Below are 72,089 nucleotides of genomic sequence, written 5' to 3'. Positions count from 1 at the left end.
AGGTAGATTGAGGTTGTCTTGATAAGGGGTTTTCCCTAATTTAATTTTAGGGATTTTATTTAGCTATTCATTTATATATATATATATATATTGTTTTTTTGTTGACGCAGGACTCTGATTCGAGACAGGCGTCTCGACTTTGGATTGCTTGATTCTACCTTCTATTTGAGGCGGATACCCTTTGACTTATCTCTTGATAGTGTCTTTTGATATGTGTAGTATATATATAATTACTAGTGAGTGGTAGATTTATCACTTACCTGGTTATAGTTTATTTGACGCCTGTTACATGCTTCTACTGTTAGCTGTTATACATTAGACTTATATGCTCTTAGTTATTGTTATGTGTACCGATACTCTTAGAGGTGATGATATGTTGTGCTTCTGTATACTGGATTAATTGCTAGACATACTAGATATGTGATCTTGGATTCATGTTGCTTATATCATGTTATATATGCGTTTATTTTTCTGGCACATATATATGGAGGAGGATATATTCAGGTATGACAAACTGTAGCATCATGCACCATCCTGCATGATTGCATGCTGGACGATTGATGACTCCATTATTTTTGAGCTCGCTCGGCTACACATAGGCCACACATAACGTGACCACCTATGAGTAGTGGCACAACACCTGTGTGTGATGATTAGCTCAGAGAGGGCTCCATTGGTCCGCCTCATGGTAGTGTGACTTAGTAGCAGATGGATCCCTCCTTGTTATCGCAGCGATCGGAGAGATGAGCAGCAGCTCCCTCACTATGTTTGAGGTAGGAGGATAGGTGTACTCCGACAGCATCCCATCCACTTGGTCATTGTTCAGGAGTAGTGATGGCAGAGTGCACGATTGTCACAGCCATACCCACTCAATCTCACAATCGTGTGTGAGATGGCTGACTGGCGTCAGGGGTGACCAGGACATGTCATTTGCATCATATGCATAGATTGTATTTATTGTGATTGTTGCATATTGGATGATGCATTTTGGTGATTGCATATGTTTGACATGCATATAGGATACATGCTTATTTGCTCTGACTATTTTTATCTGTGTATGTTCACAATCATAAGCTCGAGTCTCGCAGGTGAGTATAGTTTATTTTAGTTATGCATTTCTTATTATTCTTGTCTGGACTCGATCAGACTTATGCTTATTACTGTTACTATTTCATTACCATATACTATGTGTATATATACGTTAGAGGACAGACAGATATATTTCTTGGTAGTTACATTTTGCACTACCTTCCTATGGTCTCACACTTTATATTAAACTACGTGGATTGCTTTGGCATTATTTGTTATTTTATTTAGTATATTCTCCAATGTATGGAGTAATATCAGGATTCATATTGTCACCTGTATAGGGGAGATGTTGTCGAAATTTTGTTGGTAGGGACTACCTGGGGCGTGATAATTTATTTGGTATCAGAGCAGGTCTATGATGCCTGTCTGATGTGTTATGGATTTTTGAGATAATCTGATACCAATTTATTTGGTATTAGAACCGGTTTACAATACCTGTTTTACAATGTTCTGGATTTTTGAATTAATCTGATACCAATTTATTTGGTATTAGAGCTAGGCTCCGATCTCAGATTTTTGTGTTATGGAGTTTGCGTGTTTATCTGGGTATTTTCGGATTGTACACATTTTCGTCGATTTTTTTATTCAAAATTCCGAGGTATAATTTAACGAGGTTTTATTTTGGGGACTAAGCAGCGACAGGACATCTCCAAACGACAAATAGGTAAATTAGATAATTTTATAGTTCTCATACCTGTAGTGATATCTGGGTAACATTTTGTTTATAGATATGACACATACACGTATTCCAGTACCGAGACATGGTCGCTCACGTAAGAGGGCGATAGATTCTCCAGAGACAGAGTCTCCAGAGAGATCTGCTAGGGTCGAGCCTGTCAGTCAGGGACAGACTCCGCAGGGTATTGTAGGCACGTCAGGTTATCAGACCTCGATAACTCCTATTTCAAAGGTACATACCTCGACTATACCACCAGTGGTACCACCGTCGGTATATTCAGCACCTCCCCCATCAGTAGTACCCACAGTTTGACCGACACCTCCTCTAGTCATGTCTGCTACTGTGTACTCGACACCACAGATATTTGTGCCGATTTCTACATATTCGACACTAGTACTAGCAGTACCGGTTGCTCATTACCCGGTAGCGTCCGCCGTACCTTCAGTCGCCCCTACTTACGTTTACTCAGTAGTTCCGCCATCAGTACTACCCATAGGATCAGCTCTGGTGGTTCTGCCCAGTTCCTTGACGATTCCCACTGATATAGTTGCAGCGCGAGCACGGATCCCAGCCTTGGTAGAGTCGGTGAAAAGCTGATTCACATTGTTTCGCGGGGAGACTGATCCGAGCATAGCTCAGTCTTGGGTAGAGACTATAGAGCGGGCATTCTTTTACATGGCTTGCTCTGAGTGGGAGAAGGCAGAGCTGACTGCTTTCCACTTGCGGGACGGGGCAGAGATCTGGTGGGATACGCAGCGCTCGATTATAGGAGAGCAACATATTACATGGGCGAGATTTAGGGAAGCATTTGAGAGTTAGTATTTTCCCCGGGCGTATCAGATGACACGTCGCTAGGATTTTCTGAGTTTTCTGCAGAATAATCACTCAGTTATAGAATATAATGCCAAATTTAATCGGTTGGTCAGATTTTGTCTTGAGTTGGTTGCCGAGGAAAGATCTTGTATGCTTCAATTTATTCAGGGACTGGACGGGCATCTTCAGGTGAAGATTGCCGGTTTTGGTACTTCATCATACACAGAGGCACTGGATAGAGCTCTTATGATTGAGTCTGCTCAATAAAGAGTAAATGCAGACAAGAAGAGGAAGCAGACCGATCAGACTTCCGGACAGATTTAGCAGCCACAGACCAAAGGATAGCAGCAGAGCAGTCGTACTCAATCGGGTCAGGGTACTTCTGGGTCATCTGGCAGACCCCAGAAGTCAGGACGATCTTCATTTGGACATTCTCAGTCTGCTCAGCAGAATCAGAAACAGTCCACCGATGACTCTCACTGCACCCGATGTGGATCCCGAGATCACATCACCTTTGCATGCACCTTGGGACAGTCAGTTTGCTATTATTGCAAACTGCCTAGGCACATGAGCTGAGACTGTTCGCTGAAGGCTCAACATGTAGATTCTGGGATTTCTGTTCCGGGAGGACAGTTTGGTCAGTCTGGGATTCAGCAAGGGGGGATGAAAGCCCAATCTTCGCATCGTCAGCAGAGGACAGCTCCGCTTATAGTAGCTACATATGGCATGCACGGTCTGGATCATTCCGGTGTCCTTATGGAGCCCCATAGTTCTATTTCGGGACCTCAGTATTAGACCCAGAGGCAGTATCAATTGCAGCCCCAGCCACCGGTTTAGTACCTACTGCAGCCCACATGCCCTTCCCTAGCTCAGTATCCAGTACCGATTCAGTGGCGGGCTCAGGCTCAGACTCAGTAGCCTTTGGCAGTGCTACTACCTCTACCCCCGCCAGATACTGGACGAGTTAAGCTCCTTATCATATGACACCGAAAGAGTTGGACAAATTAAAGATTCAACTCCAGGAGTTATTAGATAGGGGATTTATTCACCCTAGTGTATCTCTATGGGGTTCTCCGGTATTATTCGTCAAGAAAAATGATGGTACTCTGAGGTTGGGCATCGATTATATGCAGCTCAATGTAGTGACTATCAGAAATAAGTACCCCTTGCCATGGATTGATGATTTATTTGATCAGCTCAGAGATACATCAATGTATTCTAAGATTGATCTGTGGTCCGGATATCATCAACTGAGAGTCAAAGATTCTGATATTCAGAAGACAACATTCCGCACCAGATACGAACATTACGAGTTTTTGGTAATGCAATTTGGGCTTACCAATGCTCCTGCAGTATTTATGGATTTGATGAACCGTATCTTTTTGGAGTATCTAGATCAGTTTATTATCATGTTTATTGATGACATATTGATCTATTCGTGTTCCGAGGAGGAACATGTGCAGCATCTTCGCATAATCTTGGAGACTCTACGACGACATTATATGTATGTAAATTTCGACAAGTGTGCTTTTTGGCTATCCTTAGTTGGTTTTCTGGGACACGTGGTGTCAAGCCAAGGTATTTCAGTAGATCCTCAGAAGATCGAGGTTATCACTAGCTGGGAGCAACCGAAGTCAGTCCAAGAGATCCGTAGTTTCTTGGGACTGGCTGGATATTACAGACGATTCGTTGAGGGTTTCTCCAGTATTGCTAAGCTGTTGACATGTCTGACCAGAAAAGGCGTGAAGTTCACTTGGTCAGAGGCTTGTGAGACTAACTTTCAGGACCTGAAACGGAGATTAGTATTGGCACCAGTTTTAGTTTTACCTTCCGGAGAGGATGGATTTGTACTTTACACAGACGCATCTCTACAGGGATTGGGCATTGTTCTGATGCAGCACGGCAGAGTAGTCTCCTATGCTTCTTGTTAGTTGAAGGAGCATGAGAAGAACTACCCAGTACATGATTTAGAGTTAGCCGCTATTGTCTTTGCTTTGAAGATTTGGCGACATCATCTTTATGGTATTACTTTTGAGATTCTTACTGATCATAAGAGTCTCAAATATCTTTTTACACAGAAGGAGCTCAATCTCTAACAGAGGAGATAGATGGAGTTCCTGAAAGATTATGATTGTACTATTAGCTACCACCCAGAGAAAGCTAATGTGGTTGTCGATGCACTTAGTAGGAAGTCCAGAGGGACTTTAGCTTGCCACCGAGTTATAGTCACGGACTTGATTCAGAGTTTCTCCGAGTCGGGCCTTGAGGAGTAGGGATGGACAGAGCAGGGTATTCTTTTCACCATGATTGCTTAGTCGTCGATTAGGATGAGGATTCGAGAGGCCCAGGTCGGAGATCAGTATTTATAGTTCATTGGCAGCCAGATAGCTTCCGAGCAGCAGACCGAGTTTACACGAGATGAAGAGGGTATTGTTTATTTCTGAGGCAGATTATGTGTGCCTCAATCTCACCCGATCATGAAGGAGTTACTTTAGGAGGCTCATCGCTCTAGATTTGCTATCCACCCAGGTGGAACCCATATGTATCGCGATTTGAGGCGTTCTTATTGGTGGAACGGTATGAGGAAAGACATCGCGAAGTTTGTAGCTAGATATCTTGTTTGTCAGCAGGTGAAGGCTGAGCACCAGAGACCTGCTGGATTACATCAGAGGATCCCTATTCCAGAGTGGAAATGAGAGCATATTACTATGGATTTTGTGGTAGGATTGCCTAGGACCCGACGAGGCCATGATGCGATTTGGGTAATCATTGACCGATTAACCAAATCCGCACACTTTTTAGCGATCTGGAAGACTGATTCTCTGCATCGATTAGCAGAGTTATACTGTCGAGAGATTATCAGATTGCATGGAGTTTCGTTGAGCATTATATCTGATAGAGACTCACGGTTGACTTCCCAATTCTGCCAGAGTCTGCAGCAGGCTTTAGGCACGCAACTCCGTTTCAGTATGACATTCCAACTGCAAACAGATGGACTATCAGAGTGGATCATTCAGACTTTGGAGGACTTGCTGAGGTCTTGCGTTATCAATTTCGAAGGTAGTTGGGAGGATCACTTGCTATTGGTGGAGTTCGCCTACAACAATAGCTATCATTCGGCTATTCAGATGGCACCGTTTGAGGTGTTGTATGGTAGACCTTGTCGAACACCCATCCTCTCGGAGGAGGTTGGGGAGGCCCAGCTGCTAGGACCTCAGAGAGCTCAGCAGGAGGTAGAATTGGTTCGTACTATCAGACGGAGGATGTCAGAGGCGCAGGACCGTCAGAAGAGTTATGCTGACCGGAGACGGAGACCCCTGGGGTTCTCTATTGGTAATCATGTATTTCTGAGAGTTTCACCCATGAAAGGGGTGAAGAGATTTGGTCTTCGAGGTAAGTTAGCTCCACGATATATTGGATCGTTCCAGATCTTAGAGAGGATTAGAGCAGTAACTTACTGTCTGGCGCTACCACCATCTTTAGCTGACATTCATGATGTATTCCATGTATCTATGCTGAGGAGATACGTATCTGACCCAACACATGTTTTGTTAGATATATCAGTTCCCATTCAGTCTGATGTTACTTACGAGGAGGTTCCAGTACGGATTCTGGACCACAGAGAGTGTCAGCTGTGGAACAAGATTGTCCGGCTAGTCAAAGTCGGATGGCAATATCATTCTGATGAGGAGGTTACTTGGGAGCTGGAGGATACGATCCGAGCTCGATACCCCCATCTTTTTACTTGAGGTATGTGGGTTAGAGTTCCTTTAGCATTTATACCATTTGGTTATATTCTAATGTTTGCTGTGGGTTATAGCGAAATTTGGGGATCAAATTTTTATTAGTAGGGGAGAATGTAAGATATCAAAAGATTTAAATAAATAGGATTATTTGAGAAATAGCCTTATAAAAATTTTCAGAATTTTTAGAAATTTTCTGGAAATTTTTGTAACAACCACCCTTCTTACTACTACTATTCTCTAAGGATGACTGTTACTTAACTACTAACTCTACTTAACCGGTGTGATTAAAAATCACGTGGAAACCCTACCGAAAAATTTCGGCAAAATCTCCCCTGTACCGGTGACCATAATCATTAATACATAACATAATATACACAGCCACAGGCGGCTGGAACACATATCAAACACACAAAAGGAATAACATCACCACGCAGTTTAATGAAATCAAATCATGCAAGCAATGAATAGAGGAAACAAAATAAAAACATACAATTAACTAACAGCGGAAGACTAAATGACTCATCTAATACATTCTTAATAAATGAAAATCTTAATAAATTCCTAAACTAAGTCCCAAGGCTTCCATAGTCCTGGCATCACACACCATCCGCGCCACCTTGTCGCCTTCCTTGCTAAATCTTCTCTTTTCCTTTATCTGCAGTAAGAGGAAGTGTAGTCTATAAGCAAAATTTGCTTAGTAAGCGCTATCTAACTCACAAAAACTCGATATGCATGTATATAAATAAAAACATGCTAAAACTGAATGCTAACATGAAAAGCTACTCATGCTCATAAATAGCAAATAACAGTAAGCTAACTCATGCTCTTCTAATAGTAAAGAATCATACTGAAAGGCTAAACATGTAAGACAAGTCTATACTATCATGCTAGCATAAAGAATTTAACTCACTGAATTCTAAACACTTTCTGATTCTTATTAAACTTGCTTAAAAACTTATTCTTTTATTTCACTTATTTAAAACTTATTCTTTAATACTTGTAAACTTTTGTAAACACATTGTTTTATTAGTTCAAAAGCTTATACTTATAATACTTCAAAATAGTAATCAACTTCTTCTTGGGCCCAGGCATAGTACCATCTTATGCGCGTTCCCTAATAGGTTGGGGTAGCGAGCCACCAATCCTAAAAGAGCAGACCTCGGAATTGAACACCTGGATTTGTTTAACGACAACCTCGGAAGTCGGGAACTAGCCTCTTCTTAAAAGTAAAATACTTATAATCTTAATTACTTCTTCTTTAAATGCCTCGGCATTTTAATAGACACCTTGTGTGCCAAAAATCCCTCAAGTCTCGACTTTGGGATCTACTTAAGGCCTCGGCCTTTTCTTTTCTTTTCTTTATCTCCTTTTTACTCTTATCTTTTGGTACTTTAGTAGGAAACCACAACTAAAGCCGAAATAAATCTGTCCATGCTAAATGAGGTAGTAATGAAACAACAAGATCTACTAACTGGAATTTAAACTTGCTGAAATTGAAGCGTAACACAAAACTAGACTTGCTGAACTTAACATAAACTGTCCATGCTCATAATCTGAGTTCACATGCTTCAATTAAGGAATTAACAAGGAGAAACCAACCTTAAAACTAATCATGTGTATAGAATTAGCAAGGAAAACTAAGCTACAATGACAAATTCTGCATACCTAACCAATACAAAAGAAACCAGAAACTGATTGCTTTAAAGGGATGCCACTCATGCACATTTAATTACCTAAGGAACTAGAACTCTAAATCTACTCATGCTCAAACCTATAGCAACGAAATAGAAAATGAAATCTAATCATGCATATTCAATAGCAAATGGGAAAGTCCAAACAGCATGCTAGAATAAACCAAAAAAAAAAACTGAAATGCTAATCTACAATGCTAACCATTCAAAATCTGCTATGCTAGACAATCAAAAATCTGCAATGCAAGCTCTAAAGCTAGGATAGGTTTAATGGGCTGTTCTTGTTCAACTTATAGCACAAAAGGAATGGGTTGTTCTTATTCGGAATTTACTACAAGATTTTGAAACTAAACTTCCAAATCACCCAACTGTGCAGGCTTGTAAACTACAAGGAAGCCAACCAATAAGACTAAATCTGTTACAGGTTCCAAAGCAAAGACAAAGTGCACTAATTCCCTAACAACATAACTGGTTACAGCAGAAAACAACAAATTGTTAATTCAATCTAAAACCTTGTAATGATTTCTGGAAACGAAACAAAACCATCTCGAAACAGCAAATCTCATAGCAAGGGATCACAAGCTACTAATCTTATCCACCGAATTCAAACTTCAATTCAAAGAAATACAATCTGTTTCCCTTCTTCGTTCCCTTTTGAGACTCACGGCAACAACCTCACAACAGGCTCCTTACGACATTCATCACAGAAAACAACAAGTAAAGCAAAAACTCGATAGCTACTCTTACCGCAGGTGAGTAAGCAACTTACATCGGTTCCTTAGACTTACAGCCGGCGAGAACAATTCTAGGGCTTCGGAGAACTCGAGCTTTCGGTCCCTCCTTGTGCTCATGGCTCCTCCTCGATGAGAGGAACGCAAGGAGATGAAGAAGCCTTTGAATGAGCCTTTGGCCGGCCACCGGAGATGCCCTAAAGCTCGGCTGCGTTTTCGCCGAGAAGAGTCGCGCTGTCGAACTCGAGAGAAGGGGAGAGGGATCGAGAGAATAAATTTCCTCTCTTAACTTAACCTCTTTTATAACCTAATACTTCTGTTACAGCTTAAGAATATTTCACTTCCTTTTTATTACGAAATTCCCGTTGGATCACCTGGTCAGCAACGTTTGATCAAATCAAACCGTTGCTGGTTCGATTCCCCCGCAGCGCCCTTTCTCGTTTTAATTAATTTTGATTTCCCAACTACGGCTTAAGTACAATTCGACCCTTATTTGATTAAATAACAACTGCTAGCCCAGTTGGTCCGTTGGGCTTTGCTCGAAGCCGCAGGTCTGGGCTTCGATTCCCGTCCGCGCCCCCTTTTTCTCCAATTTATTTTAAACGTTCCATCTACTGCATATATACATTTCGCTCCAGATAAGGTTAACAAAAATTGTGTAGCTCAGCTGGTTGGGCTGGTTTTGCTCGAAATCACAGATTGCAGGTTCAAAACTTGGCTTCAACATATTCCTTTTCTCTTTTTTTTTTAAAAACTTCTTCCTCTTGGTAAAAATACCAAACGAACTCCAAAAATTGCCTAAAAATATTCTAAAAATTTCTAAAAATCTCTAGAATATTTTAAAAGTATTTCTAAATATTTTAAAGCACTTTTAGGACTCCTAATGAGGAAAATTGGGTCGTTACAATTTTTCGGAGCTTGTACGACGAGTTTTGAGGGGACGAATTAACGGGTTCGGATAAAGCCTATTTGGGATACCGTTTAAGTGAGGAAATGTTTTTATTATATAAATTCCTTTTCTTTTATTTCCTTCTTCCCCTAAAACACCGACCCGACCCTCCCCACCTGACCTTCTTCTTCCTGATCTATTCTCTTCGCCACCGACTCTCTCTCGCGTCGCCACCGATCGCTGTGAGCTCACCGTCGGTGGAGGTCTTCTTCTCTGGAGTCTCACCAACGTCAAGCTTCCTTGGCTACCGGCAGCCAAATCTCTCCGCCCCTGATCAATCGTGCCTGCCGAGCCCTAGTTTCTGTTCCGGCGATGCTGGATTGAGCTCAGATCCGATCGACACCTTTCATCTCCGGATTACAGATGTCACATCGCATCTCCTCATGACCTCGCCTCACTGCCATCACCTGATCATAGACGTAGATTGGGGCTTAGAGCATGGAGGTGAGGAGCTAGCTTCCCAGATCTTGCGACGTCTAGAGCGCGAGCCGGCGACAGGGCCGATCCTTCTTCTTTCCTTGTTGCTCACCATCGTTATGCCCTAGCGCAGTGTCCGATCCTTCTTTCTGTTCATTGACAAGAATTTCATCGCGCCTAACTGTGATCTTGAAGGTGATGCATTGTATTATGTAATTAGGTATTATTTGATCTGTGATCTCCTCATCTTAATCTGACAGTGAGGAAGAATTCCAGAATCATCCTGTTGTTGGTAGCAATAATCCTTGCTGTGGATCAACAATCATGGAGGTGAGGTGAGGTAGTGCTTTGTGGTGTTCTTGTTCCAGCAGCCACAGCAACTGTGATTTGAGGTAAGGTGTAGGAATTAGGGATAATTGGATTACTAGATTACGCTTAGATTTATTTGTTTAGATGAATCTAATGGAATGATTAGAGTTAAGACAATTAACCCTAATCAACTATTGGATTGATTTAAGTTCTAATCTAATGGGTGATTAGGGATTAGATAATTAACCTTAATTAACCATTAGATTTAATTAGGTAGATTGAGGTTGTGCTGATTAGGGTTTTTCCCTAATTTAATTTTAGGAATTTTATTTAGCTATTCATTTGGATTTAGCTAAATAATATATATATATATATATATATTTTTACGCAGGACTCTGATTCGAGACGGGCGCCTCGACTTTGTATTGCTTGATTGTACCTTTTATTTGAGGTGAATACCCTTTGACTTATATCTTGATAGTGTCTTATGATATGTGTAGTATATATATAATTACTAGTGAGTGGTAGATTTATCACTTACCTGGTTATAGTTTATTTGACGCCTGTTACATGCTTCTACTGTTAGCTGTTATACATTAGACTTATATGCTCTTAGTTATTGTTATGTGTACCGATGCTCTTAGAGGTGATGATATGTTGTGCTTCTGTATACTGGATTAATTGCTAGACATACTGGATATGTGATCTTGGATTCATGTTGCTTATATCATGGTTATATATGCATTTATTTTTCTGGCACATATATATGGAGGAGGATATATTCAAGTATGACATATTGTAGCATCATGCACCATCCCGCATGATTGCATGCTGGCCGATTGACGACTCCATTATTGTTGAGCTCGTCGGCCGGCTACATGAGCCTGCACACAACGTGACCACTGAATAGGTAGTGGCACAGCACCCAGGGTGTGTATGGCAGTTAGCTCTGTAGGGCTCCGTTGGTCCACTCATGGGTAGTGTGACGCAGCGTGGTAGCAGGACAAGGATTCATCCCCGTCATCGCGTACCGGGAGATGAGAGCATTGCGCTCCCTCACTATGTTTGAGGTAGGAGGATAGGTGTATTCCGACAGCATCCCATCCACTCGGTCATTGTTCAGGAGTAGTGATGGCAGAGTGCACGGTTGTCACAGCCCTACCCACTCGGTCTCACCATCGTGTGTGAGATGGCTGACTGACGTCAGGGGTGACCAGGACATACCATTTGCATCATATGCACAGTTTGCATTTATTGTGATTGTTGCATATTGGATGATGAATTTTGGTGACTGCATATGTTTGACATGCATACAGGATACATGCTTATTTGCTCTGACTATTTTTATCTGTGTATGTTCACAGTCATAAGCTCGAGCCTCGCAGGTGAGTATAGTTTATTTCAGTTATGTATTTCTTATTATTCTTGCTGTAGACTATATTACGTGCTTATTGTTAGTTACTACAGTTTATTCAGCTATGCATACCTGTTAAACTGTTAGGAGACTGTATTATAGGTTATTGCTGGTAGTTATATGTTACTGTACATATCTATTGGTTACCTGCTGAGTTCTTGGACTCACACCGTTACATTTCTACTTTTTAGGTTGAGGCCGTCGGGAGATTCCAGTCGCTAGCCCCCTTTGTCGCGACGATTTTCGATTGTAGACTTTGGTATTCGTTTCTATGTCGATATATACCTGTGATGTGGTGGGTTCTTGTACTTTAGACTTTGTGTTGAACATTCGGGTTTGCTACTCTTGTTTTCCACTGCGGATATTTCATTACTTCGTGGATTTCATTTCCTTCGTTGTAGTGGAGTAGGATTTACATATATCTGCGATGATTCCTTTATCGTCTTTTCTTTTAGTAATTTCTGTTGTCAACCGGAGGTTGTATATTAAACTGCGTGGATTGTCTATATAAACTGCGTGGATTGTTTGTTATTTGTATTGTATTGTTCCGGCCGTGTGGGCCGAGATATGGATATATGTATATCAGGATTTATATTGTCACCCGTACAAGGGAGATGCTGTCGAAATTTCATCGGTAGGGACTACCTGGGGCGTGATAAAAAAATTATCACACATAATATATTAGGTTAAAATTATGGATGATTTTTTTGATTAGGAGAAAAATATGAATACATAGAAACTTGTTTCATGAAATTTCAACATCTCTAGGTCAATAAATAGGGCTTTCGATTTTTTTTATTTTTTTTAATTCTTCAATTCTTAGACAAACCCTTGATTTGCCCTAGAATTGGTGATGAATCCATGGATTCATCCCCTAATCTAGGACGAATCCAGGATTCATCCCAGAATTGAAAAAATAAAAAAAAGAAAAAATAATCAAAAGCCCTAAATATGGACCTAGAGATGTCCGAATTTTATGAAATAAATTTCTATGTGTTTATATTTTTCTCCTGATTATAAAAATATCCTCATTCATAAATTTAACTTAATATATTGAGTTTGGTAATTTTTTTAACCTCAAATTTGACTTAATTCATGTTAAAAAATCACAACTGTTAATATATTAGGTCTAAATTATATACGAGAATATTTTTATGATCAGGGGAATAATATAAATATACAACAGTTTCATAAAATTTTGATATCTCTAGGTCCATAAATAGGGCTTTTGATTATTTTTTTATTTTTATTTTTTTTCAATTTTTCAATTTACGATGAATCTTGGATTTTTCTCAGAATTGGCGATGAATCCATGGATTCATCTCCAAATCTGGTCCAAATCTGGGATGAATCCCAAAATTAAAAAAAATGAAAAAAATAATTGAAAGTCCTAAATATGAATCTAGAGATGTCAAAATTTTATGAAATAAGTTTCTGTCTTAATTTGTATTTTTCTCTTAATAATAAAAATGTCCTCATCCATAATTTTAACTTAATATATTGAGTGTGATAATTTTTTATCCAAAATTTGGTTTGATTTATGTAAAAAAATTACTACACTCAATATATTAGGTTAAAATTTTACATGAGAAAATTTTTATGATTACAAGAATATTAGGAATATATAGAAACTTGTTTCATGAAATTCTGACATCTCAAGGTCCATAAATAGGGCTTCTGATTTTTTTTTATAATTTTTCAATTTTGGGATGAATCCTGAATTCGTCCCAGAATTGACAATGAATCTATGGATTCTCCTCAAATTTGGGGCAAATCTATGGATTCGTCACTAATTCTGGGACAAATCTAGGACTCATCTTATAATTTAAAAATAAAAAAAGAAATAATCAGAAGCCCTATTTATGAACCTAGAGATTGTAGGAGGATCGGTGACGATCTTTAAGGGGGGTTGGATAGCTAGGCCACCCCCAACTTGCTTTCTTCTCTACAAAAAGTTAGTGCGTAGCAGAAATACAAAAACTAAAGCAAAGAAAAACCAAACAAGAATACAAACGCTAACACGCTCGATGTAACGTGGTTCAGAGATAGCTTGCTCCTACTCCACGATGTGTCCATGAGGTGGACGAGCCTTTAATCCTTCAGTGGATCAGTTTCCGGCAATCTCTGGCTAGAGCTTCTCCTTCTCGGTGGTGAAAACCTCTCACAAGAATCTCTTCCTCTTTACAAGATGGAGATTAGATTGGGAGGAAGAGAGTAGGCTTAGAAGCTCTTGGGCAAGACTAAGAGAGTTTACAATCAGTACCAGTAACCTGCTCTAATGCCCCAAGCTTCCTATAAATAAGAGGAGAGAGTTGATCAACATATCAACTCAAACCCCGACACTAGTCGACTGGTCCAAGCACCAGTCGACTAGTGTGCCGTTGGACCCAGTCAACGACTCTCTGCAAAAAGACAATTTCGTCCAACGGCTATGTACTAGTCGACTGGTATCAGGACCAGTCGACTGGTCCCTGTAGCCGACGAGCACAGAAGCATTCTGTGCATTATGTGAATTCGGATCAGTCGACTGGTCCTATGACCAGTCAACTGGTACCAGTACATTTTCACGCACACTCATCCTCGGAGTTGCCTTTGAAGTCCCCTTCCTCAGCCTTCGTCTCTCAGATGCACCCGAGCCCGCGGCTCCTCTCCGTGCCATCCTTCACGTTGCCTTGAAGTCCACTTCCCTCGGCTCCACTCCATTTCTCCTCGTCCGACGGTCCCTCGGATGTCTTCCACACTATCCTTCACCGACTCAAGGATTTGAGCCCTTGGATGAGTTTCCCATACTTGGCCACACCAAGTTCCTCATGTGTTTCACCAAGTCCTGCAAGACTCAAACACATATCAAATACATATGAAAGCCTAACTTAAACTTTTGACACACACATCAAAACCTAAGTCGATTGCACCAACAATCTGCCCCTTTTTGATGTGTGACAATAGGTTTAAGTTAGGCACAAATAATAAATTTAAAAATTACAAGCAATATTTAAACATGAAGCATCAAACCCAAGCTCCCCCTTAACATATGCTCTCAACCTTAATTTTCAAGTTTTGCACACAAATAGATTTCTAACTTAAACCTACCTATTTCTCCCCCTTTGACACCATCAAAAAAATTTTACCAAACAATCATACACTATATGGCATCAATTCCAATCAAATATTGACCAAAAAATTGATTTCAACTACCATCATAATGCTGGAAGGCTGGTACCAGTCGACTGATACCTGCCTCAGTCGACTGGTATATTCTGAAGTCAATTTTCAGCCTTCTGAAGCTATATTCAGAAATACATAGAAAAATCCAGAAAATTTGAATAATTATGAAATTTGGACAAAATATTTCTTGAAATGTCCTTTAACTAGGAAAAATATGTTTTCATGAAAAGTCAAAGTATTTTTAAAATTTTAACCAAATCTCAAAAGTATCAAAAACATGCAAGTTTGTATCACTTAACATCTAGTTTTGCAATCATATGTTTCAATATAGCTATACTTCAGTAAATAAAACATAGAATTATTTTCAAAATATTTAAAATATCCAACTATGATCTATGGGCAAGATGCCCATTAATTAAACATTTTCTTTCCCCATAGTTGGCCTATGATCACTAAAAAATTTGATACATACCATAACTCATTAAAATGCCATAAGCATCAGTGAATTATTTGTATCATCCTAGCATCTCACATTTATGGTTAGAAAATAATGCAAGTTATTGTGAGATAAAGGTAACTTCTACTTAGCCCTCTTGATTATGAATTTCTATCAAGGCTAAGTGCTCTCTCTTAAGGTCTCAAGTCAACCATTTTTCAAAGATTTGAATTATGATTTCCTTGGTTGACTGAACCTAAGATCCTATAACCCTTGAGGATTGACTTTGGCACCCAATAGAGGTTATTTCTAATTGGGTTGACCAAGTACTCTTTGGGGATCCATTTCCTATCTATGGTCTTTGTCTTGGATTGCCCCCTAGCCAGTAGACAATGATAGGTCTTTTCATTGTTAGGTTCATTGTATCTTAACTCATTTTTCTTAAAATTTGCCCTTTAACTCCCAATGATCATATTTAAGGTCTTGGAGCCAATTTCAAATTTTCTAAGGGCATTGGTAAGATATTCTACCTTTCCCCTTAATTTCCTATTTTCTTCTTCTAAACATGAATCATTTGAACTTGTAGAGGAAGAGATATGCATATCATTGTCCTTAGAACGCATGGATTCTAATTTTTCTTCAAGACACATAATATCATGTTTCAAAGATTTATTTCTCCTTTTAGCCTTGAACAAGTCATCATTTGTACTTGAAATAATCTTAACTAAAACATGGGGAGGAAGATTATGTACCTCACTTACCGAGAAGTTCAAATCCGAAGTTTGACCTCCTCCTTCACTTGAGCTCCCCTCTTCATCTTCACTTCAGCTCCTTCCTTCTTCTTGTTTGGATGAGGTGGAGGCTACATCATCAACTCCCATTAGAGCAAAATTTACCACATGATGCTCTTCTTCCTCCGATGATGATGAAGGATCATCCCATGTTGCTTTTAGGTTTTGAGCCTTTTCTTCTTTCTTCCTCTTCCTTCCTTCTTCTTCCCTTCCTTCTTCTTTAAGAGAGGACAATCATCTCTTATGTGCCCCTCTCCATGGCAATTGTAGCAAATTACCCTCCTTGTTCTACTTTTGCTTCTTGAGCTTTTCTTAGCATGAGATTTGTTAGTAGAAAACCTATTAAATGCCCTTCTCATTTTTCTTACCATATACGCCTCTTGATCACTATCCATTGAGGCACTTGATTCTTCAGAGTCGGAGAATGGTGGGGATGAAGACTTCTTCTTCTTACCCTTTCCCTTGTTTGCCACAACAGCTACTCCTCTTGATCTATGAGTTTCTCCATCTAATCCTTCAACTCTTGTTTGGTGAAGCTCCATTGTTGAGAAAAGTTCATCTAGAGAGGATTTCTTTAGGTCCTTTGATATGTAGTATGAATCTACAATGGAGCTCCAAGTTGTGGTTCTTGGGATAGCATTTAGGGCTTTCATCATCATGTCTCGATTTGAAAGTGTCTCACCTACACTTGTTAGTCCATTAATGATTTCCTTAATTCTAGAATGTAAAATTGATACCTTTTCTCCTTTCTCAAGCTTGATATTGTTGAGTTGAGTTCGAAGGAGATCTCTTCTTGCCAATTTCGCTTCCGATGTCCCTTCATGAAGCTCCACTAACTTTTCCCATAACTCCTTGGCGCTTGAGTAGGTTCCAACCCTTGTTATTTCTTGTTGGGGAAGGACATTTAGGAGATGATGGATGGCTTTAGAATTCGCTAAATGTTCTTCCCTTTGCTTCTTGCTCCACCTTATTTTCTCAAGTATCTTATTATCTTGATCCCTAGGCACTTCGAAACCAATTTTCATGATTAGCATAATGTCAAAATCGGTTTCGAAGAATACCTACATTCTCTTTTTCCACCAAGAGAAGTCCCCTTCGAATTTGGGTGGATGAATGTTTGAGCCGACCATTTGATGATGTTGTTCTTCTTGGCGATTAGTCCGTTGAAGAGCGTCCTTGCTCTGATACCAGATGTAGGAGGATCAGTGGCCGACTTTAAGGGGGGTTGTGTAACAACCCCCCTTTCTTACCACTACTCTCTAAGGGAGATTGTTACCTAACTATAACTTCCCTCCTAGTGGCACTGACTCTATAATTAGAGTCAGGTAGATTTTATCACAGTTCAGAGGCATTCCCACCGAAAAATTCGGCAGAGTCTCCCCTGTACCGGTGACCAAATCCACAATACATAAAAGATATACACAGCCACATGCGGCTGGATCACAATATTCTTCACAACCACGCATTAATAAATCATATTCTAATCAAAAACTAAACTAGCAATAAGAATTAAACTCAAAACTCTCAGAACAAAGCATAACAAGCTACAATGCACTTCAAACTCAAGCATAAACTCATGGTTTCATAATGGAAATAAGGAAAATGAACTAGACATAAACTCTAAATGAATAAATCTTGCTAGTCCCCTCTGGATCCCTCCATAGTTCAGCCACCACACACATCCATCATCACCACCACCCTGTCGCCTCCCTTCATATCTTAGCTTTTCCTTTATCTGCAGTAGGAGGAAAGAAAACAAGATCTATAAGCGAAAACGCTTAGTAAGTACTAATCTATCTCACAAAACTCGAAATGCATAAATGAAATGCATAAGTACTGAAACTGAAATACTAAAACTATCTGCATATGCTCATGGTATACAGAAAATGAACTAGATACAAATCATACTCAATAACAAGAAACTAACTATGTAAACTTAGAATTAAAGAAACTAACCATTCTTATTTATTCTAAGCTTGGAACTTATTTCATTTCTTGTATCCTTGTGTTAGAAATTAATCTTTTAATTTCTATCTTCTCTTTTTCTTCTTTCTTTACTTTACTTTACTCTTTATCTTCTCTTTACCCATGGGTCTAGCTATTGGGTGGGGTTAGCCACCAACCATAAGGTGCTCTCTAAGGCTACACCAATCCTAAAAGGGTACAAGACCACCGAATGGTCACTGGATTTGTTTAACGACAAGCTCTTGGATGTCACTAGCCTCTTGCTTGACTTACTTTTTATCTTTCTTATTCTTTTATCTTCCTTTTTTTTATTAAAATATCCTTTAAATATACTTAACAAGTATGGGTGTATAATCAACTAACCATGCTATATAATAGAATAAAACAAGTAACTTAAAGCTTACTGATCATGCTATAAGCTAAACCAAAGAAAGCAATTTAAAGCCTTTGAATCATACGATGAAAACATGGCAAAGGATGCTATTTTTGTGCTTCTAAACATGCTGTAAAATCAAGTATGAAATGATTCTAATCATGCTGAAAAAAACAAGTATAGAACGATACTTTAGGGCTGCTAACCCTGCTGTAAGTACATGGCGAGGATGACTACTCTAAGGCTTTTAAACATGCTGAAAAATAGAATAAAACATGCTACTTTAATCTTCTAAACATGCTATACAAAATAAGGTAACATGCTACTTTAAACTTCTTAAACATGCTATAAACGAAGCGTAAAGGAAACTAATTTCTTGGCCTTCTAAACATGCTGTGATAAGAGCAAAGAAACTAATCTAATCTTACTAATCACACTACAAAATGGAGCAATAGAAAACTAATTTGATCTTGCTAATCATTAGCAATGGATAATGGCTCATGCTTTACTATTAGCAAACAAAACTTAAACAACAAGGGAATGATCTAACAGCATAGGAAAAATCTAAACAACATGCTAAACCCATTCAAATTTCTCCTTCCTCTTCTTTAACAAACCCATGGCAGAAATTAACCAAGCTAGGGCAAAAAAAAAGAAATTTGTTCATGCTCATTAAGTGGCAAGGAAAACTAAACAATTTAATTTGAGCAGCAATGAGAAATTACACATGCTCAACTAATTGCTAATGGGAACTACTCAAATTACTTAAAGCTTCTTCTCATCCTATAAGGACTCACTACAAGACAAAGGAAAGGGTTGATACCTGTCCCAAAAAGAGCCAAATACAAACCGAGCACACATTAGACACGGCTTATCAATTCCAAGCTAATCATGTACAAGAAGTAATCTACTATACCAGTTCCAAAATTTCACAAAGCAAGGAACCATATCCCTAACACAAGGAATTCACAACCAACCAAGCGAAAGGAACCCTAACATGCATTTTTACATCGTACCTAACACGGAAGGAAGAAAAATCAAACCGGAGCAACCTACCGGTGAGTAGTACTTACTTGCTCTTGGACTTACAACCGAGAAGAAGGGAAGGAGGGCTTCTAGGCTCTGCCTTCGAGTAGCGCTCCTGCGAGCTCTCCTCTGCCTGGAACTCGCACTGACCAACCGGAATGGAAGTCTGGCTCTCTCACCGCCTGAATCTCCAACCCTAGCTCGCTTTAGGTTTCCCGAGTAGTACTTTCGTGAGAGGAGAAGGCGAAGGAAATTAGGTTTTCGGGAGAAAAAGTTCGGTTTTCCTTAAAATCCCAAAACTTATTTCCTTTTATAAGTATTCGGATATAACCCAACTATACTATAACCTTATTTAATTCTATATGAGATTAACATCAATCTCTTATCCCAGCTGGTCAAGCCGGTTTGGCTTGGTTTGGTCCGACCTGAGGTCGCGGGTTCGAACCTCTTCTCCAACACTTTTTGCTTAAACTTCCTTGGTTTTGTAAAAATACTAAACGACCTCCAAAAATTACGTAAAAATACTCTAAAAATTCCTAAAAATCTCTAGAATATTTTAACAGTATTTTCAAACATTTTTATGGATGTTTGAAACTCAGAATAGGGAAAATTGGGTCGTTACAGGTTGGATAGCTAGGCCACCCCCAACTTGCTTTCTTCTCTACAAAAAGTTAGTGCGTAGCGGAAATACAAAAACTAAAACAAAGAAAAACCAAACAAGAATACAAATGCTAACACGCTCAATGTAACGTGGTTCGGAGATTGCTTGTTCCTACCCACGACGTGTCCTTGAGGTGGACAAGCCCTTGATCCTTCTATGGATCAGTCCCCGGCAATCTCCGGCTAGAGCTTCTCCTTCTCGGTGGAGAAAACCTCTCACAAGAATCTCTTCCTCTTTACAAGATGGAGTTTAGATTGGGAGGAAGAGAGTAGGCTTAGAAGCTCTTGGGCAAGACTAAGAGAGTTTACAATCAGTACCACACTACAACAAAAATGACTTTTCGCAGCGTGCAAATTCACTTTTCGCAGCGTGCATTGCATGCTGCACAGTTAAAAGCTGTTGAAAGTCATAAATTATCCGCGGCGTGCGTTTGCGCGCTGCGGATAGTATTTTCTGTAGCGCGCAAAGCACGCCGCGGATACTATTATCCGCGGTGTGCAAAGCACGCCGCGGATACTATTATCCGCGGCGTGCAAAGCACACTGTGGATAGTATTTTCCGCAGCACGCAAAGCACGCCGCGGATAATAGTATTTTCCATAGCACGCAAAGCACGCCGCGAATAATAGTATCCACGGCGTGCTTTGCGCGCTACAGAAAATACTATTTGCAGCACGTAAACGTATGCTGTTGATGGTCTTAACTATATTAAAAAAAAATTGACGAAAATAATAAATTAAAATTTTACAACAAATTTAGTGCAAATCAAATCCATACAAAATTAATAAAAGTCATAGTTTTTCTTTATACCACAAAAACTCAAAACATCTAAAACAATATATGAAATATCTAACAAACTAGCAATTACATAACAACAATTCAACTTACAATCCAAACAAATTAGTATAATATATATCAATCGCACAATACTATAAATATAGATAACCATGCGACCGTGCTTTCTATTGCATCATCGAGAAACTACATTTCATCATTTGGTCGAATTAGGTCCACCTGAAATTGAACACATGTACCAACTCTCAAGTAAAAAACAGCTTGAACACATGTACAAGGAGGTATAGAAAAAATATTTTAGGTTGTATAAATAGAGATCTTAAGTATAAATTCTTATGAAAAACAAGATCAGTGGAATAAAATACTAAAGAAATTTAAAATGAGTGGGCATGCTTACTATTTTCTCTCCAACAGCTTGAGTACTAGGCTTCCCATTTTTTTTCTTGTGACCTTCAATCCAAACTTGTGATCTTGTAATTTTTGTATCTACCGGACTTGTCTTTTCCTTAAATATAGAAATATATACAAAATCATTACAACACAATTCAAAAGATACATATATCATTACTTATTACTTAAATTATACAAAATTAAAAATAATTACCATAATATGAGTCAAACGAGCATAACCTTCCTGAATGGAGAAGTCTCAAATCCTATTAAGGTACTACCACAACAAATCTACTGATATTTTGAGTTGGAAAATCCAAATTGGATACGCTTCAGCTGTTACCGATAAGAATTAAATCCACATAATTATTTAACAAAGAACATACAAGAAACTAAGACGGGAAAGTGAAACTATTCAACCAGAAGCAACAACAACTACATAATATCTTTTCGATCTTGTAGCAGCAAATCAAACTCGGAAAAGCAAGTAGCATGGAAGTTCTATCTCAGATATGCTCGTTGAGAAGAACTACCTTAGCACAAATCATGGAGCTTTCTAGATATGTAGCAAGCCAACAGAGACCAAGCAAACACTCAGACGCCATCACAATGCAAGACCAAACACTACTGTGCGGAAAAGAATTAGTGTTATCAATTCAATAGTAAATTAAAGACATGAATGTAGTGGCATGCTTATATATAACATGCTTGCGAATATAAGTAAATACCTCTTCGTTCAAAACACCATTTGAAGATTATCTAGGTCTGTGTATGCCATCTTAGGGTCCTCTGGCATTTTAGTATCAAATAGAGGAGTAGCCAGCTTAGGAGGGTTCTAAACAAAGGTGAATCACTCATTAAGACGAAAAATCTCCAAAACAATCAAACATGCAAGTTGAGATATGGAGATATCGGAATAGAGTAAAGCTGATTTTGGAAAGCAAGTTCTAAATATTATAAATAGTCATACTTTCTCAAATAAGATAACATATCCATTAATGGAGTTAAACTGATTTTGGAAAACAAGTGACAATGCATTGTCACTCTACGCTACGATATCACCATTAATGGAGTTAAACTAAGAAATGAAATAACAAAACATTAAATGAACCTAACCTAGTAAATGAAAGACGATGCAAATAAGGAAACCTATTCTAACTTAAACTAAGATTGCAATGAAATTAAAGACAACATAAATTAGCATTGAATTAAAAATCTAGAGCATTAAAGAAATCTAATCTAACATATCCTAATTGCATTTAATCAAAACTAGAACCTAACAAAATTGAAAGAACAAGACAAAGTAAAAATTAAACAAGTTAAAACTCATCAAATTGAACCTAACGACTTAAAAGAAACATTTCATCGAACACATTATATGCATGAAACAAAGTAGATAAAGTGTGTGCAATCTAAACATGAGGATCTAAGTTTGCTACAAACATTTAATAAGAATTAACAAACATCAATAGTAAACATAAAATAAACTAAGACTTCCAACCACAATTCACACTTCCGCTTCCGATTTCAACTACTACCCTCGTCGTCACATGAAGACCCGGCTCGGAACCCCCAAAGTTGGTGGACAGAAGCTCACCGCCGGTTGCTGCTTGCTTAGATAACGAAGATGATGCGAATCTTCCACTGAGGAACCCCCTCAGATGGAAGTTGACTGGACTGTCATGGAGATCCTATCGTGCTGCCTTCTTCTTGCTACCAACTGAACCCCAGAAGGTAAGAGTGAAGGAAGAACGTCAGGAAGTGAAGGATCTCACCGTCCCCACTGGAAATCTAGAAGAGGAAGTGGGCTGTGGAGGTCCGGCCGGCGACGAGGAAAGGAAAGATGAAGAAGCCGCCGGCCGGTTGTGAGGAAGGAAGAAGATGCGCTGGTGAGGAGAGTTGTCGCGCCCTAGTTGCTGGAAGAAGAAACGCGAGCCGACAGGGTGAGAAGAAGGGAACTATGCGCGTGTTTGCTTAAGAGGGGAATTTCTCCTTATTTAATCTGGGCCGTCCATCTTTGTAAGGGAGATGATGAAGATCTGGCCGTCTGATTTAGCTGATGGAGAGATGAGTGGTTCGGATCAAGCTGCCTTTATTCTTAGATCCAAGGGTCCATAGCATTTAGATCTCATCAAGGGCAGGATGCTTAGATCAAAATGAAGGAGCAAGATCTCTCTTGATCTAGATCAACGGTCCACACTGTTCTGCTTGATCTACCCCATTTGACATCCAAATCAAGTCAAATTCAGTCCGGCTTGACCCTAATCCATAGCTCTTTTGATTTCCTACAAAATCGCATAAAAATATGAAATTAAATTCTATAATTTGTAGAAACTTTATAATTAAGTCCAAAATGAGTTCCTACTCACAAAATATAATATAAACATCAAATTAAGTATGTGAGAAGGTAAAAATTGCAAGAATAAGAGCCAAAATAATGCACCAAAATACTCATTATCAGGCTTTAGCGGAGGGCATCGCGTGAGAGGACTTCGGTGGAGGGCTTCGCGTGAGAGGGCTTCGGCGGCAGAGGAGTTTGCGTGAGAGAGAGGTCTCACGTTTAGGTTTTTTTAAACTTAACGTGAAAAAAGTAATAATTTTTTTATTTCTTTTTTAAACTAATCGCAGCATGCTGCATGCCGTTGATAATTTTAAAAAGTATTCGCAGCGTGCCTATTTTTGCATGTCGTTATTGTTATTAAATATTTATAGTATTAACAACATACTTTTAATGTGCGCCGTTAATATCTGGACGTAATTTTTTTCCTTCTTTAAGTTTATACTATTAACAGCGCGCAGCAATATGCACGCCGTTAATAATACTATTAACGACATGCTTTTAATGTGCGCTGTTAATAGCAAGCTGCGAAAAGCTATTTTTGTTGTAGTGCTAGTAACCTGCTCTAATGCCCCAAGCTTCCTATAAATAAGAGGAGAGAGTTGATCAACATATCAACTTAAACCCCGACACTAGTTGATTGGTCCAAGCACCAGTCGACTGGTGTACCGTTGGACCCAGCCAACGGCTCTCTGCAGAAAGCCAATTTCTGCCAACGGCTATGTACCAGTCGACTGGTATCAGGACCAGTCGACTGGTCCCTGTAGCCGACGAGCACAGAAGCATTCTGTGCAGTCCCCTTCCTCAGCCTTCGTCTCTCAGATGCACCCGAGCCCGCGGCTCCTCTCCGTGCCATCCTTCACGTTGCCTTGAAGTCCACTTCCCTCGGCTCCACTCCATTTCTCCTCGTCCGACGATCCCTTGGATATCTTCCACACCATCCTTCATCGACTCAAGGATCCGAGCCCTTGGATGAGCTTCCCATACTTGGCCACACCAAGTTCCTCATGTGTTTCACCAAGTCCTGCAAGACTCAAACACATATCAAATACATATGAAAGCCTAACTTAATCTTTTGACACACACATCAAAACCTAGGTCGATTACACCAACAGAGATGTCAGACTTTCATGAGACAATTTTTTATTCATATTATTCTTGTGATCATAAAAATATCCTCAACTATAATTGTAATCTAATATATTGATTGTGGTGATTTTATAACTTGAATTAGGTCAAATTCAGGTTAGAAAATAACCACATTTAATATATTAAGTTAAAATTAGGGATGAGAACATTTTTATGATGAAGAGATCAATACAAATGCATAGAAACATGCTTCATAAAATTATGACATCTTTGTGTCTATATTAAGGTTTCGGATATATATACAAACATGCATTGAACATTAACTTTCTTAATTAGTAGTAAACTATTTATGTTTCACTAAATATGAACTTAGATATATCTAAATTTTATGAAATAAGTTTATATGTGTTTGTATTGTTCCCTTGATCATTTTAATGTCCTCATCTATAATTTTGATCTAATATATTAAGTGTGGTGATTTTTTTTAACATGAATTAGGTTAAATTCATGTTAAAAACTCACCACACTTAATATATTAGGTTAAAATTATGGGTGATAATATTTTTATGATTTACAGAATAATACAAACACATAAAAACTTATTTCATAAAATTCTAACATCTTTAGATCTATATTTAGGGCTTATGATTATTTTTTTTTAATTTTTCAATTCTACGAAGAATCCTTGATTCATGGATTCATCCCAGAATTGGCGATGAATCCATTAATTCATCCCTAAATCTGGGACAAATTCATGGATTCATCCTGAAATCTAGGATTCATCCAAGAATTGAAAAAAAAATAATCGAAAGCCTAAATATAGACCTAGAGATATCAGAATCTTATGAAAAAAATATATTGAGTGTAGTGATTTTTTAACTTGAATTTGACCTAATTCATGATAAAAAAATTACCACACTCAATATATTAGGTCAAAATGATAGATGAGGATATTTTTATAATCAGGAAAATAATACGAATACATACAAGTTTCTATGTATTCATATTATTCTCTTGATCATAAAATTGTCCTCATCTATAACTTTGACCTAATATATTGAGTGTGTTGATTTTTTAATAATAATTTAATCTAATTCATGTTAAAAAAATACCAAACTCAATATATTAACTGAAAATTATATATGAGGATATTTTATGAAAAGGAGAATAATATGAACACTTAGAAACTTGTTTCATGAATTTTTGACATCTCTAGGTCCATATTTATGATGTTCAATTCTTTTTTCTTTTTCTTTTTTCTTTTTCCTTTTTTTAATTCTAGGATGAATCCTTGATTCGTCCTAGATTTGGCGATGAATCCATGGATTCATCCTAGAGTTGGGGATGAATCCTAGATTCATCCCTGATTTAGGGATGAATCTTGAATTTATCCCAGTTTTGGCTTCATTAAAATATTAAGCTTTTGTAAATAATTTTTAATTCATTGTAAAATATGCAACAAATTATTAATTTGTTATAGAATTTGTAATGAATCTCCTTTTCATTGCAAAATTGCCAACGAATATTTTATTTGTCATAGAATTTGGAACAAAAATTAAATTTCATTGCAAGTTGGCAATGAAATTTGTGACAAAATATTATTTGTTGCTAATTCTGGGATAAAAAATATTTGGTTGTAAAGTTCATTGCTAATTTGGGATGAATTTTTATATTATCGACAAATTTGTTGCTGATTTGGGATGAAAATTATTTGTACCTAAATTTTTTTCCTAATTCATTGGTTTTTTGTAGTGATCGTTGATGTGATATCCGCAAGTGTATAGAATATCATCAAGTAATAAAAGATAACGATCCCACAAGAATTCGTGGCTATGTTCTGGTTTACTAAACAAATGTGATTATCTAGACTAATCATGAGAGAAAGGTTATTCAAGAACTAGAGATTTTAGAAAAAATAGTAGAGAATATAGTGAGGGAAGAGATTTGAATGAGAAGAGAGAGAAGGGAAGGAGATTGATCTAAGAATATTCGATAGGGAAAAACAATTCTATGATTTTGGTAAACACCTAATCTATATTTGATTTTCTATTCTCAATGGTTGTTTATGTAGATAGACTATCCTAGGGTATCCGATGCGGACTTTTGGAACTACATCGGTGTATCCATTTCAATTTGTCGTATACTTTCAGAACGACAGAGCTAAGGGATTACTTTCTTGAGGAGACCCCTATTACATGATTCCACAATCCATGAGTTGCCCTCCCTTATTGTGTGACAATGAATTGGAACCGATCCCTTAAGATATATGACAGCCTATTGCTCCTCATAGCATACCGATCTACTTTCATAGTCAACTCTCCATGTCTCGAGTTTCTACGAGTCAGAGGATTGAGTTCTTCTTTTGGTTCATCGTGAAATCCTCATGGGATACGAATTTTATACTTTTGGCATCAAAATTGTGTGTACACAGTAGATTTGGAAAACAAACACACATATCATTGAATTAGAAACTATCAAACTTAATAGATTCAATAGAAAAGTGTCTTCATATCATAGTGCTAATCCCTAATCTTAGAATCAAGAGTCTACTCTATAGGAATAGAGCTACAAATAGAGATCATCATTCAACTGGTTACAATCAAGGCTAAATTTAGAAAAAGAGAAAGAAATCTTAGTTTTGATGTGTGAGATCGTCTCTGGATGCTTCTCAATCTAAATTTCTGGGTGTGAAGGCATTAAATCCCCTTGTGATCATCCTTTGAAGTATTCATGGGGCCCTTGGGTAGCTCTCAATTGAGATCCCCTTCCTTCTCAAAATCAACTTTTATACAATTTTGCTAGGTGTTCAACACGACCCTATGAAGGTTGGCATGATCGCTTGTGTTAGGCGCTGTGACCTCCGTCGAGTTATGACATAGCCGTGCTTGCTAGCACGGTCATTCATGGCAGCTATCGGAAAACTCCTTGAAATTGAACATGGCCATGCCAGCTGGCATGGCCTCCCATGGTAGGGTCTGTGATAAATTGAAATTGTGGCATGACCCCTCCAAATTAGCCACGACTATGGTAGTTGGGATGTCCTTGGAAATTGATCTTTAAGCTCCATTTTTGCTCTTTTTTGCACCATATCAAAAAAAATAATAAATGAGAGTAGTTCTCTGAACTAGGAAAGTATCAAAATGAAGCACAAAGAGATGAAAACATAAAATATATGCATATAAAATGGGACAAGATGTGTGTCAAACTACGATGAAAACCCTATATGTAATGTGCACATCAAAATTCACTAGACAAATCCTTTGCTTGTCCTCAACCAAACATTAATATCAAGAATACATGTGAATAACTATCTACCAACTTTAATAAGTTCATTTAATTCTATCAAGTAGTATCATCTTTAAGTGAAAGTATTCGATTAGTTTCACTAAACCTATCGAGCTAGTTTAAGTGTACAGTGCATAGTTTGCCTCTAAAGTTTTTAAGTTCCTCCTTCAATCAAGTCATCATCCCATCATGTTCCCAAGGTTTCCAGCATTAGGCACTTACCTACCATATATAAGGTTCATCCCCTCTTCCCAACACAAAGTCTCAAAGGTATATTTGATATTGAGAGAAATGGATTAGTGGTTCCCCAGTAACCTAACTCGGTCTTAAAGGAGCACTTCATCATCTCCACCCATGACAATTATTTTTTTATCCCATTTTTGTCACTTTTTTCTTTCAATTTGTTTTTTCACTTAGATGTTTTACTGCATTTCAAGTTTCTTCCATCTTTTTAGATTCTCTTTTTATATGAGATTTTTATTTTTCCAAATATATTGACACAATTGAAGCATAATCCAGTAAATAAATGTTGGGAGAGGATCACCAAGGTACTAGTCTGATAAGATGAATCATGACTATGTTATACTAAATCAACCTTTTGGAAACAAATCATAAGTGAAGTGTAATGGTTAAACTACCAATTAGGCATTTGGTGAAATATAATCAAGTCAACAACTCTTCTATATAATCTTACTACAAGATAAGGCAAAATGAATCACCAAAAGTCAAGGAATGCATTCACATGGTATCACTAAGACTAAACACATCAAAATTTTGCTTAAAGGACAAAACCATGCATGTGTGCTTCAATACGAATCTAAAAGATCAACATGAACTAAACATGAAATGAAGTAATGCTAACAAGTATATCAAACTAAATGACTATAAGAAAAACATCAAAAGCAAGTATCATCAAACAATCCTTACAAAAGAAAAAATAACCCTAAAAATTAGGCAACACCCCTCAACCTAGTTTAGATGGTTCAAGAAGGACTTGTGCTTTGCCTTCATTAACTTGTATGTTTGAAAGATACTTCTTCAATCTTTGCCCATTCACTTTAAAAGTCCCCGATGGCTTACTCCAAATTTTCACTGCTCCGTATGGATGCACCTTCTCCACTCAAAATGTCCCTGACCACTTTGATTTCAATTTTTTTAGGGAAGAGCTTAAGTCTTGAATTGAATAACAATACCAAGTCACCTTCATTGAATTGTCTCCTCAGGATATGCTTATATTTAATATCTTAGTTCTTTCTTTGTATGATTTTGCGTGCCCGTACACTCTTGTCACATTTCTTTTAATTCATTTAGTTGATTCCTTTTTTCTCCAGCCAACTACAGATCAAAATTTAGCTGCTAAATAGTCCAATAAGCTCTATGCTCCAATTCTACTAGGAGATGACAGGCCTTCCCATAGACTAGCTGAAATAGAGTCATTATAGGAATTTTATAAGCGGTCTGGTATGCCCACAGGGCATCATCTTGTTAGAGCATATACTAAAAGCCTAGCTTTTTGTAAATATTTATATTTGAAATAAAAAGAATCACATTGGTCAATATCTACATTTATATGCTAAGTGTAGTTGTTCAATTGATTTATATTGTAGATAACATGGTGTGTGGTGTCACACACAAAATCATGTTATTAATTCCTTATAAATTATAAACAGTAGCTCATGACTAAGATGGAAAGGAACAAATCATTGGAATAGTCGTAGTGTAATTAGGTATTAGTTTATTTTGACTAATAAATTACACTAGTATACTCTGAGTGTATTGAGTAGGACCATTTAGGTAAGTTCTTTTATACTGACATAATAAAAGAACTAGACCTTAGTTATTATGGAAGTGTGTGCTCTTAATCCTAATATAATAACAAGCATATATATTTAGTATTTATTTCTTTAACGTATCAAAGGGTGAGATTTAGCTCGATAAATCGATAAGCCCGATAAGTTGGGAAATGATATTACTTATAGTGTGTGTTGTTAATTATAAAAGGAAACTATGTCCTAGTAATCTAGGTTGAGAATGCCCCCAAGAGGAGCTCATAAGGATTGTCATGTTAAACCCTACAGGTGGACTTAGTCCTACATGACAATAAGGTTGAGTGGTACTACTCTTAGTCTAAGACATTAATTAAAGTGAGTTGCCAGTAACTCAATTAAATTAGTGGATATTCGATATCTTAAACACAGGGAGACTAACACACTCATGATATGAAGGAGCCCATAATGTAATTTGGGATTGGTGCGGTAGTGCAATAATAACTCTCTAGTGAAATGAGTTATTATTGATGAACTTGAGTTGTGTGTTCGGGGTGAACACGGGATACTCAAGCTCATTGGAAGGCCAAAACCAATTTCTCCTCTAGGTCCCTGTCGTAGCCTCATTAAAGCCTCAATTCCATCCAAATAAAAGCCCTTCTTGGTGCCCAAGAGGGGGCCGACCCATGGCTTGGTGACCAAGCCAAAGGGGTCGGCCAATCTCCTTCACAAAGTGACCGGCCTTTTGCTTGGTGTCCAAGCAAAGAGGGGTCGGCCATGATATGTCAAATTAGGAGGGGTGTTTTGAATTTTTAAAATTTTCTCTTTGTAGAAAACTACAAGTTTTAAAAGAGAGATTTTAAAATATAAAACTTTCCTTATTTAAATTAGGCCACATGGTTTAAAAGAAAGTTTAAAAGTTTTAAAACTTTCCTTTTTTAACCATCTTCATGGTTTTAGAAAAAAGGAAGAGAAATTTTAAATTTTAAATTTTGTAACCATGTTTAAAAAAGGAAATTTTAGAAGAGAAGTTTTAAATTTTAAAACACGGTTTTAATTTTTAAAACTTTCCTTTTTTAACATCCACATTAGGAAATCAAAAGAGAGCTTGTAAAATTTAATAAGAGTTTATTCTTTGCTTATAAAATTTTTACAAAAGTATTTCCTTCCTTTTAAGGGGCCAGCCACCCTTGCTTGGTGCCCAAGCAAGGGGCCGACTAAATCATCCAATCAATCCATGATTGATGATTAAATCAATCAAGAGGAAAGAAAAGGAAAAAGAAAAAGGGAAAAAGAAAAATAAGAGGAAGATTTTAATTTTTTATAAATGTCTTTCCTTATTTGCCTTGGGCAAGTATTATAAAAGAAGGGGAAGAGAGGCCTCATGAGCAAGCTATTCTTTTTTCTCTCTTCTCTCTACTCTTCTCCTAAGGGTCGGCCCTTGCTTCCCTTCATGCTAGGGTCGGCCACCTCTTGTGGTTGCTTGGTGTGGCCAGATACAAAGAGAAGGAGAAGAAGAGGAGAAGTAGGGATTACATCATCTCTTATTCGCTTGCTTGTGCTCTCTTTCTTGTGGCCGGATCTCTCCCCTTCCCTTTCCCTTGCTCTCTTTTGCTCCTTGGTGGTGGTGGTGGCCGAATTCTAGAGAAGGAGGAAGAAGGCTTTTGGGTGGTGTTCATCTTGGAGGATCGTCGCCCACACGACGTCCAAGGCAAGGCGAGGAATACGACAGAAGATCTCGAGGTTATTAGCATACAAAGGAAAGATATAACTAGTAATTGTTTTCTGCATCATGCTAGTTATTTTTCTTTGTAAGAATTCCAAACACAAGAGGCATTAGATTCTAGTTTTTTGAATTTGTAATTCGAGTTGTGTTTTTTTTTGTTTTTCGAATTTGTGATTTGATTGTTCTTTTCGGTTAAACCTAATGTTATTTTAGGAAATTAAATATTGAATTTCTATTAAAGGCTTTGTCGAGGCAGTGGTGGATGATTCCATGCCCAAGAAGGCCTAGTGCCTCGCCATGTTTGACCTGAGAGCCGATTTTAGAAATAAATATTTAATTAACTTTATAACATAGGTTGATTTGGATTAATAGTGTTAAGTTTCGCTTGAGATCCAAATCTAAACCATTAAGAACAGATAAGTTAAATTTGGAATCAATAATGTTAAGTTCCGTTTGTGATTCCTAATTTAACTTCTAAAGAATACAATAGGTTGTTTAGACAAGGTTCGACACTTGTACAAAATTTTTGTACAGTGGAACTGGTACGATCTTCCTAGGACCAACCAACAATTGGTATCAGAGCTAGGGTTTGCCTCTGTGTGTTTTGGTTTTCAAATAGATTATGCACATGTCATACATAATTTAGGCAGGATAATAGTAGGATGTGCTAACTTTGTGGTTGCAGGCTCCAACTATTATGACATATAGATATTGTGTGTGATTGGACCCTTGGATATGTCAAGGGCATTATTTTTGTGTGTGCATGATTGTATGTATCATAATATAACTAACTGCGAGCCGACTCAGCTTGACACCACAACATCAAACTAAATAAAAGTAACTACAAAGCTAAACTTCATACAAAAGATATATATACACAAACAAGTCCAAAGCCAATAATGCTAACGGAAGTAATAACTGAAGAAGTCGCTCAATATGACATGGGAATGGAGGATAGAATGTCCAGGTGACTTCATAAATCCTTTACCTACTACCTAGCAAAAGAAAATCAATTTATGGGGTGGTGAGTGCTGGGACTTAGCTGGTAATAGACAGATAGTGCATGAACATAGTAAAGAACTAGAGATACAAAGGTATATAGTCTCATAGGAAATATAGTAGATACTACAATTATATCATAATAAATGTCCATACCTGAAACCATACCCTAGGCTAGTAATAGAAGGTCAGGAGTAGTAAAGATCTGCTATAGTACTGCTCATTGTAAGGAACTAGAGCGCTAAACATGCTTATGCGCAGCAGAAACCATCTAGTTTCTCCAGGAGATCCATGCGAAGGGAAAGAAAAATATACTAAGATTTGAACAACAACATGATAGTATACCTTTGATGCATGCTCACAGACTCCAGACAACTTGGATCTCAGCACGATCACACATTCGAGCCTCTATGGTATCCACACGAACAAGTATCTCCGTTTGTCTCACAAATAAAAAATGAGGAGAGAATTACCTAAGGTTATGCTAACAACCAAGCAAGGTAATTTCGACCAAGAGGAGTAGAGAGGAAAAAGGAGAATGACAAAGTTACTCAAAAATGAGAGAAAAATTGCTTAAGTATTTTCATCCAATGAAAAATACTTAATGAGCATTAATTTAATTAATGAACCTTAATGAGCATTCACTCTCCATTAAGGACCACACTTGAAACTCTTCATTTTTGAATTAAATTTCAAAAATTGAATGACTCATTGAATTTCAAAAATTTAATGAATTAATCTCCATTAATCCTCACTTGAGTCTAACTTAAGTCTAATTCACTTGAGTCTAACTCAGGTCTAATTCACTTGAGTCTAACTCAAGTCTAATTCAATCGAGTCTTACTCAATTAATCTCATGTAATTTCAAATTCAACGAATCACTATTTCATTAATTTGAATTGACTCCTTGAGTCTAGTTTGAATTGGACTTAATCCAATAATTAGATTCAATTGAGTCTAACTCAATAAGTCCAATTCGGATTAGACTTAATCCAATAATTTATCATATGAACCCATCTCCAAATCTGTGTTCTTTGTGTGCGACCCAATAGGTTCTCGTAACGTTGGCAATGTATCTAAATCAACATTTAGATATATAAGTAATGAGTGACATCTAGCAAGGCATCATTGCTACCCAAGTGACGAGAAAGTCGAGATCCGACCTAACGTGTCCGTGGCTATTATCTTGTATGACTTGGTCCCTCTATCCTTGATATCTAGATTGATCAATGAGGTATAGACCATGTTATCCTCTTATCAACCTTTGTGTTTCTTGATCTATCCTTGATATCTAGATTGATCTCTAAGTAAACACACTCAATCAAATAAGCTTAATATCTTATATTGACTCATTTGAGTATAGTCATACTTTCTTGTGTCCTACTAATCAAGGGGCTCATAGATATCGCTTCCATCATATGGAAGGGATAGATCCCATCTACATCACTCACATTCCTCTACATAATTTATTACATACCCAGTGATTGACTTTATTGTCCACCTTGTTACAGGTGACATTTGCCGATACCAAAGTACACAACTTCTTATGTAGGGAACCGTAGTGACTTTAGGTCTAAGGACTATTCATACTAATAGTCACATGAGAATGTTTATGACACTCATATAATGATCCATGAAATATTCTCATGGTGAGTCATTCAGTACATATTCTCTAATATATACCCATGTGTAAACCTGATATCTCATATCACTTGTGAGATTAAGTCATCCGTTGACCTACATGCTAGTCTTAATGCATTAATATTATCCTTGTATATTAATACTTGACTAGGAATAGTTAAAAGTAGTGTTCTATGTATATCTACAATATCTCACTATCAATTCAACTAATTGATATGTTGTAGATAAGAACCTACTACCCAAGGATATTATTATACTTATTCAATTAACACTGATATGAAATAAATATAATAACCAACCTTGCCTTTTATTAATAATGAAATATGATAAAAAAATAAGCCCTTTACAATCATCTCATAATTGGTATTAGGGCTAATACTAACAATCTCCCACTAGTACAAGTGTCAATCACTGAGATATCAAATACCCATTGACCTAGTGTGGCCATCATACTTTCTCTGTGCCAAAGCCTTGGTCAAAGGATCCACAATGTTAGCATCGGTCGGTACTCTACATATCCTCACATTTCCTCTATCGATGATCTCTTGAATGAGATGGAATCACCATAGTATGTGTTTGGATTTCTGATAAGAGCGAGGTTCCTTAGCCTGTGCAATAGCTCCATTGTTATCACAATAGAGGTCTATTGGGTTCGCTATACTAGGAACAACACCAAGTTCTGTAATGAACTTCCTGATCCAAACAGCCTCCTTTACTACAGCTGAAGCAACAATATACTCAGCCTTTGTTGTAGAATCAGCGAGTGTGTCCTACTTTGAACTCTTCCAGCTCATAGCACCACCATTTAAGCAAAACACATACCCTGACTACGATCTGTAATCATCCTTGTCAGTTTGGAAGCTAGCATCGGTGTAACCCTTTACAAAAAGCTCTTCATCGCCTCCAAAGATCAAGAAATAATCTTGAGTCCTTCTCAAGTACTTAAGAATATTCTTGACTGTTGTCTAGTGACCTTCACCTGGATCTGACTGGTATCTTCTCATCATGCTTAACTCATATGAGACATCTGGGTAGTACAATGCATGACATACATGATAGACCCTATAGTAATGCATAAGAAATCTGATCCATGCGGTCCCTTTCTTCCTTAGAAGAGGGACATTGAGTTTTCGAAAGACTCACACCATGTGACATAGGCAGGAACCCCTTCTTGGAATTCTCCATGGAAAAATGTTTAAGCACCTTGTCAATGTACATACTTTGGCTTAGGCTAATCAATCTTTTAGATCTATCTCTATAGATATTAAGGCCTTAAATATAGGCTACTTTACCTAAGTCTTTCATTAAAAAAAAATTCCCAAGCCAAGTCTTCACTAACTTAAGAGTAGGGATATCATTTCTAATAAGTAGTATGTCATCTATATACAATATGAGAAAGATGACTGTGCTTCCACTAACCTTCTTATAGACACAAGGTTCATCTTCATTCTTAATGAAACCAAACATTTTGATTGCATCATCGAATAAAAAATTCCAGCTTCTAGAAGCTTGCTTTAATCCATAAATAGATCTTTGTAACTTACAAACCTTTCCAGCATGCTTTGGATCTATAAAACCCTTAGGTTTTGTCATGTACACATCCTTAAGTAGATTTCCGTTAAGAAATATGATTTTGACTTTCATCTTCCAGGTCTCATAATCATAGTAAGCTGCAATAGCTATAAAATCTGAATAGACTTAAGCATCACAACTGGTGAAAAAGTTTCATCATAGTGTATACCATGAATTTGCTTGAAACGTTTAGCTACCAATCTACCTTTATAGGTATGCAAATGCCCATCCATGTCAGTCTTCACTTTGAAGACTCACTTACACCCAATGGGTTTGATTCCTTCAGGTGGATCAACCATAGTACATACTTGGTTAGTGTTCATGAATTCCATTTTGTATCTCATGGTCTTTAGCCATTTCTCAGAATCTGGGCCCTGTACAGCTTCCTGATAAGATATAGGCTCATCGAGACCAATAAGGACTACATCACCGTGGTCAGATAAGAGAAATGAATATCTCTCAGGTTGACGATGAGTCCTATCAGATCTGCGTAGAGCATGTGCTACTTGAACAAGTTGTTGTTCCACAACTTATAACAAAATCCTGATCCACAACATCATATCACTACAAGAAAAAAGCCTTACAACAACGGTTTTTCACCGTTGTCGTAGCCCCTTTCTGACTGTTGTTAAAGGCTGTGTTGTTAAAGGGGGTACTCAAAGACAACGGTTTTTAACCGTTGTCTTTGAAGACAAAGACAACAGTTTTTACAACGGTGAAAAACTGTTGTCTTTTCCTTCAAAGACAATTGAGCGTCTACCTTTAATAACAGGGTCTTCAACAACAGTTTTAAACTATTTACGACAACAGTGAAAAACCGTTGTCTTTTTTTGATAAAAAATAAAAAAAAATATTAAAATTTATTATACAATTTTCTAGTATTATAAATCATTCAAAATACTAAATTTGTAAATAAAATTTAACATATAATTTTCTAACATTCGAAAATAATATTTACAACATTCCGAAGAAATTTCAAAAGCAGCCAACAAAATGACAACGACACTATTAAAACAAAGGTAGAACAACACAACATCCTAATCCTAGAAGAGTAACACAACATCCTAATCTTGATATCCAGTTTTGAAGAGTTGGATCATTTGAACTACTTTTACCATGTACAACACTAGAAGAGTAACAAAAAACTGCTTCTTAATTCTCCTAATCCTTCATCTTCTTCATCCTTGCCATGTTTGCATCGTACTTGGATCGAAGTGGACCAAATAGATAAAGAAAGAAGATAAACTAGATGCCTTCATCTTCTTCATCCTTGCTTCTTAATTCTCCTAATCCTTCAAACTCCACCTGTAAGAAGAAGATAAAGAAATGTCACTTGATCTAAAACTAAATGCCTATGAATAATAAAAAAATCTGAAATCTCATAAAGTAGACTTAATTCATTAATAATGCATCATATTGAATGTCTCTCCATGACTAGCTTAATAGCCTGTGCTATAGACATGTCTTCATTTGTTTCATACCTGAGTTTGTTAGCCTGTAAATGTTGAACAGTCATTTCACAAGAGAAATATTTCCAAGTTATCAGCACTGCAGATATAAGGTTAATAAAGAACTTACCTGTAAAGCCCGGGAAAAATTCCCGAATTTATTTTAGAATTTTTCTATGATTTTTGTGGAATTTTTAGATATTTTTCCGGAATATTCCGAGTAGCGGAAGTGGCAAAAATAATTGGAACCGTAAAATAGCTTAGGCGGGAATCAAACCCGAGACCTATGGTTTACGGATAAGTTTAGTAACCGGTGAACCCAGCAGGGCCGTGCTGAAAGAAAGGAGAACCAAATATATTTATATTAGAGTTGGGTTCATTAAACCACTTAATATAAATAATAAACTTAAGATGGAGTTGGGTTATTTTATTTTGGTTCGGCAACTTTCCCTCACCCTAACCTCACCGACGCCACCTCTCCCTCTCCTCCTTCTCTCGGCGCCACAACAAGGGAAAGCCTAGGGTTCTTTCTCTAGGGCCCCAAGGACACTTTCCGGCGATGACTCCAACACGAAAGAGGTTCGTCTCCGCGAGAGGAACGCGAAGACGTGAGCGGATCGTCGAGAAGGTCATCTCCACCGGAATTCTAGCGAATAGAATCGTAAGAAATTACGAACAAGAGGTAAGAAACCCCTCATCTGCAGTATAATTGCTCTCGCTTGTTAGTTTTGGCGTTAGTTCAGTAGTTCTACAGTTTTCAGTTTTAGGGTGTGCTTTTAGTGCACACCAAGCATTCGGTAGAATGCCAGTTCAGAAGGATGCACCAGTAGGCGTCCTAACAGCATGTAAAATGTATTAAAAACATTTTATTCAGCTTATTACCAGTTATTACAGCTATATGGATCAGATATCCATTGGGTGGGCTCCCACAGTAGCCTCTAGGTTCAGATAACCTATCTCTAGGTTCAGATAACCTAGAACAACAAAGTAAAATAAAACAGTATGATTATTTTACTTTTATTCATTGTACTTGGGATCGAGATATCCATGGGTGGACTCCCACAATCGTCCCTAGGTTCGATAACCTAGTAACCTCGGATTCGAACTTGCAATCCGGTCTCGTAGGGATGCTGCGTGAATCTGATTCAAGGGCCCAACAAAGATGTTTAGTATTTTCATCTATTATATGTATAGTTTTCAAATTTGAAACTAGTGATGAGAACACTAATTTAGCTTTCGGTTCGATTCAGGTTCGGTTTACATGATTTGAGTTCATGTACTGATTTAGATATATGCATGACTAGTTCATACTCGCTTTATAAGTGTGCCATGTTCGTTTAAAGCATGTTCAATTTATACTATAATGTTTGATTCAGTTTATGCTTTTATATGCCATGCCATGTTGCCATGCTCAGTTTTCAAACGCATGTTTTAAAACATAATCGCATCGTTGCATGTTTTTGTGAGGTAGATGGTTTCTTACTAAGCTTAAAGCTTACGATACTATTTTCCTTATACTGTGGAAAAAGGAAATGGATTAGCGTGGAGGTCGGAGGTCAATCGGATGAGGATCCGTGTGGAAGGAACCGGAATAAAAGATCCTCCGGGATTTAGCATTTACCTTAGCACTTTTCGTTATTTGGTTTAGTTTCATGTTTTAAGCAATTAGAACTTTTAGAAATTCATACCTTCATGCACTTTAAGTTGTTAGAATGCCGTGAACCATAAACCTTGCTTTAGCTTAAGTTTAGAATTATTACTACATGTTGCTAGAATGTTTATTATGCATTAGATAGTAGTAGTGTGAGGTTTTGCACGATCGTCTTGAAATCGAGATTCGATTTCGTTTGATCATCGAGAACCAGGATCGTTCGGCCCAGCCCGATCAGCCATTTCGATCGATCGGTGGGCCGATCATCCTGATACCTGATGACCCACTGGATCGATCGGCCGACCGCTCCATCCGCGAAGAGAGTTCGAGATGAATCATGATCACGATCGGTGGCACCGATCGAAGCAAATCGGCGGCTGAGGCCGGATCCGCCACCGGGCCAGCGTTCGCTGCGCGATCAGAGCCACCGATCGTCGTCGACCGGCGATAGCGGTGCTCGATCGGCGCGATCCGCCCGATGTCACCGAGCGTGTGTGTGCCGGATCGTTCCACGGACCGTCCAAAACTCGGCTCACCTCCTCGATATAGCTATGAATATCTAGAAGGTAGTTGAATATAAATATCACTCTCTCACAGAGTTACGAGGCAACTACAATAGTTTAGAAAAATTTTATTTTACCCAGTCTTCCGCGACTACTGACAGGATCAATAGTTAAGTGATCCTTTAACCCGAAGTTAGGTAACGACCCAATTTTTCCCATTTCAAGTTCTAAAGGACCATAAAAATATTTGGAAATGCCTTTAAAATATTCTAGAGATTTTTAGGAATTTTAGAGTATTTTTACGTAATTTTTGGAGGTCGTTTAGTATTTTTACAAAACCAAAGAAGTTTAAGCAAAAAGTGTTGGAGAAGAGGTTCGAACCCGCGACCTCGGGTCGGACCAAACCAAGCCAAACCGGCTTGACCAGCTGGGATAAGAGATTTATGTTAATCTCAAATAGAGTTAAATAAGGATATAGTATAGTTTGGAATAAAACCCTTATATATTAAAGGTAATTAGGTTTTGATTTTCCAAAACCCAAAACAATTTCTCCCGAAATTGTTTCTCCCCTTCTCCCTCGCGACGGCGCGGTTCTTCTCCTCTCGCGGCGGAAACGAAGAAAGCCGGCTTAGGGCTCTTCCTCCGGCGGCCGGCCAAAGCTTTCCGAGGGGTTTTCTTCACCTCCTTAAGGTCGTATTGTCGAGGGGAGCACGCGGGCACAAAAGGATCACCGAGATCTCAAGCTTTTCCCGAAACCCTAGCAATCTTTCTTCTCGGTTGTAAGTCCAAGAAAGCAAGTAAGTACTACTCACCTGCGGTAGGAGTTGCTCCGAGTTTCGATTTTTCTTCCTTGCTTCCGGATTTCACAGTGCCGAGTAGAAATCCATGTTAGGGCTTTCTTCCTTGCTTCCGGATTTGGTTGTGCCGAATTCCTTGTGTTAGGGATATGGTTCCTCATGTTTAGGATCATGTTGTGCAGAATTTTCTTTACCAAGGTGGTTTCGGGTCTACTGTACAATTGGGATCAGAAGCTGCGGGTAACAACTTCCTATAGTTTTTCCTTGCTTTGTACAGAATTTTGGAACCTGGCATAGTAGATTACTTCTTGTACATGATTAGCTTGGAATTGATAAGCCGTGTGGCCCTAAAATGTGTGCTCGGTTTGTATTTGGCTCTTTGCTGTGGACTGAACGGTATCAACCCTTTCCCTTTGTGCTGCCGTGAGTCCTTATAAGAAGCTGAGAAGAAGCTTTAAGTAATTTGAGTAGTTCCCATTAGCAATTAGTTGAGCATGTGTAATTTCCCTTGCTGCTATGAAACTCAAATTAAATTGTTTAGTTTTCCTTGCCACTCAATGAGCATGAACAGTTAATTTCCTTTTTTGCTGCCCTAGCTTGGTTAATCTACCTTTGCTGCCATGGGTTTGTTAAAGAAGAGGAGAAGGAAATTTGAATGGGTTTAGCATGTTGTTTAGATTTTTCCTATGCTGTTAGATCATTCCCTTGTTGTTTAGTTTTTGTTTGCTAATAGTAAAGCATGAGCCATTATCCATTGCTAATGATTAGCAAGATCAAATTAGGTTTCTTTTTGCTCTATTCTAGAGCATGATTAGTAAGTTCAGATGTGCTTTCTTTTCCTTTGTTTTACAGCATGTTTAGAAAGTTCAGATTTGATTTTCTGTTGTTTTATTTTATATCATGCTTAGAGAGTTCAGATTTACTTATGTCATTTTTATATAGCATGCTTGGTTAGTTGTAATCCTATACTTGTTAGATATATATCTAAAGGATTCTAATAAGCTCTAATAAAGGATTATGAGAAGTAGGAGTAAAGAAAAAGACCAAGGTCTAATTAAAAAGAGATAACAAGTAAATTAAAGTAAGAGGCTAGTACCCGACATCCAAGAGCTTGTCGTTAAACAAATCCAGGTGACCATTTCCGAGGTCTTGGCCCTGGTAGACTGAGGTATGTTCTTTTAGGATTGGTGGCTCGCAACCCCAACCTATTAGGGAACGCGCATGAGTTGGTACTAGGCCTGGGCCCAAGAAAAGAAAACCCAAAGAAAAGAAAAGTTAAGAAAGAAAGAAAGAAGAAGTGAGTAAGAGATAGGAATTAAAAGATTAATTTCTAACACAAGGATATAAGAAATGAAACAAGTTACATGCTTAGAATAAATAAGAATGGTTAGTTTCTTTAATTCTAAGTTTACATAGTTAGTTTCTTGTTATTCTGCTTGATACTGAGTATGATTTGTATCTAGTCCATTTTCTGTATACCATGAGCATAGATCAGTTTAGTTTAGTATTTCGGTTTGACTTATGCATTTCATTTATGCATTTCGAGTTTTGTGAGATAGATTAGTACTTACTAAGTGTTTCGCTTATAGATCTTTTCTTTCCTCCTACTGCAGATAAAGGAAAAGCTAAGATATGAAGGGAGGCGATAGGTGGTGGTGATGATGATGGATGTGTGTGGTGGCTGAACTATGGAGGATCCGGAGGGGACTAGCAAGACTTATTCATTTAGAGTTTATGTCTAGTTCATTTTCCTTATTTCCATTATGAAATCATGAGTTTATGCTTGAGTCCGAAGTGCATTGTAGCTTGTTATGCTTTGTTCTGAGAGTTTTGAGTTTAATTCTTATTGTTAGTTTAGTTTTTGATTAGAATCTGATTTATTAATGCGTGGTTGAAGAATATTGTGATCACGGTAGTGGTTGTGTATATCTTTTATGTGTGGATTTGGTCCACAGGAGACTCGAATTTTTTAGGTGGAATCCTCTATTGTGATAAAATCCACGACTCAATTATAGGCCACTAGGAGGAAGTTATAGTTAGGTAACAATCTCCCTTAGAGAGTAGTAGAAAGAATAGGTTGGTTATAAAATGTTATCAACAATTCTAAAGATCACACACATATTGACATCATCCGTCTCCAAGTAAGAAAGTATTTAAATTCTTTCTTTATTTCGCTTTTTATTTTTTTTGCAGATAGAGTACTTTCCTTTTAGTACTAAAGTAAGATAGAAGATTTAGTTTCCCTTTTATTTATTCATATTTAAGTATGATTAGAAGGGTTAAAGTAAGATATCAAGCTGCATAATTAGATGGCAAGAAGAGGACGTCCCGCTACTCACAGCGAGGAACCAACTCAAGAGACGAAGTGCCTAGAGCAACCGAGCCCAACCTTTAAGTGGTTGCTCCGGCTGGAAAGTAGCAAGCGGACAGTGATTGCCAACTGATGGCAAAGCCAGCTCCTCCCCTCCTCCGATTGCTCAGCAGACCCATGTCGAGACTCCACCACCTACTCGGGGCCACAGCGCACAAAGACCCAGACCGAGCTTATCTTATACAAATGGGTCAACCAGAGCTTCTCGAGCTGAGCCCCAGGATGCCAGCGCTTGGTTTAAAACACTAGAGAGCACTATGGAGCTTCTTGACCGGCGAAGTCGAGAAGGTCAAGTGCCTCTCTGGAGATGCTCGTATGTGGTGGGAGAGGATAAAGACCAAGAGAGCACGATCGGATCGGATGAGCCGGGCTGATTTTCAATCGAGTTTTATGAAGAGTTCTTTCACTGCATCACCAACAAGCCACGAGGAGTTTATAGAGTTGAAACAGGTGACTGTCCGGGAGGCGGCGAGGAGCGGACGAAGTTCAGCAGGTTAGCTCGCTCCGAGCTAGTGAGTCTGAGAGAAGGAGGCGAGTCGGTGTGCTGAGAATCAGGATGACCATAGCAGATGTGACGTTGGATAAGCCATTGAATGGAATTGATCGATGAGCATTAATAAGCATGAACAATACATGAACATTACATCAACATCATGAACTTGAACATCGGTCAGTAAGGCGGAGACAAACCTGACGGAAAGTCGCGTCACGGCCAACAGCCCAATTGGGAAAGCCAGGTAAAGAGCGGACAGGTGGCGGAACAGGACCATTGAACAATGAGCGACGCCAGTTCCCTTCCTGTCCCAAATGGGAGGGAGAACACACGGGAGGGCACACCTTTTGGAGTGGCGGATGTTACTCCACGGTCGGTGAGGACACATGGCTAAGAGTGTCTACGCATTAAGCACAGACCACGGCAATTGCGATATGAGCCGCGCGAGAACACCACATGGGAGGCGGCATTGGAGGGACCCTACGCCGATCGAGGAGGTTAGAAGCCCCACAGTTCCGTGGCTGATGGTGCAGAGTCTCACTCACGAAAGAAGCTACAGCCTGCTCCACAGTCAATTGGTCAGTAGTTATTTTCCGGTATTAACGCTTGTACTATTTGTTATTTGCTCTGGGCGACCCATTCTTTATGTTCCTGTGCAGTAGTTCAGTGCCCTACGAGTATGAACTCGAGTTCACAGCCCTACCTTGAAGTTCGTGGAATCCAATCAGTGGCTTGATGGTGTGTGGTTGAGAACGAGTTGATATGTAAATCCTAATAGTCCTCGCGAGTTCGATGTCATTTTGTATGATTCTCGTAGTCTGGTGCCTCGTTACAGCATGAAAGTAATTTTTAGTCGGTGAACTGCAGTTCGCAGGTGCGAGGAAGAAGACCCGGAAGCTCCTCTCAATCATGACACGAGATGTTAGCTAAAGGGTGTCACGAGGTTTCATACACATAGTAAAGCGATGAAGGGACCCAGCGAGGAGAGGTCAGGGTAGTATGCAGTATCGAGTATTTCCAGAGCTACTGGACTACCTGGTGGGTTGAGATTGGTTCCTGGAATCGGTCCCGATTTGATCAAGTATCGCGTGTCTCAAGAAAATTCTGAGCAACCTAGGAGATTCTTTGGACAAGGCTTAACGTCGCGTCACTCCTTGAGGGCTCTGTGTTGATTATCGAGAAAGAAGATGGGACAATCACGGATGTGCGTAGACTACGAGCTTTGAATCAGGTGTCGATGAGAACACCCCTTCCCGGGATGACTTATTTGATCGGTTAGAGGCAGCGGTGTTCAGATAAACTTTCTGCGGGTACCATCGGTGAAGGTGAAAGAAGAATACTGAGCGGCATTGAACGGATATGGACACTCGAGTTAGTAGTTATGCCATTTGGGTAAGTGACGATACACTGGGTCTTGAGGGACCAATAATGACAGTGTTGGAAGAATATCTTGACAAATTTGTCATTGTATTCATTCATCGATGATACAGTACGATCGAGGACCCGAAGGAGCATAATATGCGCACGAGGATAATCTGCAGACTTGTTGACGACTTATGTAAATTCTCCAGATACGGATTCGTCGGTGGCGATTTTAGGTCGCGTAATTTCTAAGGAAGGCATTCGGTGGATCCGACTAAAGCGGTAATGGAGTAGACCAAGGCGTCGAGAGATCGGAAGCTTCCTTGATGCAATTCTGAGAGATCGTGGAGGTTTTCAAGATAGCTTCTCATTAACAGCCCTCACTTTGAAAGAGCAAGAGATTAGAATGGTGGATAAATGTAGCGAGCTTCAAGAGCTAAAGAAAGTTGATCAGTGCTCCCATTACATTGTTCCTGGCGACAAAGTTTACAACATCTGATGGCAAGATGGGCTTAGGGTGTGCTCAGCGAAGGAAAGAGTCGTGGCTATTTCGAGACGACTGGTATGATGAGAACTACCCCTCATGATCTCATTTGGCGGTACATTTTGCACTTAAACTGCGGCGGCATTATTGTATGGAGTCGATGTAGAATTTCATAGATCATCGGGGTCTTAAGTCTTCTTCACTCGGAAGGACTTAAACATGAGGCAGTGGTGGGCTGGAGTTAGTCGAATTACGAAGATTGAAAATCTCTACCACCCGGTAAATATAGTGGCGGATGCTCTGAGAAAATCTAGTGCATGCATTATGGGTCATCAAGCCACCTTGCTATGAGAAGTTGATTTTGGGCTTGAGGTATGAAGGACGACTCTACCCATGACCTTAGAGTCTGCTTGTGGAGATCTGATAGAAAGCAAGTGAAGATCCAGACGTCAGTCAATGAGCGAGGATAGAGAAGACAACTCGAGTTTAGAGTGACGAGATAGCGGAAATCTTTTATCGAAGTCGCGTTTACGTGCTGATGATGAGGCGGAAGAAGATCAGAGGAAGCTCGCACCATATTCCATGCATCTGGTTCTTCAAGATGTACCAAGATGTAAAGGTTGGGTGGTCGGGACTCAAAAGCCGTATGTATACACCACTTGACGTGCAGTCAGCATGAGAACACGAGACGGGAGTTCTCCGGCCTCTTCGATACCCGAGAATGGAAATGGGAAGACATTTCCATGGACTTAAACAGATCTTCCAAGAACCACGATTGGATAACGTGCGATATGGTAATAGTAGGCCGATTGATACGCTGCACTTCCTGCCATCAGTGTCCCTCCGTAGGCGATTGGCCCGGCTATATGTTAAGAGGTAGTCGAGACTTATTGGGTTCCTAAATCTATAGTTTACCATGGTGATGGGCCAGCTATTACATTTTGAGTGTGCTCGGAATGCACTAGGCACCAGGCTCGAGTTCCATTACTTTCCATCGCAGTGACCAGACGGTGTGAATCGATTTTGAAAATGCGCTGGAGCTTGTGCTAGATTTGAAGGAAGTTGATGCAAGTATTTGTAGCAACTGAATTAAACTACAACGGCCTTCTCAGAACACCATTAAGATGGCACCTTATGAAACACTATATAAGCGAAATCAAGATCACCCATATCTTTGGCAAAGAGCGAGAGAGAAAGATAGAAGCGGGTTGGGCATTGAGACGGAGGTGATAGATGAGACTATAATGAATCAATCGAGGCGAAGTGCAGGCGCGGAGCGGGCAGAAGAGTTATCGCGACACCGGTAGACGTTTAAATTCAGTAGGAGATTGAGTTTTCACCGAGGTGCGGCTCCTGAAGGTGATGAGATTTGGCAGAAGAAATGAGTCAGTCCTCGTATGTAGGACCTTACACAGTCGTAGAGGATTAGGAAATGGCTACAATTGGACTTACCACAAGACATCGATACAATGTGTTCAGCATGTCTGTACTGAAGAAGTGTCTCCCGTGACCCGAGCCAGTGATTCGACCTCGATCGATTGCAGATCCCGAGGATGCTTGGTTATGAGCGGACCTACGAGATGGTGGACGAGGCGGTCAAGTTGGCTTAAAAGCCACCACTAGTGAGTGCGTGCGGCGAAACAGGAAGCACGAGGGAAATCACTTGGGAGGCGGGAGACGATATGAGATAAGTATCGGAGCTATTCTAAGTTCGGGGGCGAACTTTTTATAGGTATGAGGGGATTGCTGGCGTGGTGCTGTTTCCAAGTTCCTAAAGGGCCATAAAATGTTTGGAAATGCCTTTGAAAATACAGAATTTTAAAATTTTAGAGTATTTTCACGTAATTTTGAGTCGTTTGGTATTTTTACAAAACCAAAGGTTTAAGCGAAAAGTGTTGGAAGAGGTTCGAGACCAAAATACCGATCAGGACCAAACCCAGTAAAACCGAGCTTGATACATTTTGGGACTAAGAGATTTGTTAATCTCAAATGGGTTAAATAAGGATGGTATAGTTTGGAATGAAAACCCTTATATATTAAGGAGTAGTGGGTTTGGTTACCAAAACCAAAACAATTCTCCCGGTGTTTCTTCCCTTTCTCCCTACATGACGGGTTCTTCTCCTCTCATGGTGAGCTTGACTGGAAGCTTAGGGCACTTACCGTGGCCAGGCAGAAGCTTTCGGGGTTTCTTCACCTCCCTTAAGGTCGTGTTGTGCAGAGACGCGGGCACAAAGGATCATAGGGATCTCAAGCTTTCAAAACCATAATCTTTCTTCCTGGTTTGTAAGTCGAGAAAGCAGTAAAGTACTACTCACTGCGGTAGGAGTTGCTGGGGATTTGATTTTCTGCCTTGATTTCCGATGCAAGTGAAATGCATATTAGGGCTCTTCCTTGCTTCGGTTGGTTGTGCGAAGTCCTTGTGTGGGATATAGTTCCTCTTGTTTAGGATCATGTTATGCAAATTTTCTTCCCGGTTTCCGGTCTCTTTGTCTGATTAGGATTGAAAGCTGGGAGTAACGACTTTCACTATAGTTTTCCTTGCTTTATACGGAATTTTGGAACTGGCATGATGATTACTTCTTGTACATGATTAGCTTGGAATTGATAAAGCGGGTATTGTTTTCAAATGTGTGCTTTCGGTTTGTGTTTGGCTCTTTAGCGTGGGTAGGCAATTATCAACCCTTTCCTTTGTCTTCAGAAGTAGGGTCCTTGCTAGGAAAAATGAGAAGAAGCTTCAAGTAATTTGAGTAGTTCCATGCTGAGTAGTTGAGCATGTGTAATTTCCTTCTTTGCTGAGCTCAAATTAAATTATTTTAATTTCATTGCCACTCGATGAGCATGAGCAGTTAATTTCCTTTTTCTTTGCCCTAAGCTTGGTTAATCTACCTTTCTTCCATGGGTTTGTTAAAGAAGAGGAGAAAGAGGAGAAATTTGAATGGGTTTAGCATGTTGTTGAATTTTTTCCTATCTTGTTGAATCATTCCCTTGTTGTTAGTTTTGTTTTGCTAATAGTAAAAGCATGAGCCATTATCCATTGCTAATGATTAGCAAGATCAGTGGGTTTCTTTTGCTCTATTCTAGAGCATGATTAATAGTTCGAGATGTGCTTTCTTTTCCTTTGTTTCTACGGCATCATTTAGAAAGTTCAGATTTGCTTTTACATTTGTTTTATTTTATATCATGCTTAGAGTTCAGATTTACTTATGTCGTTTTATATAGCATGCTTGGTTGGTTGTAATCCTATGTTGTTAGATATATATCTAAAGTTCTAATAGCTATAATAAAGGATTATGAAATGGGTAAGAAAAAAGACGGTCAATTAAAGAATATAAATAAATTAAGTGAGGCTGGTACGGAGCATCCAAAGGCTTGTCGTTAAACAATCAGTGACCATTTCAGGGTCTTGTGCAATGGGCCGAGTGCGCTCACTTTAGGATTGGTGGCTTCGCAGCCCCGACTATTGAGGGGCAGCGCGGGTTGGTACTGGGCACGGGCCAGAAAAACCAGAAAAGAAAAGTTAAAGAAAGAAAGAAAAGAAAAGTGAGTAAAAGATAGGAATTAAAAGATTAATTTCTAACACAAGGATATAAGAAATGAAACAAGTTACATGCTTAGAATAAATAAGAATGGTTAGTTTCTTTAATTCTAAGTTTACATAGTTAGTTTCTTGTTATTCTGCTTGATACTGAGTATGATTTGTATCTAGTTCATTTTCTGTATACCATGAGCGTATGGAGATAGTTTTAGGATTTCAGTGTCAGTACTTATGCATTTCATTTATGCATTTCGAATTTTGTGAGATAGATTAGTACTTACTAAGCGTTTTCGCTTATAGATCTTGTTTTCTTTCCTCCTACTGCAGATAAAGGAAAAGCTAAGATATGAAGGGAGGCGATAGGGTGGTGGTGATGATGGATGTGTGTGGTGGCTGAACTATGGAGGGATCCAGAGGGGACTAGCAAGACTTATTCATTTAGAGTTTATGTCTAGTTCATTTTCCTTATTTCCATTATGAAACCATGAGTTTATGCTTGAGTTTGAAGTGCATTGTAGCTTGTTATGCTTGGTTCTAGAGTTTTGGGTTTAGTCTTGCTAGTTTGGTTTTGATTGGAATGCGATTTGTGTCGTGGTTGTGAATGTGGCAATCGGCCCGCGTGTGGGCGTATATCTTTTATGTATTGTGGTTTAATTCAGAATACGGAGACTACCTTAAATTTTAGAAGTTGGGGAATGCCTACGGTATGATAAAATCTCTACGACTCAGTGTAAGTCGATTTGCCCTTTGGGAGAAGTTATAGTTGAGTACTGTCTCCTTAGAGAGTGATGATAAGAAAAGGTGGTTATTCACAGTTAGAGGCGTTCACAGTGATGTCGAGCAAGTTCCTCCTTCCTACACCTGACGTGTACTACTGACTTAAAAGTAAGAATATCTTTTCACTAAGTTTTGTTTTCAGCTTTCATATCGGGTTATATGTGCTTGTGTTTGCTCTCATGTTGGTAGTTAATTAGTATTTCTGATAATAGTATTTAACATGTTGCGATGGTTAACTATAACATGATAACGAATATATATATGTGTTCTCCTTTATTTGAAAATGAGTGCGGACGTCCGGCCTAAAAGCATAGGCGAGGCCCCGGCGGGCGTTACAATTTTTCCCCGGACCTTCTGACACTAATTGTTTTCTAGGCTACAGCGGTGATTGGGTGAACAACGCGAAATAAACTCCTTAAGGCTAGCAATGCAGACCTCCCGATCATCGTCTAGTCACGACTCCAGTAATCACGGAGGAGTTGTACATTTCGACTGTAGTACATTGATAGCCCGATAGCGAGAATAAAGCCTACCTTATCCAGTGGCGGAGAATTAAGCGAAACTTCTCGGGCACCGAACCATGGAATGCTTGGCATGGTAAAAATCTTGGAAAGCACGGTGAGCTTCTGGGCGGCGGAAACGCAGGTGAGTGTGCCTCGCCATTTAGCGAGGAGGCGCCTGGCGTGTGGTGAGGCGGTTAAATCGAAGTGGCGATGAAATCGAGATGACATGGGCCAACCGAGAAAAATTCTTGGGGAATTCTTTCGTGAAATCGCGAATCGACGCATGGAAGTTTCGAGTTTAATGGGAAGCGACCTATCGGTTCGGGGGCGTGAAGAAATTCAACGAGGTTAGCCGTCTGTGTCGGAAGCTGAAATCGGCTTCGAGGAGAAGGAGCGAATGCGGTTGATCTTTGAAGATGCTCGAGACCCGGAGATCATGATAGATGGTGGTGGCGTTCATGGGCCGCAAACCACGAGAGGAGCTAGTGGTGGTGCTGCGATCGCGAAAACGCACTATCGGCCTCCGCGTCCACCCAATGACAGGAGTTTCCATGAGCCCAAGGACAAGCGAACAGGTACTGTGGCTCGCGGGGCGTAGCTCAGTGGAAAGGGAAGCGTAAAGCTGACGGTGACCCAAAGGAGGACGGTGGAAAACATTCAGACATCCAAGTGTGCTACTTGGGAAACATCATCCGAGTTTACCGCAAAAGTGCGAGGTTGTTTTGAATGTGTGGGCGGATGTGAACACATAGCTACTGCGCCAGGAACAAGATATACCAGATCTTCCTCACGCGCAAACGGTTATGGAGCTCACAAAGATTATCACCAAATGTATCTGCCTTTAGATGGTGCACGTATGATTAGAAGCCCCACAGCGCTATTCCACGAATGCCAGATTTTCTCTTGCGAGAGTAATGTGATGCAAATGCCCCCCAGCTGTGCGTCGGATTCAAAGACCAAACAATGTCTTATTCAATTCGAATACTTCGTTATGGAGTATTGAACCCGGAGGTACTCAATAGTCGGGTTATGACAACCAACACACCTCAGAGACATTATGCATCATCTACATGTGAGCTAACGTTATATGAGCACGCGAAGAACTTTTGTGATACTAGATGATGGAGATCTCGACATCGTCATTCAATGGATACGATACGATACGGTCACTTCCTGCGCTTCTAGTAGAGGTCAGTCTACATCATTCCAACCTCCGACGATAACTTCTCTTGGGAAAACCCGAAGGCGAAAAACCAAGCAAGTTTCTCTCGTTGAAAGCTGAGCGTTGCGGTTCGCTATCAATTTATTCGATTATTCTGGATTTGTTAAATGCAACAGTCAACAACCACCGGAACAAGAGACCACAAAGCGACATAGGAGTGTTCGAGTGCCATGACTGACTTCACGGATAATCCTGAAAACTACGCGGGACACGAGAATCTGAGATGACTCAGCTCTCACATTCAAGACCTTCGAAGCCTGCCGCTGGCTTGCATAGCTGCGGTGCAGCAGGTGGGAACTTGTGAGCAACCAGTGGGAAGAGCTCGACAGGGTTTTCATCGCCCGTCCACCACATGGCCTCGCGCAAGAAGAAACTTGGCGTAAACCACCCTATCTGAGTGTTCATCACTCCAAACGCTTGTGAGTCGCGGTCAGGTCAAGCGGCAATTGCCCTCTCTCTCTGGATAGACGACGTTTGATCGCGACTAAAAGGACCCACTGAGTTCTAAATGATCGTGATATCACCAGGTTAGAGTCAAGAAAAGTGATATACCTAAAACAGCTTTCAGGATCAGATACGGACACTAGAGAATACTTAGACAAGTTTGTCATCGTGTTCATCGATATATCTTCAGTTTTCAGACCATGACCATACACGAAGCATTGCGAATCTTGTTGTGTGAAGAAGACCCGTAGAACCTCTGTGGTCTCTCCAAGGATGGTGTTATCCCAAGGCCAGATGTCTATGTAACGAAGAGACAGTAAGAGAAGATAATGCTGAAAATGAGGTCTTCGATCTATTGGCACTATAGGAAGGAATTAAAGACTTCTCCTGTGATAGCCTCCCAGCACGGCACTCACCAGAGAAGAATAAGAAATTCGGCGATGGAGACGGAGGCAGGAATTTACTTTAGTTATTTTAGCTTAGCGATCGACCGACGTGCTCCTTTTGCTATACATTGAAGAAGACGACCACGAGGGCGCTGATATGACGCTTAAGGGTGGGATTAGGAGAAGATCGCATGCCAGGCGCACAGACTTTGTACTCAGACCAACTGAGGATTATGAGGATCCCTCCCGACCTGGCTTGCCGCAGTGGTTAGCTCTCGCCTCGAGAGTTGAGACATTCTGACTCGGTACCACATCGGATCCAGGTATCTGGACCATGAATCCTGTAGTTTTTACCGGTAGGATCGATCAATCTAATGGTTCGGCGGCCTTGAGAGTTTAATGGTCGTACATTAGATACCTTTCCTTACGTACTGTCCGGAACTAATCTGTGGAAAGCTAGAAGCACTCAGAGTCCTATTATCTTCTTCATAGACTATGTACGACCTGCCATATACCCACACAGGAGGACACATACACCTTTAGTTGCTTATAATGTAGAGCGTTCGGCGCCCACCTCATGTCCACGTCCTTAGACCTTGATATCCGGTAGCGGGCAGAGGGCGGCTGGGGCGGGATCCCACGAAACTCAAAGGGTTGCGGCGTAGAAGTTGTGTTATGAGGCCAGTTGGGTGTGACTTGGTCGGTGTGGTGTCGCGGTTGGCAGAACTACGAAAACTTGTCGTTACATAAACAGCAGATTCTTACTCCTCCTGGTTCTGGTTCCCAAAGGTCATGCGTATGCGTTCTATGATTGTTGGTGGTGATGAAAATATATTTCTCGCCTGATCTCCGCCGTGTCATCTCCGTAAAGGTTAAGGTTATGGGACCGGCGACGAGGAGAGTTACGCGCAGTGTCCAGGATTCCAGTGAGTAGGAGGATATGCCGACTTTACCGTAGACTTAACTTCATAGTGATTACAGACCTACACAATGGTTTTGATGCCATCCAGGTAACGATACTCTAATCGGGTGTATCTTATCGTCGCGAATATGGGCGGTTCACGAGCGCCTAGCTCGAGGAGATGTCGTGGGTGAGTCCCACGAACCAATATATCAGATGTAGACAAGCAGATTTACATCACACTTCTCGAAGTGTGTACAACACGCATGGGCACCCGCTAAAATTTAAAGATGTACCTTCCATCCTCAAACAGATGGTCGATTTTGAGCGGTAAATCGTGTACTCAAGATGCCTCCTGCCGCCTAGATTTCGGCAAGTTGGCAAGATCCGAGTTTAGCGTAATCTGCACAATAGCCATCGTGCCACTACCTGCATGCACCTACGAGGCACCCGGGCCGGGCGAGGTATCACCAATCCTACCGGTACGAGAGTGGTGAATGTATGAACCAGAGTTTCCGCATGCATCTAGTAGCAGATACCACACAGCATACGCCAGATTCGGCCAGAGGATGAGACAAGACAGAGCCGCCGAAGAGTTGGCTACCGACACGACGCAGTAATTTCGTAGTTTTCAGCTGGGATACAGCTCGCAGTAGCTCCCAAGGGAGCCGCTGGAAGAAGGCGTTACCCGGCATACGTGGGACCATACCTTATCACGAAGAGAGGGCAAGGTAGCATATGAAGTAGAGCTACCTCAGGAGATGTCAACACCACAATCGACGCTACGCCCACGAAGATATCCCGTACGCCACCCGTGATCGGCCTACCGCATAAAAACGCGATGATCTCGCTTACGGCTACCTACCATTCGATAATGTAATTGCCAAAGAAAGAAATTACGTAACAAGGAAGTGCTATTAGTCAAAGTCACGAGAAATCACACAAATATTAGAGCGGCATCGCAGCATGTGAGCCGCGATGAGATGTAAGACTAGGTGTTTTAAGTTCGGGATGAACTTTTTATAAGGTATGAGATTGGAAGCCCGAAAAATTCTGAATTTATTTTAGAATTTTCTATTATTTGTGGAATTTTAGATATTTTTTTTTAGAGTAGCGTGTAGGAAAATAATTGGAACCGTAAAATATAGCGGGAATGAGAACGAGACCTATGGTTTGTGGATAAGTAAGTAGTGTGAAACCCAGGAGGGCCGTCTTTGAAGAAAGGAGAAATATATTTATATTAGAGTTGGGTTCATTAAACCACTTAATAAACTTAAGATGGAGTTGGGTTATTTTATTTTGGTTTGACACATCCTTAACCTCCACCACCTCCTCCTCCTCCTCCTCTCGGCGCCACAAAAAGCCTAGGGTTCTTTCTCTAGGGCCCAGGACACTTCGCGACGCGACTCGACCTGAAGAGGTTCGTCTCTCCAGGGAAGGAGGCACGGATCGTCGAGAAGGTCATCTCCACCGAATTTAGCGAATAGAATCGTGAAATTACGAACAAGAGTAAAACCCCTCACTGCATATAATTGCTCTCGTTAGTTTTGGCGTTAGTTAGTTGATTATCTTTTTAGGTGTGCTTAGTGCACACGATCTTGGATAGAATACTCGTAAGGATGCACACAACCTAAAGGCAAAATGTATTAAAAACATTTTATTCAGCTTACCAGTTATTACAGCTATGGATCAGATATATCCATTGGGTGGGCTCCCGCAAGTCAGGTCTAGGTTCGAGATAACCTAGCTCAGGTTCAGATAACCTAGAACACAAAAGTAAAATAAAAGCGATTATAAGTATTACTTTTATTGGCTTTATACTTGGATCGAGATATCTGAAATTTGGACTCCCTGTCGTCCTAGGTTCGATAACCTAGTAACCTTGGATTCGAACTTGCGATCCGGGTCTCGTAGGGATCTTGCGATGATCTGATTGAGGCCAGCAGCGTATTTTAGTTTTCATCTATTATTATGTATAGTTTTCAAATTTGAAACTAGTGATGAGAACACTAATTTAGCTTTCGGTTGATTCGAGGTTCCGTTTACATGATTTGAGTTCATGTCTGATTTAGATATATCGCAACGACTTCGTTTATTTACTCGGTTATAAGTGTGCGTATTTAAGCATGTTTAATTTATATGCTATCATGTTGTTTCAGTTATGCTTTTATATGCCATGCCATGTTTGCCATGCTCGATTGATTTTCAAACGTGTTTTAAAAACATAATCGCATCGTTGCATGTTTTGTGAGGTAGATGGTTTCTTAAAGCTTGAAACTTACTATTTTCCTTATCTGGAGTCAGAAAAAAGGAAAATGGATTAGCGAGTGAGGTCGGATCAATGCGAGGATGTGTGGAAGGCGGAATAAAGACCCTACGGGATTTAGCATTTACCTTAGCACTTTCGATTATTTGGTTTAGTTTCATGTTTTAAGCAATTAGAACTTATAGAAATTCATACCTTCATGCACTTTAAGTTGTTAGTCGTGAACCGATAAACCTTGCTTTAGCTTAAGTTTAGAATTATTACTACAAGTTGCTAGAATGTTTATTATTTAGATAGTAGTAGTGTGAGGTTTGGCATGAATCGAAATCGGCGATTTTCGTCGTTATGATCTCGAACACATCGGTACCGATCGCCGGATATCTCCCCGGATCGGTCCGGAACACTCATCCATCCGTGACGAGAGACCGTCCGTGACGAAAATCCGTCGAGATCGCGATCGGTGTGACGATCGATCAGGGGCTAAAGCGATCGCGACGACCACGTTCCGCCGTCTTCGCCGCGATCCGGCCAGAGTCCGATCGGTCATCGACGTCCGTTGAGCCGTCGGGCGTCGGCGATCGGCAGGCCGATAGATGGGTGTCGTGTGATCGTTCCGGACCGATCCAAACTCGGTTTCACCTCCCTATGAATATCTAGAAGGTAGTTGGATATGAAATCTCACTCTCACAGAGTTAGCAGGGCAACTTCAAGTAGTAGTAGTAATTTTAGTCTTCCTTGACAGCAGCACGTGGTTTTCAATAGTTAATGTAGCGATCCTAGTACCGTGATTACCTCTTCGAATGGTTTCACACCAACTTTTTCACTAGATCTTGAGGCACTTGATGTCCATCACCGAAGAGTCGGCTGAAAATAGAAGTAAATTTGTCTCCATAAGATTATAGTCTCCATGATCAGTGATATCTGTTAGTTATTCAGTTAACCATTACCTCTACAAGTCATGATCATACAAGACAGAATTTTCACCAGAAGTCAGATTGATGTTAGGTTTTCTATCCCTACTGTGTAAGAAGTTACTTCCTTAGAATTGCAATCCCCTATCATTTTCATTTCATAGCTTAAGTGCAACGGTAAAATTATTGTCGCATGACCTGGTAATCACTGGTTCAAATTTAAGGAAACAAGAGGAATTTTGTGCACTGGGTTGTTTCTCTAATGAACACAGAGTGCAAATTCTACTTACACATCAGGACAAGCGACCTTGTTATTGCTGCATTTCTCCCTTTCACAACTTGATCAGACCACTCTCCCTATTGTTCAACTAAAAGCTTTAATCAAAACTAACACAAAGACATCAAAAAAAAAAAAACTCACGGAAAATTATCTCACAGTGATGTTTTGTTTGAGTGCGTCGAGAAATTCCTCCACAACATTGTCGTAAAATCGATCTCCTGCTGTCTCAATAATATCTTTATCCCAGACCTGCATTGCAGCATATATCCGCACATGAAAATTAGTGTGAAAATGGTGAAAGAGATTTTCAAAAAAAAAACCAAATTCCTACTTTACGGAGCTCTGATTTCCTTCTAAACCAACGCACTGGGATCGTATTTCCTCCTCTATCAGAAGTAAATCCTACATGAAGAGGCTAAACAATTCCGAATCGACATTAGTTGGTGCAAATAACTGAAGAAAGCAATTAATTAGAAATAGTCTCTTCTACCTGATGGATGTCACCCATTAAGTGAGAAAGGAATAGAAGTGCTTCAGTGAGATTATCTAGATTACAGGTAAAAAAAAAACAGAGGAAATGAATTAAGTAGAAATGATATCAATATAACATAGGACATAGAAACTATCTTTGATATATTAATTACATTGTGATTCATCGGCAGAGCTTCCATAGGTGAGAAGCTGATTAGTATAATTAGTGATGGCACCTGAGACACACCTCCCTTTCACACCATCTTCATCTTTGCAATCCCTTGATCATAACCAACAGCATATCATTGCTAATACTAGAACGATATTGTATGGACTAGAATAAACACAATCAAAGCATGCATGAACACTAACTGTTGTAATTATAAGTGCAAAGATCATCAGGGGTATCAATGTAGTGAAGTTCCGACGACCAATGGTATCGAAACTTGATTGTATCTGCCCAAGAGCAAAGGGTGCTTAGTGGTCGGTGGGAGTTCTTTAACCGTTGCGTTTGACCAGATCAAGCGATCACATCGGCAACAACCCATCCAGTCGGGATGAATCGTGAAAGGTGAAGGAGGTGAAGCGAGGAAGAGGAAGGGCAGGTGGAGATGATTTAGAGCCCATTCCTCCGTGGTTGTGGCCTCAAATGAGATGAATCAGAGATTATATTGCAACACTTTGAGTTCACATCTGCTGACCTTTGAGGGAAGGTGGAAGTACAAGCAAGAAAGTTAATGCAGAATAATTGTATTTTTGAGGAAAGTTAATGCAAAGTTGTAATTGTATTTTGAGGCAAGAAACACTTTGGCATGTAATGAACACAAAAACACAAAAAAAAAGCATACCAGTCCGGGTTTTGGAAGCGAACGCTCCGCTAACGAGCTCGGAACCCCCTCGGACCAGATACACCCACCGCCATCTCCATGGAGGACCGGCGTCGGCAACTCATCGGCGATGCGGAAACTGGCACCGTCGGGTCTATCGAGGACACCACGATGACGAAGATGGGGAATCTCATCCAATAGATTATCGATATCGAGCTCCTCCGCTCTCTTTCCCATTATCACGTCTCGCTCCTCCAAGAGTCCGGCGGAATAAGGAAAGAAACGGGATAAGAGGAGGATTAGGGTCGACGACCGTGTGTGGAGACGGGAGCGCGAGGCGAAGAAGAGTGTGCAAGAAGACGATGGGCTATAGGGAGGAATGCGAGAAGCCGTAGGTACCACAGCGCCATGAGAAGATGGGGAGTATCTAGGGTTTTCAGAGAGAAGCACGGGAGGAAGAAGTAGAGGACACTTGCTTGAGTGGATTTCATGTAGGAGGTCTTGCGGTGAGGGCGTCCTTAATGGACTCGTGAATTGCTCTCTCTTGCAGCTCAGTGAGTTGAGAGTGAGAAGAAGAGAAAGAGGGACGATTGAGAAAATAAAAGGGTGGAATGCGCAAAAACTTTCGGGGAGGAAAAAAAAAGCGGCGCATTGGCGAAAGGAAAACACCAATTCAACATCACTTAAGACAACGACTTTAAAAGCGTTGTCGTAATCCCAAAAAAGAGAGCAGCACAGACAGCAGTTTTCATGTAACATTTAAAAACCATTGTAGTTCTTAAAACATAAGAACGGTTTTAAAGGCCAAAAAAATTGCTAAAAGACAACGGTTTTGGTTAAAACCGTTGTTAAAAGGCAAAAAGACAACGGTTTGGTATAAAACCGTTGTCGTTTGAGTGTTGTTGAATGACGTTTTTCTTGTAGTGTATGGTACCTGTTCAATTTCCATCAAGGTATCGGTGCTAGTTTGTGTATCTTGAATTTATTCAAGATCAACTTCACTCCCAATTAGTTTTTCTAGAAATAAATTTCCTTTCTAGAAAGACACTAGTTCTGGCAACAAACACCTTACCTTGTGTGGGATTATGTCGACCACAGCAGCTGATGGAGGCCCCCAGCAGTTGGTAGTCATGGATTTGCCTCAGCGATGAAGAGAGAGGATGCTCCGTGGCTCTTGGGACAGTTGATGATTGCTTCATCACTATCTGGCCTTTGTGATGTGCTCCGATCGTTGGTGTTGGATCGGCCAGTGCCACCGATCAGGTGGCAGCGACGAAGGATGGGGAGAAGAGGAGAGGCATCGACGCAATGAAGAATCGGGAGGTCGGCGGCTGGAAATCAAGGAGAAGAGATGAGGGATCGGCGTTAATGAGAGGAATAACTAGTTTTCAACTTATATACCTTAGGTTAATTTAATTAAATGCTAGTTAACTCCTCAATCAACTTCCACTTAATTGGGATTCTAAACAGATTATTTTCCTAAGCCTATTAAATTTATCTCCTTAAACATGTCATACTAGCTCCATTTAAATCTAGAAAAATTTCTAAAAAATCCCTAAAAATCCAATAATATTATTTCTCTAATAACACTTATTATTTAATTACCAGATCTTACACTACGTACTAGTTCCCAGACTTGGCTTCTTTTGAATTGAGTTAGTTTCTCTTGCATAGCAATTATCCGATCTGGGTCAGGTAGGACTTCTTCTATAGTTTTGGTTCAATTTCTGAAATAAGTACTATTTGACTTAGGTTTCTATAAGATGATCTAGTTCGAACTCCTAGGGTTAGATCACCTAATATTTGATCAGGTGGGTGGTTAATTCTTACCCTAGGTGATCTTATTTCAGGGTTAACGTTTGGTTCTTGTGATTCCTTAATTTAGGTATAATTTCATTATCTTCCTCATCTTCTATGTTTTTTGTATTTTGATTAATATTTTCATTGATTGAGTTAGGTAAATTATTTTTCTCATCAAAAATTACATTGGTTGTTTCTTCAACTTTTAAGGCATTTTTGTTATAGACTCTATAAGCTCTATTGATTGTGGAGTACCCTAAAAAGATTCCTATTATTGATTTTGATGTAAATTTACCTAAATAGTCTTTAGTGCTTAGTATATGGACTTTACAGCCATGCAAGTACCTTTAAATAATTTAAGTTATGAATTTTATTACAATATATTTCATAGGGGGTTTTATTATAAAATTTATTAATTAATATTCTATTTTGAATGTAACATGTTGTGTTTATTGCTTCTATCTAGAATTAGTTACTTAGGTTATATTCATTTAGCATGGTTTTAATAGTTTCTTGTAGTGTTCTATTTTTTCATTCTACTAGACCATTTTGTTGGGGGTTCTAGGACATGAATTTATGATTATATCCATTAGTTTGACAAAATTATGTAAATTTATGATTTCCAAATCCTCCTCCTCCATGATCACTTCTAATTCTTTTAATTTTTGTATCTTCTTCATTTTCTATCAATTTGAAAAAGTTATTATAGATTTCAAAGGTTTTATCTTTAGTTTTTAGGAAATTTTACCCAAGTAAATATTGAGTAATCATCAATTATTACTAAGCAATATTGGTTTCTACTTAGTGACTTGGCTCTGTATGGATCAAATAGGTCTAAGTGTAGGAGCTCAAGTATTGAGTTGGTTCGATTTAGGTTTGTTGGTTTGTGGGTTGACTTAGTTTGTGTTGGTGCAAGTTGCACAAGAATCAAACCTAAGTTTTGATATTGTCAAAAGTTCAAGTTAAGTTTTGTTATGATCTAACAAGTTGACTTAGTGTGCATGTTATTTACTCAACTGGGAAAGACCTAGTTGGAGGCTAGGCAGGAGAAGTCTTAGCAGATCATGGAACCTAGGTGGAAAGACCCAGTGGATCAAGAGGACTTGGTAGTGAGATCGAGAAGTCTAGAGGACCGAAGATCAAGAGAAAGTCCTGGCGAGCCGATTAAGGCTAAGTGAAAAGTCCAAACAGATCTGGAGGATCAACATTTGGTAGGTAGGTTGAGGTATGAAACTGGAGGAGTGACGGTGAGGTCGTGTTTTTGAAAGGAACAACCTAAGGTTGCTAATCCAACTGAAAAAACTGGGAAGGTTTTCAAGTTGAGATCAAGATAGTTGAACTGTCTATTATTATTACTAATGCATTACATATATTATTACTGTGCTAATATCTATTTTGCAGGATTATTATCTAACACTATTTTGCAGGTTCAGCCTGATCGGTCGACCGAACCAAATTATCGATTGACCGAACAAGACCAACTCAGAGCAGATATTAGTTCAGATCAAATAGAGCAGGGTCCAATCAAAGCTTGATCGGTCGACCGAACCAGAGGATCGGTCAACCGAACCCTGATGACTCAGCATAGTTCAGATCAAGCAAAAGTAAAGAAGGAAGAGCGACTGATCGGTTGACCGAACCAGGGGATCGGTGGACCGAACAATTATCACTTAATGACGCATTAATTCCAGATCTCGGTGAATAGGGAAGTGTAACGACCACCCTTCTTACTACTACTACACTCTAAGGATGACCGTTACTTGACTACTAACTCTACTTAACCGGTGTGATTAAAAAATCACATGGAAACCCTACCGAAAAATTTTGGCAGAATCTCCCCTGTACCGGTGACCATATCCGTAAATACATACAGAGTATACTCAGCCACAGGCGGCTGGAACATATATTTTCACAACCACGCAGTTTAATAAATCAAAACATGCAGGTAATGAAAAGCGGAAACATAACTTCTTACTACAAAATTTTCTTATCAACTTAATAAGAAATTAAACTAAACAAATTCTTAAACTAAATGAGTTCTTTAGCTAAGTCCAAAGGATCTCCATAGTCCACACATCACACACCGTCACAGCATCTCCTTGTCGCCTTCTTCCTTATACTTTAACTTTTTTCCTTTATCAGCAGTAGGAGGAAAATAGTATCTATAAGCTAAAAGCTTAGTGAGCGCTATCCTACTCACAAAAACTCGATATGCATGTATATAAATAAAAACATGCTAAAACTGAGTACTAACATGTAAAGCTACTCATGCTCATAAATAGCAAAGAAAACAACTAACTGAAAAGCTAACATGTATAGCTAATCATGCTCATAAATAGCGAAGGAATCATGCTAACTGAAATACTAAACATGTATAGCTAATCATACTCATAAATAGCAAAGGAATCATACTAACTGAAATACTAAACATGTATAGCTAATCATGCTCATAAATAGCAAAGGAATCATACTAACTGAAATACTAAACATGTACAGCTAATCATACTTATAAATAGCAAAGAAACTAACTGAAAAGCTAACATGTAAAGTTAATCATAGAACTATCATGTGTATCAATAAGAAACTGAATTGATACCTAAGATAAACTAATTAATGCTAAACTGAGTCTAACTTGTATTCACATAACTAATTTGTGAAGTTTTGAAAACTATTTACATAATAGATTAAAATAATAATCATGCTACTGATGGGCCAAGCGCATCCCTAACTAAACCCGGGATTACAAGTTCCGAGTCTAGTAGGGTTTACTAGGTTATCTAAACCTAGGGACGACTGTGGGAGCCCAGCTATGATATCTAATCCAATCGATGCAGATGAAAATAAAATAACGATTTCATAGCTAATTTTCTTATCTTGCTTTTACTAGGTTATCTAAACCTAACTAGGTTATCTGAACCTAGAGGCGTGTGGAGCCCACCCATTGGACCGTAGTCCCATATAAGCTGAAGCAAGACTAAATAAGTTATTTTAAATGCTTCTACTGCATTTACTGAGCTATTAAAATGCCTACTGTAGCATTATATTGAGCTAAGCATTTTATCAAGCACTTGGGGTGCACTAGAACACACTCTACGTACTGAACATCTGTATACAAAGCTTAACATAGATCTGCATGTAAAGCTTAATAAAAATCTGCATACTAAGTTTTTCAAAATCTGCATACTAAGCTTATCTAAAATCTGCATGCAATACTTATGAAAATCTGCTTATTAAAAATCTGCATACTTTACTTATAAAAATCTGCATGCTATAAAAATAGAACTGCTCATGTTATTCCAATAGCAAATAGGAAACTAGAACAACTTAAGCATGCTACAACAGATTTAAAACAAAGGAAACAATTCTGAGATCTTTAAGCATGCTAAAATGAATGCAAAGGAAACCCCAAACTGCAACGTGAACTGACATAGCTGTTCCTACTCATTGGAGTTACATAAACTTGGTGTCTGCATGCATAAAACTAATAAGGAAGGATCTGTATCAAAACTAAGCAATGGAAATGCTAACAGCACAAAACCACTCTACTGCATGCTCATTAAAAGGCCTGTTCCTACACATGGCAGCACAGAAAAAAATCAAATACTAGGATGTTTCATGCTCTCATTTCCGAATCTAAACAACTAAATCTAGTTTTATGGCAGCAAGCTTCAAGATAAACCAAACCTAAGTCTGTTCATGTTATTCTAATAGTAAGGAGAAACATTATAATTCAATACTGCTCGTGCTCTTCTAGTAATAAAGAAACTACACATGCTTAACTAAAAACAAATAGAAAAGTCCAACAACATGCTAAATCATAAGTCTAAAGAATCTTTAGGAAATAAAAACAATCTTGAAACCAATCCAAAACTGTTCCGAAGTCATGAAAGGAAGACTAAATCCCTAGCAACAATTCTATATAGCATGATCCATAACATGAAAGGAAACTAAAGCTCTATCAATTCCTCAATTCTGTACAACCAGTTCCAAAACAAAGGAAAAATCTAAACTAAGATGCTTCCCAATGCCACTAAACCGCATGCTCCGAATTAAACCATTTCATGTTCTTCCCTGAACCTCACGGCAGCAAACAAAGTTCCTAAACATGCTTCACAGCAAAACTCGAACAAGCAAGGAAACACCAAAACAAGAACCCTTCTATCTTCTTTATGTGATTCACGGCAGAAAACCAAACCAACCATCCTTAACAACATGCTACGAAATCATGGAAAACAAGAATCCGATCAAAACACAAACCACCTACAATTTATCCCAAAGCTTTCGGAAAAGAAAGGAACAATCGGAGCTATCCTACTGCAGGTGAGTAGCAACTCACCTTTTCTTGGAATACTTTGACTTACAACCGGAGAAGAAGGAGGCTTCTAGGGCTTCAGATATATGCTTCCTCGACGATCTCTTGGTATCTTCTTGCTCTCCTCGACGAGAGGATCACAAAGGTATGAAGAACTCACGGAGAAGGGTGCTCGCAGGCCGCCGGAGACGCCCTAAAGCTCGCTGCGTTTTTCACCCGAGAGAAAACGCCGTCGCCGAGAGAAAGGGGAGAAGATTTTGTCACGGGGAAAACCTAAGTTCTCTTCTTATAACTTTAATATTCTGTTAACTAACTATTGCTTAAATACAACTTGATTCGGGTTTTATTAAGAAAAGTTCGGCTGGTCTGTTGGTGGGCTGCGTTCTGCTTAAGGCCTAGCGCATGGGTTCGAAACTTGGCTGCAACCATTTTTCCTTCCTATTTATTTCCTATTCATTAACTACTTCTTAAATAGAATATTTCTCCTTTTTAAATAAGAAATGATCGCTAGCACACTTGGTTAGCCCGGCTTTAACCAAATCCCAGGTCACGGCTTCGATTCCTCAGCCGCGCACTTTTATTTCCAATTTATTTTACTGTTCCTAACTACTACTTAAATATATATCGCTCCATATATAATTAACAAAACCGTGTAGCTCAGCTGGTTGGGCCGATTTCTGCTTGGGCCGAGGAGCTGGGTTCGAACCTCAGCTTCTACAAACTTATTTTTTTTTCTTTTCTTTTTATTTTTTTAAACTTCTTCCTCTTGGTAAAAATACCAAACGAACTCCAAAAATTACGTAAAAATATTCTAAAAATTTCTAAAAATCTCTAGAATTTTTCTATAACATTTCAAAATATTTTTGAATTATTTTTGGAGCTCAAAGTGAGAAAATTTGGGTCGTTACAGGAAGGATCTCTGTTCGATCGACCCAACAAGGGGATCGATCAATCGAACACTTAATTATCATTAAATGTTGAAGATTGAATCAGCATCAGATATCAGCGAAGATGGAAGGGAGCTAGTTTGGTTACCCAAGGATCGGTTGACTGAACGTTGATGACTCTTATAAAAGTGAGCTCGAGGTCCGAGGTTGGGTAACGAAATCTGATTGGTTCAAAGTTCATCTCAACGCAAGCTACTGTCCATGCTACAGCTACTCTTCACACGCAAGCTACTGCTCCAAGATGTGCCGACAAGCTGTATACTCATTCTTAAGTCGGTATAATTTTAGTAGCTTGTAATTGTACTTATTTATTAGTAAGATAGTAGGTTGTTACTATCTTACTCATTTGTACGCACTACTTCTTTCTGACATTTTTTGGAAAGAAGAGTTTTAGTGGATTGTCCATATGTGCGATCAAGGATTGTGGGCCTTGGAGTAGGAGTCAACCTAGGCTTCGAACCAAGTAACCAAACGAGTCTTTTACTTTCTGCTGCATATTCTGATTGTCTTTAAAACATGAAAATAAAAGTTTTTAAAAGTGTAATATTCACCCCCCCTTCTATCGCACTCTTTCGATCCTACAAATGGTATAAGAGCTAGGTTGCTCTGAAAGTACTTAATCATTTTTGAGCATTTTTAAAAACTTCCTCTTTTCTTTACTCTTATCTCTTTTATCTCACACTACTAATCCCAAGACAAAAGTCTTGGAAATTTCTTTTATTATTTTTATGGCTGCAAGTATGACAAACTCCTACCAAGAAGGGTATAGCACCGTCCGACCTCCACTATTCAAAGGGGAGATCTTTAGCCATTGGAAGAATGGAATGGAGTGCTATCTTAAATCTGATATTGAGCTGTGGTTTACAATACTTAAAGGCTATACACCTCCAACAAAAGATGGAATGCAACTAGAATAAGAAGACTGGACTCCCCCAATGATCAAGAAGGCACAACTAAACTACAAGGCGATCAACACCATTCAGTGCGGACTCACAATGGAGGAGTTAAACCGAGTCAGTCCATACGACAATGCTAAAGAACTGTGGGACTGTCTGGTAAAGCTACACGAAGGGACCAATGAGTCTAAGGTAAATAAAAGAGACCTACTTTTAAATAATTTATCTAATATTAAAATATTGCCCGGAGAGACGGCTTCGCAACTACACGCTCGACTAAAGGACATCCTCAATGGCCTCCATCTAATTGGACATAATCTAAAGAATCGTGCCACAATAAGGTACACACTAAATACTTTTTCATAGAATGTTTTGTGGGAATCAATAGTAGATGCTTGCAAAGTTTCTAAAGATCTTTCAATTCTTAAACTAGATGAGTTATTTTGCAAATTAAAATTACATGAACAATCTAAGTTGAGCCAAGTCGAGAAAGGAGACTCTTTGTATGCAAGTCCAAGCAAGGAAACCAAATCAAGAACAAAATTTGAATCAGAAAGTGAGTCAGACTCTGATTCAACAAATGAAGAAGAATTGGTCAATATGGTCCGGAGATTGCTAACAAAGAAGAAATTCAAAAGAAGCACCAAAAGGACACCAATCAACCAAACACAGAATAAATTAGAAATGATTTGTTACAGATGTAATAAGAAGGGGCATTTCAAAAATGAATGCCCAAATCGGAAGGAAGAAAGTGTTAGAATGTATACTAAAAGCCTAGCTTTTGGTATAAAACATTTATCTAGAAATAAGAATCACATTGGTCAAATGTCTACATTTGTGATAAATGTAGTTGTTCAATTAATTTATATTGTAGATAACATGGTGTGTGGTGTCACACAAAGAAGATCATGTTATCAGTACCTTATAAATTATAAACAGTAGCTCACGACTAAGATGAAAAGGAACAAACCATTGGAAGGTCGTAGTGTAATTAGGTATTAGTTTATCTTAACTATATAATTACACTAGTACACTTAGAGTGTATTGAGTAGGACCATTTGAGGTCGTTCCTTTTATACTGACTTTATGAAGGAACAAAGACCTCAGTTATTATGGAAGTGTGTACTCTTAATCCTAATATAATAACAAGCACATATATTTGATATTTATTTCTTTAATTTATCAATGGGTGAGATTTAGTTCGATAAAGCAATAAGCTCGATAAGTTGGGAAATGATATCACTTATAGTGTGTGTTGTTGATTATAGAAGGAAACTGTGTCCTAGTGATCTAGGTTGAGAATGTCCCCAAGAAGAGCTCATAAGGATTGCCATGTTAAACCCTGCAGGTGGACTTACTCCGACATGATGATGAAGTTGAGTGGTACTACTCTTGGAGCTAGATATTAATTAAGTGAGTTGTCAGTAACTTACTTAATTAATGGACATTTGTTATCTTAAACACAGGGAGACTAACACACTCATAATAAGAAGGAGCCCAAAAATGTAATTTGGGATTGGTGCGGTAGTTCAATAATAGTTCTCTAGTGGAATGAATTATTATTGATAAAATTAAGTTGTGTGTTCGGGGCGAACATGGGATGCTTAATTTTATCGGGAGACCAAAACCAATTCCTCCTCTCGGTCCCTATCGTAGCCTCTTAATTATAGAGTACTATACCCACCTATACCCACCTTCTTACCCATCCCATAGGGGTCGGCCAAGCTAGCTTGGAGACCAAGCTAGGGCCGGCCAAAGTTTGGTTCATGGGTGCTTCAAGGTGGCCGACCCTAGCTTGGGTTCAAGCTTGGTGTGGCCGGCCCAAATTAAAATAAAAGGATTTTTATTTTTAAAATTTTTTCTTATGTGGATAACATAATTTAAAAGAGAGTTTAAAAATTTAAATCTTTCCTTTTTATAAGATTCTACAAAAGATTAAGAGAAGAGCTAAATCTCTTTCCTTATTTGTAGATTAAAAGGTTGATTTTAATTTTGGTAAAAACTTTCCTTTTTAACCATGTTCATGATTTAAAAGAAAGTTTAAAAATTAATAATTCTCTTTTATTAGTTTCTACAAAAGATTAAGAAAAGATTTAATATCTTTCCTTATTTGTAGATTGAAAGAGTTTTTAATTTTTAGAGATAACTTTCCTTTTAGAAATTATCCACATGTTTAAAAGAAAGATTTTAATTTATAAAATTTATTTTTATTAACCAATCATGAAGGGATTAAAATTATTGGAGAAATTTTTATAAATTTATAGAAACAAATTAGGAAGTTTTAATTTTTGTTTTAATTAAAACTCTCCTTGTTTTGGGGAAAGAGGTGGCCGACCAAATAAATTGGGGAAGAAAAATTATTTTTAATTAAATAAATTTTTCCTTTTCATGGCAAAATAATTAAGGAAGTTTTTATTAAAATTTCCTTATTTGCCAAAACCAAGGATTATAAAAGAGGAGGTAGAGAAGTCTTCATGAGAACAACCTCTATTATTTTTCTCCCTCTTTTCCTTGGTGTGGTGGCCGACCCTTCCTTTTCTCTTCTCTCCTCTTGTTGTGGCCGAAATCTATCATCTCTTGGAGCTTGGAGGATGTGGCCGGATCAAGGAAGGAGAAGAAGGAGAGAATGCATGAATCCCTTGGAGCTTGGTTGGTGGAAAAATCTTCATCCTTTGGAAGTTCTTGTGCTTGGCTGAAACTTGAAGGAAGAAGGAAGAAGGTGCATAGGTGGTTCTCATCTCGGAAGATCGTTGCCCACACAACGTCCGAGGTTAGAAGAGGAATACGGTAGAAGATCAAGAGGTCTTTCTAAAAGGTATAACTAGTAATTTTTCTTTCCGCATCATACTAGTTATTTTTGGAAATAATACTAAATACAAGAGGCATACGATTCTAGTGTTTCGAATTTGTTTTCGATATTGTGTTCTTTGTTTTTTTTTCCTTGTGATTTGATTGTTCTTTTCGGTTGACCTAAAGTTATTTTAGGAAATTAAATATTAGCTTTCCTTAAAAGGTTTTGTCTAGTCGGTGGTGGTTGTTCCCATATCCAAGAAGGCCATGTGCCTCGTCACGTCAGTACTGGGAACCAATTATGGAAATTAATATTTAATGGAATTAATAACTTAGGTGATTTGGATTGAACGTGTTAAGTTCCGCAGGAGATCCAAGTCTAAACCTAAAAGAACAAATATATTAAGTTTTGAATCAAACGTGTTAAGTTCCGCAGGCGATCCAAAATTTAATTTAAAAGAACACATGGTAGCTAGGAAAAGGTTCAGACCTTTGTACAAAATTTTTATACAGTGGAACCTCTAGGTTTTCCGAGTAGCAACCAACAGAAAGTCCTCCAAGCAACATGGGATGAGACATCTTCCGATGAATCCGACATGGAAAAATCGAAGTACTCGAGCCATCTTGCATTTATGGCAAGAAACGAAGACTCCAAACCCGAGGAAGAATATGAGTCCAAAATTGACAATGAATCTGAGATCGACATCGAGTCTGAGAGAAGCCACGAATTCATCTCCGTAGGTCTAAATATGGTAACGATTTATTCTAAGTCAAACTTGCTTAAAGTAGTTAAGTGTTAATTTAAAAAGTTATCAAAATTTGAAAAATAAAATAACTTGCTACTTAAGAAAATAGACCATCTTAAGAAGCAAGTTAGCTTGAGTGACTCGACTAACCATGTTCAAGTTGGAACTTCAACTCAAGTTGCAAAACTTGAGGAAGAAAACTCTAACTTGAAAGGTCAAGTCGAGTGACTCAAGTAAATGTTGGAAAAGTTTGAACTGGGATCCAAGTGTCTAAACATGGTACTTGGATCACAACGAGCCGTGTACAATAAATCAAGACTTGGCTATAAACCAAAACAAACAAACAAACCATATTTGTCCTTAATTAGTCAAAATGTTAAAAGCCAAGTCTAAACATGGGTTCCAATAAAATATTTAATTAAACCAAATCTCTATTTGATCCTTAAGAGTCAAATTCACTACTTAGAAAGACCATATCTAAGCTAAGACTCAGGGGGAGCAATTAGAAAAATGGTTCAACCAACTAATTAACCAACTTTACATGATTAGGATTAGGTTTACTTTTCGCTTAGAACGGTTAGTTAAAAAGGTTTACTAAACCCTATAACATAACATCGGAATGGTTTGGGATGATAGTACGTCAAGGAAGCTTTGTCGAAGACATGTCTAGGCTGAATCTTATGTATTCTACCTGGTTCACTAGACTTAGTGGATATGACCAAAGCTAGCCTAGTCAAACATGGGCTAGTTAGACCAAAACCTAATATTAAGTTTTTTGGACAGGACTATTTTGGAAAGTATTCGGCAAGTGGTCTACCGTTGATACGCAAGAAGGTCATATGCCTCGCCACTGAACTGAAAACTTATCCCTAGGAAGCCTGCTTGATTAACCCAAAGCTAAGTTTGAATCTAACATGGGTTCAATAACCTTTTTCAAATTTAACTAAAACATGATTAACTTAAAAATTATTTTAACACCTAATTAAAAATGTAAATAAAAATTAATTAAAATTTTAAATAATAATTATTTTAAAACTTAATTAAAAATTTAAACAAAAATTAATTTAAAACTTAATTAAAAATTAAAAATTAATTATTTTAAAAATTACTTTAAAACTTAACAAAAATTATTTTAAAACCTAAATAAAAATTTAAATAAAAATTAATTAAAAATTTAAATAAAAATTATTTTAAAACTTAATTAAAAATTTAGATTAAAATTGTTTTCAAACTTAATTAAAATTTTAAATTATTTTAAAACTTATTTAAAAATTTAATTAAAGATTTTTAAAACTTAATTAGAAATTAAATAAAAATTATTTTTAAAACTTAATTAAAATTTTAAAAATTATTCAATTAAAAATTATTTTAAATAAAAATTATTTTAAAACTTAAATAAAAAATTATTTTAAAACTTAAATAAAAAATTATTTTAAAACTTAAATAAAAAATTATTTTAAATAAAATTATTTTAAAAATTTAATTAATTTTTTTTTAATAAAAACCTAACTTAAAAATTATTTTGAAACTTAACTTAAAAATACTTAACTTAAAAATTATTTTAAAACTTATATTTAAACTTAATATTGAATCTACATTACTTTAAAATACTACCTAACAACTAAACTCATAAATTTGAAAATCCTTTAACTAAACTTTGGTTTAACTCCTACGTTATGTGTAGGAATCCAAAACTCAGGATAAATGAATCTTAAATAGCAGCTGCTCCAGACATATGACTGGGGATCAACACAAATTCACAAATATCAAGTTCAAAAACCTAGGATCAGTTGCCTTTGGAAACAACGACAAACTAAAGGTAATTGGTACAGGTGAAATTCAATTACAATCAAATATATCAATTAAAAAGGTTTTGCTTGTTGAACATTTTAATTATAACTTGCTTATTATAAGTCAATTATGCAATTCTGAATTCAAAGTAAAGTTCTTATTTTCTGAATGTCTAAAAAGTTATACTGAATCAACTAATATATTGCTAAAAAGGTTTAGGGATAAAAATATTTATTCAATTAATCTACGAAAAACATTACCCAAGTGTTTTCTAACTCATCATGAAAAAACTTGGTTGTGGAATAGGAGACTAGCTCACACCCATATTAAGAATTTATTAAAATTAAATAAAAATGGATTTGTTAAAGGTCTATCAAAATTAGGAAATCCTGAAAATAAAATATGTAATCCTTGTTAACAAGGAAAATAAATTAAATCAACTCATAAATTAACTAATCAAAATAGAATTAATAAAATACTTGAATTATTACATTTAGACTTTTTCGACTCTCATGGAATAAAATCACTAAACGGAAGTCTTTACTGCTTAGTAATAATAGATGACTACTCTAAATACACTTGGGTTAAATTCTTAACTCATAAATATGCAACTTTTGAAACATTTAGTAATTTTTACAAACAAATAGAAAATGAAAAGAAAAGAAAAATTAAGAAAATTAGAAGTGGTAATGGAAGAGAATTCAAGAATTAAAATTTTGCAACCTTTTGCTTAGAAAATGGATATCATCATGAATTTTTATGTCCAAAAATACCACAATAAAATGATCTAGTAGAACGTAAAAATAGAACTTTATAGGAATTTGCAAGAATAATGTTAAATGAATATAATTTACCTAAGTATTTTTGGGCTGAAGCTATTAACACGGCTTATTATGTCCAAAATAGAATTATAATTAACAAATTTCTGAATAAAACATCTTATGAAATTTATTTTAATAAAATTCCAAATATAAAATATTTTAAAGTATTTGGATGTAATATGCATATTTTCTAAACCTTAAGGATTACTTAGGAAAATGCACCTCAAAAACTCAACAAGGAATTTTTCTTGGATATTCATCTACAAGTAGAGCCTATAGAGTTTATAATAAATCCACATTAAAAATTGAAGAAACCACTAATGTAACTTTTGATGAAAATGTTATACTTATTAATCAACATAGTTCCATAAATCAAGAAGAAGAAGAACAATTAACACAAACCAAACAATCTGAAAAATTTAATCCACAAATAATAAAATCAACCCCTAATAATCCAATTGAACAAATCATAGGTAATCCTGAATTAAGGGTTCAAACT

At 38.4% G+C, this 72,089-nt stretch overlaps 1 long non-coding RNA gene and 1 pseudogene across 2 annotated transcripts; both read right to left on the bottom strand.

The window, feature by feature from the left end:
- Nucleotides 1-21,035: 21,035 nt before the first annotated feature.
- Nucleotides 21,036-23,208, bottom strand: LOC121973390. Of its 2 annotated transcripts, none has more exons than XR_006109571.1 (5): nucleotides 22,168-23,208; nucleotides 21,973-22,066; nucleotides 21,654-21,775; nucleotides 21,447-21,554; nucleotides 21,036-21,268 (listed from the first exon to the last, which is right to left on the bottom strand). It is a non-coding gene; the product is annotated as an uncharacterized LOC121973390 (long non-coding RNA). The 2 variants fall into 2 exon arrangements; XR_006109570.1 differs by having other exon boundaries at nucleotides 21,973-22,063; nucleotides 22,168-23,206.
- A 13,933-nt stretch (nucleotides 23,209-37,141) lies between these two features.
- Nucleotides 37,142-68,938, bottom strand: LOC121972460 (annotated as a pseudogene).
- Between the last annotated feature and the right edge of the window lie 3,151 nt (nucleotides 68,939-72,089).

This window comes from Zingiber officinale, chromosome 4A (assembly GCF_018446385.1).
Source record: "Zingiber officinale cultivar Zhangliang chromosome 4A, Zo_v1.1, whole genome shotgun sequence".
NCBI lineage: Eukaryota > Viridiplantae > Streptophyta > Magnoliopsida > Zingiberales > Zingiberaceae > Zingiber > Zingiber officinale.
Note: the sequence above shows the minus strand (reverse complement) of the source record. Positions and strands in the feature narration are given on the sequence as shown.